The sequence below is a fragment of the Saccopteryx bilineata genome, chromosome 4 (genome assembly GCF_036850765.1).
Source record: "Saccopteryx bilineata isolate mSacBil1 chromosome 4, mSacBil1_pri_phased_curated, whole genome shotgun sequence".
In the NCBI taxonomy this organism is placed as follows: domain Eukaryota; kingdom Metazoa; phylum Chordata; class Mammalia; order Chiroptera; family Emballonuridae; genus Saccopteryx; species Saccopteryx bilineata.
The window spans coordinates 261,233,216-261,305,304 of NC_089493.1; the positions used below are offsets into that span (position 1 = coordinate 261,233,216).

General features: G+C 40.5%; 1 protein-coding gene across 1 annotated transcript; it reads left to right on the forward strand.

Annotated features, from left to right (window-relative positions):
- Positions 1–3,305: 3,305 nt before the first annotated feature.
- ISOC1 (isochorismatase domain containing 1) lies at positions 3,306–24,847 on the forward strand. Its single transcript, XM_066274264.1, has 5 exons — positions 3,306–3,717; positions 14,534–14,653; positions 14,754–14,957; positions 17,321–17,437; positions 23,672–24,847. The coding sequence occupies exons 1-5, from the start codon at positions 3,409–3,411 to the stop codon at positions 23,816–23,818; spliced, it is 897 nt and encodes a 298-aa protein (XP_066130361.1). The 5' UTR covers positions 3,306–3,408; the 3' UTR covers positions 23,819–24,847.
- The last annotated feature ends 47,242 nt before the right edge of the window (positions 24,848–72,089 follow it).

The following is a 72,089-nucleotide window of genomic DNA, read 5'->3' on the forward strand; positions in this document are numbered from 1 at the left end:
GTGCAAGCTAGAATTAAAGCTAATGGCCTGCTAGTTCTTGGCTTTGTTGTTTCATTACCGTCTGTCCGAATCAAATGCAAACCTGCACAGGCCAGGTGGCTGTGATGGTGGCTGTGGCTACTGGCTTTTTACACAGGGCACATTTAAAATCCTACAAATAATTTTAGGTGCACTATATACAAATTTCTGAGAAATATGTTGTAATAATTAAGGCAAATATTAAAGAAAAAATATAAAGTCCAAACATGCTTTTATGGTAATTAAACAAAATAAATACAACAAAATTAAATTTATTCTGACATTAAAAAACATTTTATGTTATATTTTTTGAGTTATGCTTTTTAGAATTCATAAAATAGAGGGGTTAAAAAATTTAAAAAAAAAACAAAAAATACCTTTTTATATATATAGATACATTCTTAGTAAGATTTAGTAAATTCGATATGTCCCAGCATGAATGTATTTTTTATTCTTGCATTTATGAGAAACATGAGCCTGATGTGTCCTAGCGATTTCTTAAATGTTTGGGCATATATTTGAAAGGCAAACTCTCATTTTTTCATCAATACATTGAAGAATTCCTCTCTTTTTACTATTAGTTGTGTTGAGGGTAGAAAATCCCAATTCACATAAATAGGATGTTAAAAATTATAGTAAAATATTCAAAGCTTTTTTAGATATTGCACATATTCTTCTTTTATAGAAATTCAAAAGGCTTCAAGAGACAATTCCTTATGTGTAATCATCAATCCAAAACCTCCACCATACATATCATCTTAAATTGACACCAAACAAAGGATAAAAGAAACTTGCCTCCAGTCTTTCTGGGGAACATGGCGGGTAGTGTAAACAATCCAGTACCACAGTTTAACAACCTAATCAGGCCTTTTGCAACCTAATCAGGCAAGTGAGGTGGGGGGTTGGACAGACTGTCAGTTTACAGCCAGTTCCCTACACCTCTGTCCCCCAAAAATCTAAACTCCAAAAACCCTGTTGGTGTTTTGGTCCCCAATGGGCACATATTTTTCTGGAATACCATAGGGTACACCTGGAAATCTTCTAGGGCACACCAGTGCACCCCGGTGCACACTTTGAGAACCATTGCTCTATTAGATAATCTTCTGGTTCTAAAATTTATCTGGTAGCTCCTCAAAACATTTGATTGCACCACATTCCACCTATGTATAAAATAACATCTTGACATCCTTCCTTTCCTTTGCAGAAAATTGTCAGAATTCCCTATAGTAAAGGAGAGAAGTTATTTTGATAACTGACTTTCTTTGCTTTCCTTACCAAAGTTTCCAGAAAACGTAAACAGAGTAAAAAAGTCTTATGTGGAGCCTGCTGAGAAATCCAATAACCTAATAATGGCTATCCCAGGAATAATCTACAATGTAGATAAAATGTTCACCTAGAAAAACTACCTTTGACTGAGTGAATATACCTTTGATTTTTTCAATATGATAAGCCTCAAGATATATACAGTGTAGCAACTCTTCACCAAATATTTGTAGAGAGCCAGGAAGTGTTCTGGGGATTGTGATAATTTCACTAATAAGTTCTTCTACAACTATAACCTGATGTTTAGACTATCCAGTGAAATTTTTATTCCAGATATTATATTCTCCATTTTAAAACTCATATTTACTTTTTGTCATTGTCATCTCTCTACTAGTATTCATTTGTTCATTCTTAGAACCACCTTTTATGTTCTTAAATGTACTTATAATAACTGCTACAGAGTTCTTTTAATTCCAACATCTGGATTTTCTTGAGGTCTGTTTCTATGTACTGGAGAATTCTTTTTTAAAAGTACTACTCTGATTGCCCTGTGGTAAATTATTCTTAGGGGGATGAAAGTCAAAGAACAGGCACCATTTATGACGACAGTGTTATAGGCAGATGAGGGATGACAGGTTCGTCTTGGGTGGTAGGTAGCACTAGTGTGGATAAGAGGTTTCTGATCATCAGCTCTTGTTAATAGATTTAGAAGGAACACTTTTATAATTAGTCCACCCAGAATAGATACCTTTTGTAATCAGCCCCAAAGAAGTACCTTTCTCTTACTAAGACAGATTTGCACATCTGCATATAGAAGACCTTGCCATGGTGTGATATCTGCAAAAATATTTTGGGTCTGATGGGTTCAGACAATAGAGTTTTAAATGGAATTTCACCAAGTTTGATGAGAAACCAGAAAGCAGCATATTCAGTAGCTTGGGTACAAATGAACGATATAGGCCAAAGGATGGTTGCAGCATTACTTAGCAGTGGTTCTTCACTGGGGGCAGATTTGTCCTCTCTGGGGGATATTTGGCCTTACCTGGATACATTTTTGACTGTCAAGACTAAAGAGGAGTGGGGTGCTACTGGCATCTAGTGGACAGAGGCCAGGGCTGCTGCAAAACATTCTACAAACACGCAGGACAGGCCCCCATAAAAAAGCGGTATTCATTCCAAATGTCACCAACGCCTGTTGAGAAACCCAGCCTTATAGTTAATATTTTATAGAACAGGAAATCCTTAATATCTAAGATTTAGCCTATCTTTCCATGACCTCCTTGTGTTAAGAAAACTTTGTTCGTAGTGTATGCTTTCCTCATTCCAGTCAATTATAGTGCCTCACAGCGTTGATAAGGCAGAGAATTATTTGAAGGGGTTCGCTTTAACTTGCTTAAAAAGAAATTCAACATAAAGTCATGATTTTTACTCTTAAACCTGTTTATATTTTGCAAATTCCAATGCAAATTCTCCCGAAAAGTTGATTGAGATAAACGGAGGTCAAGATTTCAAGATACTAGAGATACTGTGTTCCACGGGACTGGAAAAAAAAAAAAAAAAAACCACAACAAAAAACCAACAACAAAAAACAAAACATGAAATTCTGAGCTTTGAGTGCCCCCAAGTTAGTATTTTAAATTCTGCTGCTAAGAGTATCAGCCTGCCCTCTTGCTTTTGGGATTACTACTGCTATCTTTGAGGAGGGACGCATGCCTGCGCAGGCCAACAGGTAACGCAGCACGCTCAGCCGGCCAGCGGTGCCCGCCAGCAAACTAACTCTCGGAAAGCACCACCGATTCGAAGGTGGGCGGGGCGGGGTGGAAGAGGTGCCCCCAACCTCCTCCCCGAGCTGCGGCCGCGCATCAGCGGGCGCTGGAGGGGGCGGTCCGGCCGGCCGGCGGGCGCAGGCGCTCGCTCCGCGCGCACCCCAAGCCCAGCGCCCAGCCCTGCCCTCCGCGCGGTCTGCCCGGTACCCGGTGGGAGGAGGGCGGCGGCCACGGCCGCCAGGGCCCGCCCCTTCTCCTCCCCGAGCGGGCTGGCGAGCGGGCGGTGCGGGGAGGCGGGGCCGCGGCGGCCGGCAGTGTCTGCGCCTCGGCGGCCTGGAAGCTGGCAGACGCTCGGGGGAACATGGCGGCGGTGGAGGCGGCAGTCCCAGCGCTCCCCAACAGCGGCGGCGGGGGCGCGGGGGCGCCGTCGGGCACGGTCCCCGTGCTCTTCTGCTTCTCGGTGTTCGCGCGGCCCTCGTCCGTGCCCCACGGCGCCGGCTACGAGCTGCTTATCCAGAAGTTCCTTAACCTGTACGGCGACCAGCTCGACATGCACCGCAAATTCGTGGTGCAGCTCTTCGCCGAGGAGTGGGGCCAGTACGTGGACCTGCCCAAGGGTTTCGCGGTGAGCGAGCGCTGCAAGGTGCGCCTCGTGCCGCTGCAGATCCAGGTGGGTCCTGCGGGAGGGCCGCGCGCCCCGCCCCGCTACTTCCCCGGTGCGTCCCCGTCCCCGTGCCTGCCGCGCTCCTCAGGTGCCCCGCGCCGAGCGGGCGCCGGGCCCTGCGCTCTCTCAAGCGTCGGGGACGGCCCAGACTATGTGCCTGTCCAAAGGTGACGGTCACCAGCTGTCCTTGGTCGAGGCGGGGGGTGTGGGCCTCCCAGCTGCTGGCGGCGCGCGCGAACGCCCCCACGTGTGTGGTCCTCCGCCGCCCGCATCCGCTTTGTGTGCCAGGACCAAGTCCCAGTCTCCTGCGGAACCAAAGGGCTGTACGGTAGTGGCTGTGTTTTTATATGAGGGTGATGCAGAACGTGGGGAAAACCAAGCGTGGGGAGCAATGGCCTTAGGTTTGTTCCCCAGAGTTGTGTTCACCACTTAAAGATAAAACTTCAGAAGTCAGACCCTTTCCCCTTCCTCTTCGCCAGCTTTCAGTTTCCTTACTTGATGCCTCCCCTATGAAGTGAAATAACCATTTGGTTAACTCTTCCCAGGAACTGTCAACTGAATCTTGATTACACATGCGTCGCCTGCATTAAAAAAGTCGTTTGATTCCAGGAGGGCAGTACCTTGTTAAGTATCAACTTTAGCTGGACCATGATTTTCTGCTCTTGCTGGCTGAGAAAGCTATTAAATCTGAGGATTATTTTATAGCTTTTTAATATTTTTTGAAAAGCCATGCTCTGATACAACAGCAGTCAGTTTCCTGTATTTTTTTTTTTTTTTACGCTCAGAGGAGTCACTGGAGGATTTATATTTTTAAAAAGAAAAAATATAAGGTATACTTTAGTACTATACCATCAACATTTTTTCTTTAGGGAAGAAACTGGTCGTTTCTTTGGATGACCAAACTGAAATGTGGGACTTGGGGTTAGGAGGCATTCAAGTGTTGTTTTCTTGGGATCATTCTCTAGCTGTTTAATCTTTCAGTTGTAGTCTGCCATGGAATTGGTCTTGTTTCCTATCACCCCAACTCCTATGCCAGAAGCTTCCAAAGCACAAAGCCTTTAAAAGTCCTCTGTCCACCCCTGCAGAGCCCAGAAGAAGGCAGACAGTCTCTGATGCCCTGCTGTCCATATGGAGAATTTGGAGGATTGTGGTTCCTAGCTGTTTCCTACTCCCTGTTTTTTGTCTTCAGGAGTTTCCATGGCAGTTAGAGAAATAGTCAAAGGATGTCTAATCACTGTTGTACCCCAGAAACATAATATCATATATCATGACTAGAATTGAAAAATAAATTTAAAAAAAATTTAAAATTAAAAAGAATTTTCATGGCTGACACCTCTTTGCAGTCTTCCTTGTCAGTCTATTTAGATTACTGCTGCCAAAATACCTAAGAAGTTGGATGCACCTTTGACAAATCCATTAATAAAGGCAAGAATCCAAATACTAACTAAGGAGTTATGGAGCTGTTCTGAGGATGCAGACCTTGTGATAATTTCCTATAGTGGTTGGGAGGGAGAGTGGGGTGTTATCTAACAAATTGTTATGCCAAACTAGAACTTCCCCCACCTCCATCAATAATCCCCCCCAAGATGGGATTTTTTTTTTTAATTGAAGGCCTGGGTCTAACAACTTTTTTTAATTAAATATTCTCAAATGTATGTTCTTGAAATGTCTTTTGTTTTTTTGTGACAGAGAGAAGGACGAATAGGGACAGAAAGGGAGAGAGATGAGAAGCATCAATTCTTCATTGCAGAACCTTAGTTGTTCATTGATTGCTTTCTCATATGTGCCTTGACCAGAGGGCTACAGCAGAGCAAGTGATCCGTTGCTCAAGCCAGCGACCTTGGGTATAAGCCAGCAACCTTGGGCTTCAAGCCACGACCTTTGGGCTCAAGCCAGCAATCATGGAGTCATGTCTGTGATCCCACGCTCAAGCCAGCAACCCCATGCTCAAGCTGGTGAGCCCGCAGTCAAGCCTGAGACCTTGAAGTTTCGAACCTGGGTCCTCTGCATCCCAGTCCAATGTTCTGTCCACTGCCTGGTCAGGCATTCTATCCACTGTTCCACCGCCTGGTCAGGGTTGAAATGTCTTTAAGGAATTACATACTCAGGTCACTTGTGGCTTTTGAAGTATAGTATTTTGCTTTGTATTAGAAATAACATGCAGTTAATTTTTCATGAGTTTTTTTGTGGTTATGTGTTTAATATAATAGAACTACTCTATTTTTTTTTTTTTGTATCTTTCTGAAGCTAGAAACGGGGAGAGACAGTCAGACAGACTCCCGCATGCGCCTGACCGGGATCCACCCGGCACACCCACCAAGGGGCGACGCTCTGCCCACCAGGGGGCAATGCTCTGCCCCTCCAGGGCGTCGCTCTGTTGCAACCAGAGCCACTCTAGCGCCTGGGGCAGAGGCCAAGGAGCCATCCCCAGCGCCCGGGCCATCTTTGCTCCAATGGAGCCTCGGCTGCGGGAGGGGAAGAGAGAGACAGAGAAGAAGGAGAGGGGGAGGGGTGGAGAAGCAGATGGATGCTTCTCCTGTGTGCCCTGGCCGGGTATCGAACCCGGGACTTGTGCACACTGGGCCTTCTGCACATCAGGCCGACACTCTACCACTGAGCTAACCGGCCAGGGCTCTATTTTATCTTTAAAAATTATTTTTCACTGGCCCAAGAATTCTTAAGTATCTGTAATATAATACTTTATATATTTTTAAGTGTTAAAACTATATTATCTTTTAGTAATCATAATATTTTGACTTCTTCAGCCAGATGCCTTGAAAGTAGAGTGTGTGGAGGGAGACACACATATGTGTATGTATAATATGTTTGTGTACTCTCAGAAGGAAAAGTGAAGGTATTTCTCATCTTAACCATTTTATGTATTTTTGGAACACAGCTGTATAATCCTAGATACATCAACATTTTATGGCTAGATGAAACCATAGAGTTCATGGTCTATGTACAAAACATTTGCGTGGCAGCTGTAACTTGCCTAGCACAATGAATGCAGACATGATTAAGACCCAGTTCTTGTTCCTTACCTAATCTAACTCTTCATTTTGCAGAAGAGCATAAGGAATTGCTCAAGGTTCCATGGTAATGCTGGAGATAGAAAAGCAGGTGAAAGGCCTCCCTTATAGCCAACCATAGACTTTTTCTCTTTTTATGCTTAATGAAAGTATGGAGCAGAATGGAAAACAAACCACAAACCTGAGCTTATAATAGCGTTTGTTTTGATGCTGTTTATTGTTCTTTGGAATAGATGCCTATCACTTAGGAAGACTGGAAGGTGGCCATGCTGCTGGTAGTGTGGGCCCCTCCCTTCTCCCAGAGGCACAAAGAGCACCAGTTTGGCCATTTGTGGGTCACTGCTTAAATAATGTGACTTGTTATTTCTGCAGACATAGAGCCTCTGTGGCCCTGGTTCACATTATGTCTACTCTAGAACGTATTTTCCACGGACATAGGGGGTCTGAGTTTGCTTTCCTGCTGGTTCTGACTGCCATTGCTAGTGACCTTGTAAAACTGGTTACTTGTGCCACACTGCACCCCTGTTTGGCTAGCGGTTCTGTGGGGACTGATCTTTAAGACCCCCGTTGCCAATATTAGACTTTTTAGTGTCGTCTTTTCTGAAATACTCTGTCACAGGTAGCTGAAGACAGCTCTTATTTCAAGCCTGGTTTATATGTCTTGAGCTTTGTCAGAATGCTTGAAGTCTGAGGAATTTTGAGACATAGAAGAAGAAATGTAAATGAGAGGATTATGTATTAGGAATTTGAGCCATTTTTATGACTTACAAGTTTTAATTTTCCAAAAGGCATTTCCCAAGTTTTAACTAATAGAAACATTCATCTCCGGAAAGTCCTGGAAATTTGAAATCATACCACCACCAGTGTGTTTTCCAGCTTGTCACAGGGGAGGCAGAGCGCAGACAGAAGAGGAAGAAATGGACATTGTCCGAGGATGCCAGGGAGAGGCTTTCGCTTCTGCAGGGAGAATGAGAGGCTCTGACAGCTCCGTGAGGGAGGAGATAAGGGCTTCCCTGCGAAGGTTATGCTGACCTTTTCCTGAGACGGTTAATTGGGAAGGGCTTCAGCACAAGCTTCTACTTTCTTGAGAGTTTATTATTACTGTTATTTTAAACAGGGGCATGGACACATGGTGGGAAGGGAGCCATGGCAGGGTTTGTAAAGAGAGGAAGGAATCTACTCCCCTTGGGCTTGCTAGTTTGAGGGTGTGATTTTTGATTAGGAAACATTTGTCATGAGATCATGTAGGAGGAGAGGTAGAAATATTTGTAACCTATATTAAAAAGCCCAAGACCTGTTTTTCCAGGAATAGATCATATAATAGTAAGTCTTGGAGACATTTGGAAATCTACATTATGAATCATTTTCTTATTCTGTAGCCTATGTAAACATAACAAGTTAGTCAGTGTGTGTGTGTGTGTATTTCTTAAGGAATCTTAGTAATAAATGATATTTTGTTCCCCCCCCCTATTTATTGATTGATTTTAGAGAGAGAGGAAAGGAAAGAGACAGAAACATCCATCTGTTTCTGTATGTGCCCTGACTAGAGATCAAACCGTGTGTTGGAATGATGCTCTAATCAACTGAGCTATTCAGCCAGGGCAATAAATGGTATTTTTAACCTCATTACAGAAAAAGTTTTTTAAGAGATGCTGAACTTCAGAGTGTAGTGTATGCCTTCTCGATGAGGGATATCACAATAGGCTAATACATTTATTGATTGATTACATGATGCTCATTTAATCCTTGAAATAGCCACATGAGGTAGGTACTACTTTTTTTCCTTTTGTTACAGATTAATTAACTACCATGTGGAAATGCAGTGGATTTGCCTAGTTTCATGTAGTTGAAATGAGAGGAGTTGAGATTTGAACTCAGAGTCAAATGTCCATAGGGTGTATGCACTGTGTAGGGAGTCTTGTAACCCAGGGCAGTCACATCATACAGGCCTCTATTTTAGGTGAGTCAATATGGGAGCAAGGTCTTACAATAGATGGTGTCATCAGAGTTCCTTGGTGTAATTCACGCTTTGGGTGAAATAGTGATGCCCCCTGTCCTCTCTGGATGGACTCTGTCCCATGCAGATCATGCCTGTTTTGTAACTGTGAAAGACTACCACAAGTTTGAAAACGTCACACATGCAATTCCAAACTTAATCATTCCTGAAGATATAAGTTGTACACTATAGTAGTTCAGTAGGGGCTGCTGTAACAAACTGCCACAAACTTAGTGGCTTGTACCACAAACGTGTTTGCTCACGGTTCTGTAGCTAGAGCCCAGGCAGGTTGCTCTGAGCCCGCGCGGGAGAGTCTGTTCCCTGCCTCTCTCCTGGCTCCCACGATTTGCTGGAAATCTTTGGTGTTACATCACCCTCTTCTCTGCCTTCAGGTTCACAGGCCTCTCTATCCAGATTTGCCTTTTTTATGGGGACACTGGTCATATTGGACTAGGCACCCACCCTATTCTAGTATGACCTCATCCTCGACCTTGTCATCTTCACTGACCCTTTGAGTAGTGAGTATTTTTCATGCTCGCTGACCCCCGGGAGTCAGTTCTTTTTCAAAAATGAAATTAGTTCCAGTTCCAGCTTTATTAACTTAAAATCATGTTTGTTTGATAACCAATTTGTGGAAACAAGAAGAACATACATTTGCCTTTTTTAAATGTTGCTTTACACTTTTTTTTTTTTGCTTTACACATTTTTAAAATAAAAATCTGTGTATGATCGTACTCTGGATGGTCAGGAGGCATGAGGACGTACATGAACGTTCATACCGCTCAAAGGGTTAATTACTTTTTCAGTAACTATTTCCAAATAAAGTCAGTTTAGTACGGGGGGGTTAGGAATTCAACATATGAATTTTGGGGGATACAATTTAATGTACGTTACTTAACACGTATTACATACAGCATTCACCATGGTTTACTTTGTGGAGAGAACGAAGTGGTGCACAGTTCACCTCTAAGCAAGGCCAGGCACCCTGTGTGTGCCTGTCCCGAGTAACCAGGGCCTGAGGCAGGGACAGCCAGATTCCTTGCGGGTGTTGAAGCCATTGTTAGAAAATAGAGCACATGTGGTCGTAAAGGAAGGTAAATATTGTCAGGATAATGGTAATAATGGAACTTGGGGAGGACAGGCCTTTTCAAGATGAAATCTAACGTCAAATCCCAGCTACAACAGTTCTTAAGAGGGTGGACAAAAAATTTATACCAGAAATTGATCTGAACTCTTGCTTGAGGAAGCCATTGAATATGATCAACTCTCTGTATTTTAATAAGTATTATTTATGTGTATATATGTTGTAGAGATGGGAGGATATTTGTAGATATCCAGTAGATATGTGAAGGGGTGTATATATACGCATGTATTTTTATTGGTGACTTCTTCATGCTTTTTGAATAGATATTCATCTGTACTCATGAGGGCATTTGGTCAAGTCCACTTTAATTTGCTCTCTGTGGTTGCAGCATGTAAATGTTTGACTATGAGCAGCAGTTTTAGTTGTCTGTAAGGTTCTGAGAGAAATTCATGAGTCAAAGTAAGAAGCCCCCGAATTATAAGTCAGTGTGTTAATTTAACAGTAACTTTTGGATTCAGGTGGATTTGGGGCGGGTGGGTGGTGGCTTGGATTTGCTTAGAGATTTTCAGGGTTTGGTTTTGTTTTGTTTTGTTTGTAGACTCAAAGCCTCTTTCTTGGCTTGTAAGGTGTGGAGGGTACTCATATAGTAGCATCTTCCCCCCTAACTACCACAGACTAGGGGAGACCATTTTTAAAAACATAACCTTTTATCTTGGAATAGTGTTACATTCACAGCAGAGATAGCACAGAGAGTTCCAATATACCTGTATCTAGCTTCCCCCCATTACTGTGGCATATTTGTCACAACTAAGAAACCAGTATTAGTACATTACTATTAACTGAGCTCCATACTTTATTCAGATTTCAGTAGCTTTTCTGTAGTGCTCATTTTCTGTTCCAGGACACTAATACATTTAGTTGTCATGTCTCTTTAGGTTTCTTCAGGCCATGGCAGTTTCTCAGACTTAACCTAGTTTTTGATGACCTTGGTCGTTTTGAGGTGTACTGCTCAGATATTTTGGTAGAATGTACCTCAGTTTTGGTTTATCTGATTTTTTTGTCTCATGTTTAGACAGGTGTTACGAGATTTTGAGAGGAAGAACATGAAGAGCGTTCTCACATTATATTAAGACTATGTTCTATCAACAGGGCATCTTTGATCGCCTTCATCTTCATCTGGTTGAGGCCGTGTTTGCTGGGTTTCCTATTCTAATGTTACCCTCGTCCCTCTGTGCTCTCCTCTGGGGAAGCAGATACCAGTGCGGGGGATGACATGCGAGGGGATGTCAGGGGTTCATCTCCTTCAGAGGAAACTGTCTAGGCATTTTTGGTTCACTATTATAACCAGTCATCTGTGCATAAAAATGTGCCTTGTTACCGTATCTCTGTGGTTTCTTTTCATTGTTTACTGAAGGTTTGTAGGGTGAGTTCCTAGACTAGAAAGGTTTTGCAGCATGATGAGGATTTTAGGGCTACATTTTCTGACTGTCTCAATCTGTGTCTGATAACGACATTTATCTGATGTGGTCTCCTGCCCAGAACAGGATACGTCACCACTGAAAGGAGGTACAGGGAAGCACCGGGTCACACAACTCTGAATATTGAGGATTTCTGGGTAGTTAAGGTTTTATTTCTTTAAGTATCCAAAATAGTTTTTAATATTTTGGCCACTTTATGGTGTAGTCCTGGAATGTTATATAATTTAACATTTTCACAATGGGTGTGCTAAAATGCTATTGTCCCAACTTACAAGTTTTGCACAGCCTGTTACTCCTTCCCTGGAGTTCTAGATTGTAGAATGGGTTGAGTGTTGATCTGCTTTTATTTATATTGAATCTTTTCTCTGTCAGTTATCATTTCTTACTGCTATCAGTTTGCCTGTCTCCAGCAGTTTGCTTTTTCATTTGCCATTTATAACCATCTGTGAATTTAGAATACAGACAGCCAAACTCGTTATGAATGTGTCGAGTTAGTCAGTATGGCCTGAGATGAGATCTGAGATCTAAGCAGGCATAACCTGTACGTTAATGCATGGCTGTCCAACACGATTATGCAACTGCCTAGGTAGGAGTTCTGCTTTGCATGCCAGCTGGTTTTCCCGTCAGTTGAATGGTAAGATTGGCTGAATGGCATTATTATAATATGAAACAGGCCAATTGCAGTTAAACAGCTCTTCACGACGTGCCCTTAACACATTGTGAATGAGTAGGGACCCATGGTTCAAATTTATAAGAAGGAAGTATATATAATAGGTTTTGAGCCTTTGTCACCAAGATTTGATGTTGACTGAGAATTTAGATTACATAGACATAAAGAGTGGTTCTTTTTAAAATGGGCCCCTAATTACTCATATACATATGGTATTCACTGCTTTTGAAAATAACCCAGATAGAGGCATGGTACTTTCATTAAAAATTTAAGGAAGGAAGTAGCCAAAGATAGAATATGTAATTTAAGATGTTTGAATATTTATTTTAATTATACTTTACTGGCAAAGTAGGAAAACTCTATACAGAGTGTTCGAATTACAGATGGCCCTTGTTCTGAAATGAACTTGGTGTTGGATTGCACATGGTTAATCAGTGCACATCTATGGAGGTAATACCACAGGAAGGTTAACGTGCCAGAGTCCCTAAGACCAGGATCTAGATGAACAAAGTGAAAACTGATTGGAGCGATCATACTATTTAGGATAAAAGGTGCCTTTTAATGACTGACTTAATTCCTGCAGTAATTGTGTCCTGCGGCTCTAAGTCAGCCTAGGGCCAGACCGGTGGTGAAGCCACCGCCATGGAATTGGGACACAAGTTCCTGAAGGAAATTTTGAGTAACTATCATGTGCAGGTAGGGGATTTATAGGAGCAGCTAGTAAGAGTAGTGGTTTAAGCTCATTCAGGACCAGACTGCATCCTTTACACAGTTTTCTGTAATTTGAGAAGATAGAAAGAAAAGCACCGTGGGCTTTTAAGAATCCAGTGAAATTAAATTCTTATATTCAGTAGAGATTTTCACTTTTTGGTAAATTCATATTGGATCCAAGTTGTTAGAGTGGACCAACTATAGCAATGTGGAGCCTGGTTATCTAATACCCAATTCTAGTCTTAAGTCATTGACTTTCCTGATTTTGATAAATATGTTTTAAAATGCAGACATCAAATTTATGTCCATTTAACAGTGCTGATGTGCTTGATATCATTCCACTGCATTTTTGTGAACTTCTTTTGTTTTAGTTGAGAGGCGTGGCGGCAGAGACAGACATGCACCCTGACTGGGATCCACCTGGCAAGCCCCCTACCAGGTGATGCTCTGCCCCACTGGGCTGCTGCTCCGTTGCTCGGCAACCAAGCTATTTCAGCACCTGAGTTGAGGCCATAGTGCCATCCTCAGTGCCTGGGGCCAACTTTGAGCCATTCGAGTCATGGCTGCAGGATGGGGAAGACAAAGAGATGGGAGTGGTGGTGGGGGAGCAGATGGTCGTTTCTCTTGTGTGACCTGACTGGGAATTGAACCCAGGACTTCTACAAACCAGGCCGAGGCTCTACTGTTGAGCCAGCCACATTTTTGTGAACTCAAGTTATTCTTAATAGCATCATAATATTTCTATCTTGATAGGCAATAATTCTGGATTTGTTTCTATCTTCTTTTTTTTAGTTTTATGGTTTCTAGTACAGATTATTTTAAGTTTTACTCTGTACTTGTAAGCAATGCCACAACTTCAAGTTTCTTCCTGTTGTAACATTTATTTTTTTGTTTGTGTGGGGTTTTTTTTTCTGAAGTGAGAAGCATGGAGGCGAAGAGACAGACTCCTGATTGCGCCCCACCAGGATCCACCAGCATGCTCACTAGGGGGTGATGCTTCCCCCATCTGGGGTGTTGTTCCATTCCATTGCAACCCCAGCAGTTCTAGCGCCTGAGGTGGAGGCCATGGAGCCATCCTTAGTGTCTGGGCCAACTTTGCTCCAATGGAGCCTTGGCTGCGGGATGGGAAGAGAGATATAGAGAGAAAGGAGAGGGGGAAGGGTGGAGAAGCAGATGGGCGCTTCTCCCATGTACCCTGGACTTGAACCCTGGACTTCCATGCACCAGGCTGATGCTCTACCACTGAGCCAATTGGCCAGGGCCTACATTTGTTTTTATTATAAAGGTAATACATATTTTTAAATAGCATTTAGGAAGTGTTTTTAAATAGCACTTGGAAAACATAAGAAAGGTATAAAGAGGGAATGTTACTAATAGCCCTAACCATAAAACCACTTGTTATTTTCATATACATATTTCTACTTTTTATTCTCATCTTTACATTATTGAAATACTATTGAACTGTGCTCTGTTTTTAAAATTAACATTAGATTATGAGCATTTCTTCTTAGGTGGTACAAATTATTTGAAAACATATATACATGTGCTATTTTAATTGGCTAAAAATGTTTTGCCATGTGAATGGGTTAAAATTTGTGAAATTATTTCTGTATTGTTGGTCCTGGGTTTATTGCTGATTTTCATTATTAAAAACAATTCAGTGAACATCTTTGTGGATAATTTTCTTCTATAATATAGATGACTTTTTTATTTTTTGGATAATAGTTGTAGAAATTGACTTACTGGGTCAAACAGTAAGAACATTTTTCTTCCTTTATTGACCTCCTCTGAAAATAAATGTCATTGTATAATGAGTATAAATCATTCCTTTTTCTTTTTTTTTTTTCTTTTCAGCTCACTACCCTGGGAAATCTTACACCTTCGAGCACTGTGTTTTTCTGCTGTGATATGCAGGAAAGGTTCAGACCAGCCATCAAGTATTTTGGGGATATTATTAGTGTAGGACAAAGATTGGTATGTGTGTTTACTTTTTCCAATTTACTGAAGCATGATATATGTTCATATATACATACATATATGTATTACTAATTATCTTTGTGGGTTTTTTTTCCAGTTACAAGGTGCACGGATTTTAGGAATTCCAGTTATTGTAACGGAACAGTACCCTAAAGGTCTTGGAAGCACTGTGCAAGAAATTGATCTAACAGGTGTAAAACTGGTACTTCCAAAGACCAAGTTTTCAATGGTATTACCAGAAGTAGAAGCAGCATTAGCAGAGATTCCCGGAGTCAGGAGTGTTGTGCTATTTGGAGTAGAAGTAAGTACCTTTTGTTACATTTCAGCTTAATATCATTTGTAGAAAACTTGAATCCAGAATGCATTTTTCTATATAGAATAGGTGATAATCATGATGAGAAATAAGCACCGTTTATTAAGTGTTGACTATTTGCATGGTAGTGATCTAATATTTTGTATATTAATTCATTAAACTCTCATATCAGCCCTCTGAGCTACGCGCTCTCGGTCTCCCCATTGTGTGGATGAGGACACTAAAACACAGATGCTGTGTAACTTGTCCAAGGCCATACCTCTAGCCAAGGGATACAGCTGGATTTCACTCTAGGTTGATGAATTCTTGGGCCTTATTTTTTTTTTTTTTTTTTTTTTTTTTTTCTGAAGCTGGAAACGGGGAGGCAGTCAGACAGACTCCTGCATGCGCCTGACCGGGATCCACCCGGCATGCCCACCAGGGGGTGATGCTCTGCCCATCCAGGGCGTCGCTCTGTTGCAACCAGAGCCACTCTAGCACCTGAGGCAGAGCCATGGAGCCATCCCCAGCGCCCGGGCCATCTTTGCTCCAATGGAGCCTTGGCTGCGGGAGGGGAAGAGAGAAACAGAGAGGAAGGAGAGGGGGAGGGGTGGAGAAGCAGGTGGGCGCCTCTCCTGTGTACCCTGGCCGGGAATCGAACCCGGGACTTCCGCACGCCAGGCCGACGCTTTACCACTGAGCCAATCGGCCAGGGCTGGGCCTTAATTTTAATCCCTACTTTTAGAACACATTTTTACCAAAGGTATTATTTTTATTTGTGTTACAGGATTTCACCTGGGTCATATTTTTGCTCTAAAAAGACCTTAGAAGTCATGTAGTTCATTGTCATTTTCATTTGAAATATGTACATATCCTTTTAAAGGAAAACAGTACTCATGGATTCCTAATGCTGATTAAATTGATTTTTTGTCTTGGGGGTTTTTTGAACATGTACAAATAGAATATAAGTGTTTATGCAGAGCTTTTCAACAACTATTGAACTAAAATTTTTTAAGTTATTTTAAAAACAATGAAACTCAAATAATTTAATATGCTTATGATATTTTGATAATAGGTTTATAGTACTGTTTTAACAGTAGAAAGATGTATTTTCACATTTAGCTGTACATTTAACTATCTCAATAACGATAATATAGAGGAAGCTGTTTGTATAAATGTCACACTGAAGGCTCTTGCTGACTTTTGCACTTTTTTTTTTTTTTTTTGCTCGTTCATCTTTATTAGACCTCGTGTCTAATGAGAGCCATCTTTGAGTAGTCCTCTAGTGCTGCTTTTAATGAGATGTCAGTTGATAATTCTCCAAAGCTCTCTTGTCATATAAAGATAAGGTTGGCGTCATGGCATTATTGAAATCTGCCTTTCTGAGCTGTATAGTCCAGTTACTGCTGGAGCACATTTTTCCTCCATTCGCCACTACTGATTTGTTATAAGTTAGTACTTAGAAAGATGGAGCCTGTGTACTACATTTGCTGGTGACGCATGCTGTGTGTTTTTGCCTGTGTCACAGTTATTTTTAACTTGGCCTACCTTTACTCCTGGGTGCCTTGTTAACAACTCATTTTCCCCACTACTTCTCAGTCTGCAGTACTGCAGATGCATTCTTTGTGGTAGGCACTTGGTGTGAATTCAGAAATAAACCTGACTGTAGGTGGTATCAAAACTGAGTGGTAGTAGTCAGTTGTATCCAGTCAGTTGTCATCCAGATGACACAGAGGAAAGTCTTTTTTTAAATCCTCACAGAGCTCTAAGAATATGGTCATGGATCCTAATATGAGGAAGGTTGATGTAACCCAAGTCCTGACTTTATTTTTTTTTCTGCTTTTCCAAGTGAGAGGAGGGGAGATAGAAACAGACTCCCGCATCAGCCCTGACTGGGATCCACCCAGCAACCCCCATCTGGGGCCATGCTCGCAACTGAGCTATTTTTAGCACCTGAGGCGAAGGCTCCACAGAACCATCCTCAGCCCCTGGGGCTGATGAGCTTGAACAAATCTAGCAATGGATGTGGGAGGGGAAGAGAGAGAGAGAGAGAGAGAAGGTGGAGAGGGAGGGATGGAGAAGCAGCTGGTCACTTCTGTATACCCTGACCAGAAATTGAACCTAGGATATCCACACACTAGGCCAACGCTCTACCACTGAACCAACCAGCCAGGGCCATGTGCTGGCTTTACAAAGAGGAAACCAAAGTCAGAGATGCTGTTGATGCACAAGATCACCTAGAGGAAAAGTAGGTGTGGGACAAAGCCGTTAGACCTGGAGTGTTCTTTCTGCTTTATCATGTGCTTGCACATTTGTAAAATACTTTTTGCCATTACTGCATTATTACATACGATTTCTTACTTTCCTCCTAGACTCATGTGTGCATCCAACAGACCGCTCTGGAGCTAGTTGGCCGAGGTATTGAGGTTCATATTGTTGCTGACGCCACCTCTTCGAGAAGCATGATGGACAGGATGTTTGCTCTTGAGGTAATTGTCCTGCTGTAAAATAAATGATGTAACAAGTTTTCCAAATAAGTTTGAAGAGCATTGAATATTTAACAGCAATGAAAGATTTACCTCTGAAATTTGAGCTTGGTCGGACAGTATCAGATCCATCGATCTCCAGAGCCTGGGCTGTGCCCTGGCCTTTGAGGTCTCTCCATTGTATCTTATTTTATATCTGCTGTCTCCTTACATCTAGATTACCAGTGACGCCAAGGGGTCCTTTATATCGTTTGTCATACTTTTGCTATAGTTTTATGCATGAACTGAGAGGCATTCCAATAAGCTTAATCTGACCCACTTAGAGATTTGAAAAGAGCCACCTAGGTTTAAATCAGCCAAGATCTCATCAAACCTAGGTCGCAGTGGGGCTAAGCCTGGTCCAGCCTCTTACTGGATTTCCTCAGACTTGAATTTCTGGGGGTTGGAGGTGTGTCCCGGGCTGTGGAGACCACTCACAGTGTTTCATGGCTCTGTGCATAGAGTGCCAAGATGTATATCATAGAGTCAGGGAGTCAATGATTTTTTTTTGTCAGTATTGTATAACAGTGGTCTTTCTTAAGCATTTCTATTGCCAAAACTACAGAAAAGCAAACTGCCACATAATCCTTTGAAACATTCAGTCTATATTGTGGAGATATTCTCTCTTTCTCTCTCTGTCTTCGTCTCTCTCATGTTTAATTCTAATCCTTAATAATTTTAGAGTCATGTACATGTGGACTGAGTTGATGAGTTCTGATCATTGAGAATGGGAAATACAGGCCTGACCTGTGGTGGCGCAGTGGATAAAGTGTCAACCTGGAAGTGCTGAGGTTGCTGGTTCGAAACCCTGGGCTCACCCGGTCTAGGCACATATGGGAGTTGATGCTTCCTGCTCCTCCCCCCCTTCTCTCTCTCTCTCTCTCTCTCTCTCTCTCTCTCCCTCTCAAATGAGAATGGGAAATACAGATTTTTTTTTGAGACCCTCTGGTATTCCATGCACAAGCTGGCCTGTGATCCTCTTTCTCTATAGGATTGCTAAATCATCTTTTTAGCCAATAGTGTTCCCTGGAGCAGTGAGATAGGGCCATTGAGAAAGAGAGGAGGGAAGGAGAGGAGTCGGTGGGGAGGGCTGGCTCAGAAGCAGAGGGGAGCTGCATTTGTTTTAAGGTCCTGGGTGGCCATTCCTTCTCTGTTTTATTCCTGGAGCAGTGAGTCCTAATTTGGGATTACAGGTGGAAATAGTTTTATTAATTTTGTTTAACTATTTTTAAATCCATTTGGACTGTTAGGTTCTCTGGTAGTTAGGTACTAAGTGTTGCTTTTCCCATCTGAGCAAAGATCTTTAAGCTTTTCTTCAAAACCACAAGTTAATCAACTTCCACTTGTCAAACTTCCCTAGTAATACGAGTTTAATCACTTGCGCTGTCCGATCCTCGCTGCCTCAGGAGCAGCTCTTTTCCTCTCTGGATAATTTGTCTTTCTGGTAATGCTGAGGTCTAGAACTTGAAGTGTTTCCAAGGAAGTGAAAACTGAAAACGTACAAGGAACAAAATCTCCCTTGCTTGTAAAGACATTTCAAGGACTTTTGTTCTACAGTCATGTAAGTTTTTTAGACACGTCTTTATTATGTTGTTTATTACAGAAGATTTTTATTGTTGGCAATTCTGTCTTCTCATGAGACTCACAGTAGAAACATAACTACTTACCATCTGCACCTCATTTCCTGGAGAGGTGATCTGTAATCTCAGTGGTTAGTCCAAACAGTGGAGGGTTAATAGGTGTTTGAGTGTAGCTTCTGACATTTTGTAAACGTGTGTCCTTGGACAGGTTATCTAATATCTGCACCTCCGATTGCTCCTGGGTGAAATAGAAATAAAATCCGCTACATGGGCCCTGGCTGTTTGGCTCAGTGGTAGAGCGTCGGCCTGGCGTGCAAGGGGTCCCGGGTTCGATTCTCGGCCAGGGCACACAGGAGAAGCGTCCACCTGCTTCTCCACCCCTCCCCTCTCCTTCCTCTCTGTCTCTCTCTTCCCCTCCCGCAGCCGAGGCTCCATTGGAGCAAAGATGGCCCGGGCCTGGGGATGGCTCCTTGGCCTCTGCCCCAGGTGCTAGAGTGGCTCTGGTCGCAACAGAGTTGACACCCCGGAGAGGCAGAGCATCGCCCCCTGGTGGGCAGAGCGTCGCCCCCTGGTGGGCGTGCCGGGTGGATCCCGGTCGGGCGCATGCAAGAGTCTGTCTGTCTGTCTCTCCCCGTTTCCAGCTTCGGAAAAATACAAAAAAAAAGAAAAAAGAAAAAAAAAACCGCTACATGGGAGGGTGTTTGTGAGGGTTAAATGAGATGACGTTTTGGGAGTACTTAGTGCAGAGTAATCACAAATGTCAGCTGCTGCTTTTATTTTATGCGGCCAGTTATTTTTTGCTGTTGTCTTCATGAGGTTAGTCTTGTCGGAAATGGATAAGCATGTGTTAGCCTGCAAGACCCAGTAGGACAAGTCCTGAAAGGCCTAGGGACGGAAGAGAAGAGTTCGGTCTGGGTGGATTCGGAAGAGCATGAGGCGAACACCATTGCCTTGGGTTGAAGTGTTGAAGAATCACGTGTGGTGGTGATGGGGGAGACGTGCCACATGTCAGTTTTCTTCTTAGTCTGCATTTGATATGGAGGCGTTGTAGTTTGTCCCTAAATTATTGGGAGAAATGTTAAATTTTATTTATGACTATGAAAGTTAAATATTAATCTGCCAGTTCCCCTTCTCTATTCCTTTAGAACCAACTGCTGAATATAATTCCCGAGACCACCCATGTCGTCCGTTAAGGTTATTATATATTACCAGCCTTGGCCAGGGGGCTCAGTTGGTTAGAGCATTGTTCTGATATGCCAAGGTTATGGGTTCGAGCTCCAGCCAGGGCATCTAAAAGAATCAGCCAGTGAATGCATATATAAATGGAACAACAGATTGATGTTTCTCTTTCTCTTCCTCCCTTTTCCTCTCTCTTCCTCTTGCTCCCTTTCTCTCTCTAAAAGCAATAAAAATAAATAAAAAGATTATTAGACTAATAAGGGTTGTAGTTACCATTACTAAAACTTCTGTGCCAGGGTCTGAGCTGTATGCTTTTATTCAGCAAAACAATTTTTGAGCACCATCGTCAGGCATTGTTGCTTTCAACTAATAATTGCGGAGTGAGTGCAGAATAAACCCTGTCTTGAAGTTGATGTCTTTGTACTTCTGCAGAGTTCTTAATGTTGCTTGAAAATTTAATGGCTTTGTCGTCATTGTCCTCGTGTCGTGTTGTCTCCCCCCCCCCCACCCACTGCCCTCTGAGGCCTTCGTGGCTTCGTGCTCTTGCACTTTCCGGTTTGTGGGTCAGAGTAGTCTTTCCTTTCCCGTGGCCTAGTTGGGCTGATGTTGCAAGTGTAAGGGAAGAACTTCGGAAACCTATTAACCATGAACCTGCGTGCAGCGAAAACAGCTGGAGTTTTCACGGCCCCTCGTTAAGCCAGGGAAGAGGGGATTTGGGACCGGTATGGTAGGTGTCCTCTAGCTCGGGGTGGTGAGAGGAACCTGCCGGGTCTGGGGAGGCGACCCCCCAGACCCGGCTGCTGCCGCCCTCCCCCTGCTCGGGCCCCTCTGGGTTGGGGCTGGGCGGGCGCTGTGCCAAGGTCTGCGAGCATTTTGCTGAGTCACACCTGCCCCTACAGAGGTTCTTGGCGTGATTATTTGAATCCAATCAGTATTGGCTATGTCATTCTTGTAGCTAAGTGCTACTGTGCAGGTTTTAGTTTATTAACGTGTGTTTCTGTGCCCGGAGAACCCCCCGCCAGCCCAGCCGCTGTGACTGGTTCCTGGTGTCACTGAGGGTCGCTGGCCTGGTGGGGGCCGCTCGCTCGGGCCAGCAGAGCACGAGGGAAAGCTGGCTTCTTCCTGGGTCATCAGATTTCTTCCTCAGTTCTGGGAACAGCTTTCTGTCCTTCCTGCCTCACTAAGGAACTGGAAAGATTGGTGACAACTGACTTTTGTTGGCATTTTGGAGTTTCTGAAGCACTTTCACTGACACTTTGGGTGTGTGTGATTGAGACTCGGGGAGACTATTGAAAGTCCATTGATTCCACAGTGAGTGGGAAAGAGGACAGAGCAGGCCGGCCGGCTGGGAGAGTGCGGCCGCTGGGAGAGTGCAGCCGCGGGGAGAGTGCGCTGGGTCCCTGACTGGACGTGCATAGCCGAGCTGCAGCTAGCCTTATATTTAGTCCCTGCCCTTCTGTTGGAAGCAGGCACACAGCCCTCTGAGATTTCTGAGGGCTTTGACAGGGTAGTCAGGATATTACTGAAAAGCAAGGAGGAAGAAATTCAAAAACTCAGAGAGAACTCGCCTCCTGGTATGTATCCCAGCACAAAGGCACCAGCAGCCTTGCCTTTTTCCCTGCTGCTGTTTCATCTCTTGAGCGTTCTGGTCCATCTGCTCTGCACGCCCTTCTGAACTGGCTGTCAAAATCCGAACTTGCTTTCTCATAAGTAGACTATAGCTCAGGGGTCCCCAAACTTTTTACACAGGGGGCCAGTTCACTGTCCCTCAGACCGTTGGAGGGCCGAACTATAAAAAATCCCTATGCACACTGCACGTATCTTATTTTAAAGTAAAAAAACAAAATGGGAACAAATACAATATTTAAAATAAAGAACAAGTAAATTTAAATCAACAAACTGACCAGTATGTCAATGGGAACTATGGGCCTGCTTTTAGCTAATGAGATGGTCAATGTGCTCCTCTCACTGACCACCAATGAAAGAGGTGCCCCTTCCGGAAATGCGGCAGGGGCTGGATAAATGGCCTCAGGGGGCCGCAGTTTGGGGACCCCTGCTATAGCTTATATTTCCTTCTACATTCTTGGGGATAAAAAAAGAGTCTGCCAGAGGGAGGGTTGGACCAGTGGGTCGACAGCCATCTGAAGGAGAATTTACTTGCACTCCTCAGGGGTGTCTGGCTATTCGAGCAACTCCTTTGTTCTAATGACAGACTAACCTGGGTCTTTTTCTCTGACTCGCCTAGAAATTTTCTTAACCACTTCATCTTCCATGGTTCTTACATTGGATCTTTCTTAACATACAAGTTGGCACCAACTGTTTCTTGTTACTGTTGTTGTTTTGCCTAGGGCTTCTGATAACACCACATCCAAAAAATGAATCTCCACTCCAGAATTTTCTCACCTCCCTCCTCCATTCTCCTTTTCCTTTCCTGTTTCCTCCACTGTCTCCTCTTCCCTCCCTCCCTCCCTCCTCCACTCCCTCCCTCTCTCCTCCACTCTCTCCCTCCTCCTTCTCCTTGATATTTCTGTCCTTAGTTCTTTGTTATGATTCCATTGGAGCAATTTGGCATGGACATTCTTTGACCTGTCGGTGAAATTATACAACCTTAAATTTTATAGTCTGGCTTAGTGAGTCTAAAAAGTTTATGATGGTGGCAGTGGTGGTGGTTCTGTTATCCAGGAGCACATTCTTTTTCTTTTTTTTTGTATTTTTCCAAAGTTAGAAGCAGGGAGGCAGTCAGACTCCCACATGCACCTGACTGGGATCTACCACGCATGCCCACTAGGCGGTGATTCTTGGACCATCTGGGGTGTTACTCCGTTGAGGCGCCAGAGCCATTCTAGCACCTGAGGCAGAGGCTATGGAGCTGTCCTCAGTGCCCGCGCCAACTTAGTTCCAGTGGAGCCTTGGCTGTGGGAGGGGAAGAGAGAGAGAGAGAAAGGAGAGGAGGAAGGGTGAAGAAGCAGATGAGTGCCTCTCCTGTGTGCCCTGGCCGGGAATTGAACCCAGGACTTCCACATGCAAGGCCAACGCTCCACTGCTTAGCCAACTGGCCAGAGCCCAGGGCCACATTCTTAAATATGACATCAGGCTCTTCTGCCACCAGTCATTTGTTACCTACTGGGAGGACACACATGCTGTATGTCACATGTTTGTAGATGGAGAAAAATGAGAATCATTGTTTTACCGTCATTAACTTTGGTTTCCTGTTGGTCCCTGGCACATATAAGTCATAATATTATCTGTTTTCTTTTACTTCTTTCTATCCCATAGCACTACTACTGAGAATAATCACCTGAATTTGATGGTATGGCTAAGGACCCCGGTTTTAATAAAGGACACTAATTATTGTGTCCCAGCATCCTTTTTACTGTTTTAACATAGTGTTTATTCTCATGCTAACTTCTTGATTTTTTTTCTTTATCTTTTTTTTAAGCGTCTTGCTAGAACAGGGATCATAGTGACCACCAGCGAGGCCGTCCTGCTGCAGCTGGTGGCAGATAAAGACCATCCAAAATTCAAGGAAATCCAGAATCTAATTAAGGCGAGTGCCCCGGAGTCGGGTCTGCTTTCCAAAGTGTAGGACGTTGGAAGGACTGGTGTGTTACTCTCCATCAGGTGACTGGACTGGAAGCTCTTCTCTCTGTTAGAATTAAAATGTTAAGTACAAAATTGGCTCTTTTTTTGCGCCTCTTAGTGAAACTTAACCAGTTAGATCATTTGGGTACCAGCATTTAGTTACAAATGTCAAAGGCTTCAGGTGCTGCTTACCTTCTTTTTTCCTTAATGTGCTTTTATTTATTAAAAGAAATTATGATGGAGGTGCCTGTTTTGTCTATACTGTACACATTGATCATGATTTTCAAAAGTGCACACTCGTGAACTTTTCTTAAATTGTGCACTGTAAAGAAAAAGGTGTATTGATAATAGTTTGACTTTTGTATTGTTGTAACATGCGTTAAAACATTAATGTGGACTCAGTGCTTTTACTTTAAAGGAAATAGGATTATAATATGAGTCTTAAAAACATGACTCTTGATTCATCTTACCCCTTGCCCACATAATGGCAGTCAGCTTACTGAGTTGCGTTCATCTATCAGAACGAAATTAAGTTGAATGATTCTGTATCTTTCTTGAGTATGCTAATTTCCTTATTCTGGTCAACATTACTAATTCTATGTTAATGTTCTCTTCTTTAGTTGAATCATTTTCTAGAGAGACTCATTGGATCACTGTTTTAATTTTGTAAACAGGATGATTTGCAATGTAATGTAATTACTGGAGGGCTGCTTTAAGATCTTAGAAGTATTACTTTAGCTGAATACCTTTACAAAAATATTGAATATATCTTATAATATGCATAAGATTTAGCAAAAAGATAAAGACTGGATAAAATGTAGTTGTAAATTGTTCATATTTTTGTTTCATACTGTCTCCACCTACCATCAATTACAAAGTCATAAGTAATGATTTGGTAGTATTAAGTTTGTATCATTGCTATCCGTCAATAAATTTATTTTCATTACGTACTTATTAGAGGGTTTTAAAACTTTTTAAAAATATATGTGAAATATGGAAAATTGCTCTTTTATATTAAAGTAATTAAAGAAAATGTATTATGTGAATGCAATTATTTTGTCCCCCACAACACAGCTCTATGAGTACTTCTCCAGAGAGTCTAATATTTATTTAAAAGCATACAATTTTTGACATTTGTAATTTTTCAACTTATACCTTGCTTTTTCTATACTCATTCTGGAAACATATTGTGAGAACCTAATATGTCCTAAATACTGTGCTCTGTGTTTAGGATAAAAGATGCCCCTCGGAAACTTATGGTCTGGTACAAAATCTGATATATCATAACCTCTCAGTAAATGTGAATCGTTATGACAAAGGTTCAGGAATGTCAAGTCAGCATTAAAGCTCGGAGTAACATAATTGTGAATTCTGCCTTCTCCCTTTTTTGCAGATGATGCAAAAGCAGGGTGTCAAGGCCTCATTATTGCAGGAAAACTGAATTTATTTTAATACATTAGGCTCAGAATTTGAAAGTGTCTCTAATTTCGTAGGCTAATAAGATTCTTTTTAACTGACGTAAGTGAAGAACTTGAGAACATAAGCAAAAGAATAGTGTATAGAATCGCAGGGGGGTTGGGAGCAGAGACACTTCATTTATTGAAATGCTAAACATCTGCAGAAATTCAACCTAAAATTATAAGTGATAACATATTCTAACCAGAAAACCAAGTCAAGTACCCTGTTATACACTCATGCAAATATCACATTTCTCTAACGAGTTGGAATGTTTTCCCTTTGTAAAAGTTGATACTTGAGAACATAATGACTTTAGAGCTGGGTGGAACTTTAAGGATCATGATCTCAAAGGTCCATTTCAGCTGAAAAATCTGACATGGTTTTATTTTACACATCCGGCTGGCGAGGCCCATTGATATGCCATTTCTACAGTCGCACAGGTGGTTAACGGCACCGTTTGATGAGAACCAGGTTACTAACACAGCGCCTTGTACTTCCCTTACGGTGGTGGAAAGGGGGAGGAGCAGTGAAGAGCAGATATTCTACAGTCTCTGAAACACTACACTGTTTTACAGCAAAGCCAGTGGGATATGGTTCTGATGGCTTTCCCTGGGCCACAGTCTTCAATCCTCTGTCTTTCCTCATGGTTTTCTAATTAATTCAGGAGAATGGCTGATAATATGAAAATTATCATTTTCATTGTCAAATAACTACATATCAACATTCCCACATCATCAATGCCTCGTTAATCCTTCAGTGAGCACTATTGTCACTATTTCACTCTTGATTAAAATGAACCTAAAAAAAATCAATAGGCTAGCATGATGAGATATATCAATTACTTGGATATGATTGAAATCGATTTTTTAAGTAAATGCAGTTGGCTTTTAGAATTCTTATTTCCATGTTGCTTTTCTCTTTTAAGCCTGAGCAGCAGACCTCTTACCAAGAAAGTTGATTTTTAGAAAAGATACAAAAGTCCAAAATGGTGGTCAAGTAAAATAATCCAGTGGTCAGCAAACTCATTAGTCACCAGAGCCAAATATCAACAGTACAACAATTGAAATTTCTTTTGAGACCCAAATTTTTTAAACTTAAACTATATAGGTAGGTACATTGTTATTAACTTAATTAGGGTACTCCTAAGCTGGCCTTTGCCAGCACGTGGCATTTTGTGGAAGAGCCACACTCAAGGGGCCAAAGAACTGCATGTGGCTCGCAAGCCGTGGTTTGCCGACCACTGATAATAACCTAATTAATTCCTATTGGAGAAACTATAGTCCTGATTTGCCTGCTGCTATAAATAATTCTGGAAGGGCCCCGAGTGCTCCCACTCTGGTGCACACACACCTTCTCCCAGTTAACACTAACCTCGGTACAGCTGTCGGGGATTTTGCTCAGGTAATGAAGGTCTCAAGTCAGTTCACCTTAAGGTAGGGAGAGTGCCCTTGTGGGCTTGAGCCAAACAGGTTTGCTCTTAAAGGGACTGGACTCTTCCTGGCAGATGGATTCAGAGTGTGGGAGGGAGTCCAGGGAGGAAGACTGTCTACTGCTGACTTTAAGCTGGAAGGGAGCCCAAGGCTAAGGACGGGGGCAGCCAGCAAGGAAACGGGGACCTGATTGTACAGCCCGAAGAACTGACTTCAACAGCCGACCTGAGTGCCTCTGGAAGCACCTCTCCCCGGAGCCCCCAGGTAAGAGCGCATGCGGCAGACACTGGTTTCTCCAGTTGTGAGACCCTGAGCAGAGACGGTCCGCTGGCCTACAGGCTGCAAGGTAATGCATTTCTCTTGTTTTAAACCACTAAGTTTATCCTTGTTACACAGCACTAGAAAACAAATAAACTTGCTTTTTTGGTTAGTTGTGTTTTTTTTTTTTTTCTTTAACTGCAGTTGTGTGATGCCATCAAGGGAATAAAATAAGTCTTTTAAATTCCACAATTGGCTCCTATTAATCTGTTTCCGGAAAAGTGGGGTGGGCAGGGAAAATATGTCCTATAGTCCATAGTGTTAATAGAGCTTTTTTTTTTTATTGTGAGGTTAGCTTTTTGATTTTTCATTGCAGAAAATGGTCAACTTGGAGCACACCTGTCATTTCTTAATATAATTGTTAATTGCACAATGTACTTTACTATCCAACTCTAAGAGCCACTCAGCTTTGGATCTGTTCTTTGTTCTTGCAGCTGCTTCCTTGTTAAATTGTTCCTCCCACTTCAGACAGTAAATGCAAGAAATGAAAGGTGATGTGTCTTCTAGCCTATAGTTAATAGCACAAGTGCTTGTTAACATGTATTGAATACATGCAGCTTTGAATTGGACTTCTGGAAAATGCATATTGTGCTTTCAAAATAGCCTGTTTGGCAGCCCCAACTGAAAATGTGAGATGCTTTATAAACTGTTAGAAATGCAAATATTTTTCCAAGAAATTAAGACCCTAGAAAGGATACATGAAACATGAATGAATAACATAGGTGTAAATTGTTAGCTGCAACCCACGTTGTTAGTGTCTCTTTGGTTGTATTGTTTGGCAATAAATAAGTGCTTTATTTTGGAAAATTTAACAAAATTTAGCTATTCTGTGTCCCATGGTACCAATATTGGATTTCATTAATTTATTCCTGCAGGTAGACGGCATGGTTTAGATGTAATGCTGTGTGTGTGTGTGTGTGTGTGTACAGTACATGCACATAAACATATACCTTTCTTTTGAAATTAAAAAAAATGGTTGGGCTTGTTGGTGTGTTGGTGAAGGGAGTTGGTAGGAAAGAAAAGAAATGGAGGATTTTCCTTTTCATACTGGAGAAAGTGGTTATGTGACATATTGTATCATTGAAAGCGTTGGAATGACAGACCTGCCTCCATTCTTAATAGCTCTGATATGTGGGGCAAATTTCATCTCTCACGGTTACCAGCTGCACAAACAACACTGAGAAATGGCCTAGGTGGGAGTGTTCAGGGCCTTGAAAACGCGGCACACCCAGCAAGACATGGGGAAATGCAAGAAACTCAAGCGGAGTACTGTATCTCCCAGCAGACGGGTGGTGTCCCGGGGTGGGGAGGGCCGAGTGGCAGGGCTCGGGGTGTCCCAGCCCACTCTCTGCAGCTGGGGGATCCCTTGGTTCTCTCATACAGGAAATGGAGTTGGATGAGGTGACAAAAATTATGCCTTCATCTAGCCACCAGGTTACACTTTTCCAAAAACCGTCGTTTAAAAAAAGATTTACCGGTTACTTAGGGCTAAAAAATTGAGCCTCAGAATTTTCACTGAACTAAGCAACACAAGCATAGTACGGCTGATTGCCCTGAAGTGCTAAGTGGGTTCCACAGAAGAGAAGATGAATCACTGTAATTGTTCGATCAAGGATGCCTTGTGTAATTAAAAGAGAAATATGCCTTAGAAAATGCAAACACAATTATGAGTGCCTAGCTAAGAAGTATTAACCCACTTCTCTTTCTTTGCTAACTATAAAAAATCAAGACATAAGAGTGTTGTGAGCATTTAAAAATGATCTTTATGGAATCACTAGCTTAGAGATATTTTAGATTGACTGCGTTGTTTGACTCTTTTTCCATGAACAAATGAATGAGATCTCATTGCCTAGTATTTTGAAATGCATTTTATCGATTTTTTTATTTTATATATTAGAATAAATTCTGTGAATACAAATTTGCTAAATAGTACTATATTATATCTGATCAGCTTTGTAGGTCAGAACTTCTCAGAATAGGGTTAGCATCACCTCTTTGCCCTTTAAGAAACATTTCTATTGAAAGACCTAATAAAGATATAAATGAAAGATACAGTACTTAGGAAGGCAAGATGTTAAATTATTTTAGTCTACAGTAACTTGCACAATAGCAAAGCACATTTTTGGAAAAATCAATCATGCTATCATTAATTGTTATAAATTGAATTGTACACAAATTCTATTTTGGCTAATTGGTATGTGGAGAATTGTCAGTCCAGGTACACAGAGATTTATTTATATTAATATCCAACAAAAGTTGTCTGTCTCTAATAGACTAGCAGCATAGGTTTGAAGTATTTTGACACATAAGAAATATAATACAAACAAACCTCAGCTCCCAAGAGTCCTCTGGAATGAGTACGTATGGATTTATTTGTTCATTTCCAGTACTGCTTTACTGATGACTTACTGGTACCTTGTGGAAGCCTCCCCATGGGAGGGAGCTGTTGTTTCTGAAGGAAGTCAGTGGAGTGAGAGACAAGACAAAGGACACACGGCTTATTCATACAAAGTTGAGGTGCTGGACCAACCACAGAAGGCTGATGACATTTCTCCCCAGATGGATTCAGGCTTTTTAAATCTAGAGCTTTTTCAGTTCAATCCTTTCTGGTAGGATTTGTGTGTTTGGTGGGTGGTTGGTTTGGGTTAATATACAAAATATTTTCTGGCTTCTTTAACAGGATAGGAGACTTTGCAGTCTCTTGAAGGAAGTTACAGTCTAGTTGTCTAAAAACTGCTGCCCGGCCCTGGCCGGTTGGCTCAGCGGTAGAGCGTCGGCCTGGCGTGTGGGGGGAACCGGGTTCGATTCCCAGCCAGGGCACATAGGAGAAGTGCCCATTTGCTTCTCCACCCCCCCCTCCTTCCTCTCTGTCTCTCTCTTCCCCTCCCGCAGCCAAGGCTCCATTGGAGCAAAGATGGCCCGGGCGCTGGGGATGGGTCCTTGGCCTCTGCCCCAGGCACTAGAGTGGCTCTGGTCGCGGCAGAGCAACGCCCCGGAGGGGCAGAGCATCGCCCCCTGGTGGGCAGAGCATCGCCCCTGGTGGCCGTGCCGGGTGGATCCCGGTCGGGCGCATGCGGGAGTCTGTCTGACTGTCTCTCCCCGTTTCCAGCTTCAGAAAAATACAAAAAAAAATAAATAAAATAATAATAATAATAATAATAAAATAAAAACTGCTGCCCAACATGCTCTAGGCATACCCCGCTCCTATGAACAGGTGAAGGGCATAGGTAACAAAATGGGTAATAATATCAGCTTAACATGGACTGAGCATTTACCACAGCATTTACCGGGCATTTTCTTAGGTGCTCTGTGTCTGTTATCTCATGCTCATAACCTTGTAAGGTTGTTTCTGTTATCTTCTCACAGTGGTGAAGTGCCTTGAGCTGGGAGTTCGACGGCTGCTGCGCTCTGTGGGTGGGCTCCCACTAACAGTGTGGCCCTCAATAGTTCTAAGTATCAGCTTTAGGGGGCAGGATAGCCCTTTACCACATACATCAGGGCAGTGCCTACAAATTCTGTTGTGTTGACTATTTGTTTTCTGTACAATCACTCTTGATTAAAGACAGCTCTGACGGGTGTTGCCAGTTGTGCCAAGTGACCTGAGTCAACATGCAGTAGGCACTGCTCAACCAGAGCTCTTGAACATGATTGCTCGCGGGATGAGCCAGGTAATACAAATAGATGCACAGAGCAGGTAGGCCTGGCTCGGGGGACAGTGCGCGTGCCTTCCATAGGGACTGGCCCTGCTTAGTGCCACCTGCTTGCTACCTCAAGGGAATGCAGGGAGGGGGCAGGGCTTCCAAATCTAGAGAAAATTACAAGCCAGGCTTTTTTGATGCTGGTCTGTAGGCCATGAAACTGTTGATGCAACTTGCCCCTCCATGTGGGACTCTTCTGATTCCTCCTCAGCCGGATTTACTAGTTGTGGCTCTCTCCCCCCTCTCTCTCGTGGTGGGCTCAAATTTTGATACCAATTAGAATCACTTAGCTTTCACAACTCCAGCACCCAGAGCGTGCCCTCCACCAATGAAATCAGAGTCTCCACGGGCAGAGTCCAGGTATTGTGGGGATGTTTACTCCCCAAAGATTCCCGTGTGCAGCTGAGTCTGAGAACCAGTGCTCTAGCCCCTCACCTAATCACCATCACGCCGTGGCACCTGCAGAATCTCAAACCCCTCCCCAGTACTACCGAGACAGAAGCATCGCCTAATAATTCTCGAGTGGCAGGTTGAACCTCCCTTTAAGCCTCAGGACAGGGGTCTTGAGCACAACTACACATTAAAATCACCAAGGAGTTTCAAAAATGTTCCCATATCCCAGCCTGTCTTGGAAGAGTCTGATTTAATTGATCTGTGGTGAATCCTGAGCATCAGTATTTTTTTAAACTGTCCCAAAGTGAGTCTAAGATGCCACCTGGGTTGAAAACACTTAACTGCTTTAGTTCCATTTCCTTCATTCTGTGAACTTGTCTTCACCCAGCAAATATTTCTACTATAAAGCCATCTGATAATTCACGGTGAAAAAGGCTTTGGGAGAATTTCGCCTGCTATCAAAACTGTATAAGCAGCTATAGCTAGGTCTGAATGTTTTCCGATTGTTTATGCCGATTAACAACTCAGCTGCCACTTTCGAAGATGGATTTAACAGTCTGCCCTAGTTTGTAAACAGGCAGTTCCTTACTCTCTGTGGTTTTCAGTCTGTCTACACAGCAGAATTGTCTGGGCACCTTTTCAAAAAACTGGGATGCCGGGATGCAACCACATTTACTGTGCTTCCAAAGAAGGCAGAGGCCATTCTGATGGGGTGAAGGGCAGAATCAGTGCTTCGAACCCACCTCCCCCCAAAACAGGACAGGAATGGTTCAGTCAACCAGGTATCTTACCTGAGGGGAAGGAGCAGTTCAATTAAGTAATTCAGCTTTGCAGGTTATGCTGGAGAGCTAATTCATGTGGATGAGCAAGCTATTCAGTGTACTTTAAGATGCATATTCAGGTTCTTTGGCCGTAGTGGCCAGCAGGTTATACATGTTATTCAAGTTTACCAGGTTAGTATATCAGTGTCATGTGTTAAAAGTGGCTTCCAACCTTCCTATTACAGCAGAAGTTAAAAAAAAAAAAAAACATGTATAGGGCACTTTGGGATAGAAATAAAGATGAAGCTTGTCTAGGAGAGAGAATATATTCCAATGCTCTGGCCGATCGGGGGCTGAATGATCCACATGGATATACTTGGATGCTGTCACAGAACACCGGCTCCGAAGGCTCTATGGCGTTCCCTTGGGGTACACTTCGGGAATAAGGCTCTCAACATGGCTTGATCCTCAGAGAAGTAAAGAAAAATCCCTACCTTTGTAGAGCTGTCTGGTGGTATCTCAGATTTTACTTTATAAACATGGCTCTGGGTCTGATCAACTAGAAACCATCTAAAGAGAATGAAAATACTAGATCTCTCCTCACGGAGATATTTCCAACAGTCTTTTTTGGAGTCTTTTAATGACAGGTTCTTAAGTGTTTTTCTCCCGGTTTTCTATTCTTCTTTGTGGAGAGTCATATATCTTTTGTGTTACTTGTAATAAATTGAGATGGTGAGATACATTGAGAGATTGTGAATGCTTAATTAGAAATCTAAGAATCCTCAAAATGAATGAACACAAGCTGATTGTGCCATTTTACATTCCCACCAATGATGTGTGAGACTTCCAGTTCCTGCATATCCTCATGAGAACTTGTTTTTTTCATTTTCATTTTTTAATTTTAGCTATGCAAATGGCATGTGGCAGTATCTCATTGTGGTTTTAATTCACATTTTTCTGATGACTGGTGACCTTGAGTATCTTTTAATATGTTCATTTCCGTTAATGTAGATTCTCTTTGAAATGTCTGTTCAAAACATGTTTCCATTTTTAAATGAGCTGTTCACTTTCTTATTACTGAGTAATGAGAGTGCTTTATTTATTCAGGACACCACTCTTTATCAGATATCTGTTTTACAAGAGAAATGAAAATATATGTCTATACAGAGGCTTCTGCAAAATGTTTATAGTAGCTTTATTTATAATAACCAAAGTCTTTTAAATATGCCCATCAACCAGTGGAAGGATGAACAGGTTGTCGTGGGCCCACAGTGGAATGCTTCTCAGTTGTAAAAAAAAGAATGAACTACTGCTACGTGCAACAATACACATGAGTCTCAAAAATATTGTATGACATGAAACAAGCCACACACAAAATATGGTATAAGCTGGGTACCTGTATGACTCTGTCTAGGTGACGTTCTGGGAAATGCAAAACCATCAAAAAACAGAAATCATCAGTGACTTCTAGGGCCTGTTAAAGTATTTGTGGTGATGGCAATATTCTGTGTCTTGCTCAGGGGTGGTTAAATGACTGTTTCTTTGTCAAGCTCATAGAACTGTACATCTGAAAAGGGTAAATTTTGCTCTATGTAAAGTACATTTCAATAAACCTAACATTAACCCCTCCCCGCCAAAAAAGAAATCTAATAATTCTCCAGTAAATTCAACCTTACAAGTTAACTTGTCCCATTTCCTTTTCTGAGGAGGTAGTGGGATGCGAACTTACCGTCGCAGCCAGCCAGCCGACCGGCCAGTCGAACAGCCAGCCGGCCAGCCAGTCGCTGGGCATTAGTGTCTCCCTAACCAAGTCTGCCAAGGCTTCAGGTTCCCCCGCAGCGTGGAGGGGCTATTGTTAAACCAATTTGAGGCTTGGTAGCCTCAAATACAGAACAGCTGGATCAGGCTACAAAAAACGAAGTTTCGTTACCTATTAATTGTTTATAAACATGGAAATTTATGTCAGAAAATAATTTTTAATTAGCACGACTACTATTTTTAGCTCACAAGGAGCATATACTATCTAATATAAATTCCTGAGAGGATCTTAAACTGCTCATTTGTGTTCTTCATGAATGCTTAAATTGGACCACTAGTGTTCAGTGCCTCTCACTGTGAATGCAGTGAAGCCCGAAGAAGGAAGTCACAGTGCAGGGGAGAGGAAATGAGCAACGGCACTAAAACTCCACTGCTCTGCTGAGAGCTGTTTATCAGATGTCATTGTTGATGTTGGTGGTGCTTGCCAATCTGTCCACTTCCCTTTATCATAGTCAGAAATCAGACTGAAGCCAAATTAGGCCTAATATTTCTTTCTCGTGGCTGCGTTCTGTCTCTACCATTCTTTGCTCTGCAGAGTTATTCTTTCAGCATAAATTTCTTTGGTGTGTGTAGATTTTCTACATGTCAGATGAATTCTGGAGGTACAAAACCAATAAGGAATGACCCTACCTAAGGCACTTATGTACTCTTGAGGGAAATTCTGATTCATCAAAGAATTCAAGAGTGAAGCACCCATAATTCCTGCTAGTAATAAACAGTGTTGTGTTTAATAAAATCTTAGCTTTTCACTCAAATATTTAGCAAAACTAAATTCTTAGTTTTGAGTATTCAGAAATATGTTACAATTTTTCTTAGGTGGAGTTAGAGACTATATCAGTGTAAGTTATGCTAGGACATGTCATAAATTTAATCAGATGAAGATGTTTGGCAGAACCATAGTACAACAATGCATTTTTCCCCCCAGTGAATTCTAGTGTAGTTCTGTGACCTCAGATTATTAAAAACAGAGAAACACCCTCTTTACACAAAGTTTAGGAGTAATCTGAAAATTCCTTAAATTTTATAACAAATTAGTTTGTATTGTTTCACCTAAATATTAAAACCAAAGAGAATTTCCACCATACTGAATTGGGCCTACTTTCTAGGTCATTTTAAAAGCAAGATAAAACTGATTCCTTTTGTCCTTTAAAAATAAATTTCAACTGAATTCAGTTACAGTCTCACGATAGTTGATTTTACCATCAATCCTAAAATAAGGACAGACGGGTGAGCAGGGAAGTTCAGGGAAATATCACCGTATATCTTTAGCCTCTAAATATAGTGTCTGAGCCCTCGTGGAACCACAGTCAGAAGTGAATTGATAGAGTAGACTGGGCTTAGATGCCAAGTTCATTCACAATGGCAGAAGGACAGAGATAGGAGACTGAGAATAACAATCAACAAGGTAGCTTTTAATTTCTTTTTATTCATTTTAGAGAGGAGAGAGAAAGGGAGAGAAAGAGAGACAGAGAGGGAGAGAGAGAGGAGAGAGAGACAGAGAAGGTGAGGAGAAGCTAGAAGCATCAACTCCCATATGTGCCTTGACCAGGCAAGCCCAGGGTTTCGAACCAGCGACCTCAGCATTTCCAGGTCGACGCTTATCCACTGCCCCACCACAAGTCAGGCAACAGGGTAGCTTTTAAAAGATGACTAAGACCAGAAGAATGAATGGCCATTTTTCAAGTTTACCTTATTCAATCTTAAGAAAAGTGAATGGTAAGAAAATATTATTTAAGGGCTATGTGAAAAAAAAAAAAGAATTCTAAATGTTCATGCTTACAACTTGTATTTCTTCCATCAATGGTGTTAACTCATTGGATAATCAATTATACTTTTTCACAGATTCCTCATAATTTTGAAATTGTGGGAAAAGTTTATTCATTTATTTATAATTTATTTAACACTGTAATCAGGCCATGTTTCCCAAAATAAAGACACCTTCACCAAATTGAACTCTAAACTAATGATCCCCATACATAATGAGCAGATATGTACCTTTGATTACTTTTGGTTTATCTCAGGGTTGAAAAAAGTCATAAGAAAATACTATGGCCTGATCGTGGCACAGTGGATAGAGCGTCAAACTGGGACACAAAGGACCCAGATTCGAAACCCTGAGGTCATCGACTAGGCCGCGGGCTCATCTGGCTTGATTGTGGGCTCACCAGCTTGAGGTCCCTGGCTTGAGCGTGGGATCATAGACATGACCCCATGGTCGCTGGCTTGAAACCCAAGGTTGTTGGCATGAGCAAGGGGTCACTCACTGCTGTAATTCGACGGTCAAGGCACATATGAGAAAGCAATCACTGAACACCTAAGGAGCTACAACAAAGAATTGATGCTTCTCATCTCTCTCCCTTCCTGTCTGTCTGTCCCTATCTGTCCCTCTCTCTGACTCTGTCAAAACAAAACAAAACAAACCTAGAAGGATAACCACTAGATAACTAAAATCTTAAATAGAACAAACCTTATAGTATTAAAGGCAAACATCAACTGGGTAAAATTCTGCAACATTTAATTAAAAAGAACTTATATTCTTTTAATGTAAAGACTTCATGAATTGTCAGTGTGTGCGCATGTGCCCATGTGCATGCACGCACATGGGAGAAAGATGGAGAGAGAGATAGGAAGGGACTCATGGATTGCTTCTCATATGTGCCTTGATGGGAGGGAGGGGACTCAGGCTGAGCTAGTAACCCCTTGCTCAAGCCAGAGACCCTGGGCTTCAACCCGGCAACTTTGGACTCAAGCCAGCGATCATGCTCAAGCTGGCTGTCCCACGCTCAAGCTGGTGGGCCTGTGCTCAAGCCAGTGGCCTCAGGGTTTCAAACCTGGGAGATCAGCATCCCAGATCAATGCTCTACCCACTGTGCCACCACTGGTTAGTCTCAATTTTTTTTTTTTTTGTATTTTTCTGAAGCTGGAAACGGGGAACCAGTCAGACAGACTCCCGCATGCGCCCGACTGGGATCCACCCGGCACGCCCACCAGGGGCTACGCTCTGCCCACCAGGGGGCGATGCTCTGCCCCTCCAGGGCGTCGCTCTGTCACGACCAGAGCCACTCTAGCGCTTGGGGCAGAGGCCAAAGATCCATCCCCAGCACCCGGGCCATCTTTGCTCCAATGGAGCCTCGGCTGCGGGAGGGGAAGAGAGAGACAGAGAGGAAGAAGAGGAGGAGGGGTAGAGAAGCATATGGGCGCCTCTCCTGTGTGCCCTGGCCAGGAATCGAACCCGGGACTTCTGCACGCCAGGCCGACGCTCTACCACTGAGCCAACCGGCCAGGGCCAGTCTCAAATTTTTTAATGGCAGCTTTTGTCCATTGTAAATGTGAACAAATAGTTATCAGGCATTTACCAAAACAGAATGCAAATGACCATAGCATGAAAAATAAGTTCAAAGTTCTTAATCATCAAAAAATGCAAGTAAAACTAGTAAACTACTACTGTCACAACACTTGCAAAAGCAAACAAAGAGGCAATCTGATACAGCTTTGTAAGTGGGTACAAAATTTTCAGAGGGCAGGTATTAAATTAAAAAAATATATATTTATGCTCTTTAAATTCTAGTATAACAGTGTCTCTTAAGGAATGAAACATCAGAAAATACTTATAAATGAATGTTTACGAGGGAGAAGACATGGATGGGTATATAAATGATTGAAGGGAATTTTGTCAAAATATCAATAATAGTTATCATTGACTTCAGTCACATGTTTATTGGTTAGCCAGCTTGACTAGTGCCAGGAACCAGTACCCAGCAATGCCCAAAGGGAAACCTCTGCCTAGAGAACTTACATTCTAGTAAGGCGGATCATCAATGTCTTTTGTTCTATTTCATATGCTTTCCAGCACTTTCCAGATTTCTCCAGTGAATGTACTTTTTTATATTATCAGAAGTACAGGTTACTTAATTTATTCTAGTTAAAAATCAGAAGATGATCTGACTTTGGGTGGTGGGCATACAATGCAATACACAGATCATGTATCGCAGAACTGTACACTGGAAACCTATATGATCTTATTAACCAATGTCACCCCAATAAATTTAATAAAGAGCAAACATTTGTTCTTTTTAAATGTTATATGAGGTTGAAATATTTAGACTAAATGGTCTCTGCTGCATTCCTTAAGTATTCTGACATGTTACATTTTGAATTGGGCCGCAAAGTCCCTAGCTGGATACAAAAATATATGACTGTATATTAACTTTCCTATTTACAACCATCATCATGTCAAGCTAATATTAGACTTTAAAAATCATTTTCCCAAATTTCTTCTGAAAAGGAAGTATTTAGAGAATTTTAAGAATGAGAAAACCTATGAATGGGTTATATCAGGGGTCGGGAAGCTTTTTGGCTGAGAGATCCATGAACGCCACATATTTTAAAATGTAATTCTGTGAGAGCCATACAATGACCTGTGTACCTTACGCATGATCCAATAAAAATTTGATGTTGTCCCAGAGGACAGCTGTGATTGGCTCCAGCCACCCACAACCATGAACATGAGCAGTAGGAAATGAATAGATTGTAATACATGAGAATGTTTTATATTTTTAACGTTATTATTTTTTTTATTATAGATTTGTCTGCGAGCCAGATGCAGCCATCAAAAGAGCCACATCTGGCTCACGAGCCATAGGTTCCCAACCCCTGGGTTATGGAGATATTTCTCTCATCACTGGTACCTGTGGACCATACCAAAATCCTGAGTTGTTCCTGATATTTTTACCACTTTTTAATGCACACACTACCTTATGGGTAGTGGAGAGGAAGAGTTGGGGTTATATCAGGGTAGGTGCTGTGTTGTTCTCTTAAACCAGTGTGGTAGTTCTTAATTTCTGTGTGCATCAGAATGAACTCGGGAACTTCATATAAAGCAGATTTTTCAGGTCCCTGCCCCAGAAACTGTGATTCAGGGTCTGGGACTGGGCCAAGCCTCTGTATTTTTAATCAAGTTATCTCATGTTGTCTGATGACCATGGCTGCATATTAGCAAACACTGGGAATGAGCATTCGGGCTTGAAATACAGCCCATTAAGCTTTAGGATGTTAAATTACTGTTTCCAAAAACATTTCCCTTTAGCTTAGCTCTGGGATAGAGATCCTGTCTCTGTAGAGGCTTTCTGCGTCCTCTGCACAATTATATGCTGAGCATTTCTTGGATCTACTAGATTCAGGCTGCCTGGAAATGGCTCAGTCAACTCCAGCACGAACAATTGTTTTCTTTTTAGGCTGTCCTACTTACTCAGTGTGCTTACACTTGAGCCATCCGTGCTCAAGGGAAAAAGAAGCTTTCAGACTTAATAGACTTCCAAATGCCTCTGTATGACAAATACTAACCCAAGGAACTGAAACATTATTCCCTGAAAATGCCTTCTGAGTATCACTACGAAGGATAATATTTGGCTTCTCAATTAGCAAAACAAATTTTTCTTGCTTTCTCCATCAAAGCGAATACATAAAAATAAAATTTTTCAGGTTATGGATTTCTAAACATACGCAAATCCTGCAGCTCCTTAGTTGCCAGGCTAAGTTACATTTTAATATCTATTTAAATGGCGATGCTTCAAGCATGGTCATAAGCTAACATTGGGTAAAATTATGGGTCCACTTATGAAGTAGACTGAGGTGGGCCCTCATCTCTGCTTCCCGACTGCCCTTCCTGGGACAGTGCCCGTGTCCACCTTCCTCTGGTACCGGACTGGTAGGAGCACTCTGCTCTGTATCCACAAACCTGCCTTGCTTAGCTGCTAACAGTATCTTGCAGATGGAAGTAGACATTTTACTTCTTTCTGGGATTTTTGCATATTGTGGATGGATGGTTTTGTGCTATTCAGGAGGAATGTTGAATATTAGCAAGAATTCAGAAAACATTTGTGAGGAGCTGAGGGGTTTCCCCTGAAATCAAAACCCTGGTGATATTTTCCTCTGAAATATCACCCTGACCTTTGTGATTCCTTCATTAGTACTTTGATAATGTGGTCATCATAAAAATGCCATCTTAATCATAGAGAGACACCAAAATGTCTCTGCAAACATTGTGTTACTTTTATTTTCCCTCTATAGTTTCTTGAAGCAAATTTAAAAACATGAATATGAATTTATATAAATCATATGAATAATGTATGTATATATGAACATACTCCCATATTTTATGTAAATTTCTACAGAAATGGGGATTACTTTCAAGTAACAGTTTTTGCATGGACTACTTAAATTATTGTGCAAGAAGTGTGTGTGTCTTGTATCCTGGAGATAGGAGATACACATATCACATTGAAAATATGTGCTCCGATAAAAAAGGCAAGAAAACAGCTGCACTAGCTAATGAAACACCGGAAACATGGACGTTAATTGGTAAACTCATTGTCTATTGGTACACTTAAATGTACTTTGTGATTTTTTTGTTCCTCAAAAAGTTTTGTTTATTTTATTTTGGAAGTTTCTGTTGAGGAGAGAGCAATGGAAGAGATAAGCTCCTTTCCACATGTTCTAAATAAATATATATATATATATATATATATATATATATATATATATATATATATATTTTTTTTTTTTTTTTTTTTTTTTTTTTTTTTTTCTCGTACCTTTCCGAAGCTGGAAACGGGGAGAGACAGTCAGACAGACTCCCGCATGCGCCTGACCGGAATCCACCCGGCACGCCCCCCAGGGGCGACGCTCTACCCACCAGGAGATGATGCTCTGCCCCTCTGGGGCATTGCTCCGCCGCGACCAGAGCCACTCTAGCGCCTGGGGTAGAGGCCAAGGAGCCATCCCCAGCGCCCGGGCCATCCTTGCTCCAATGGAGCCTTGGCTGCGGGAGGGGAAGAGAGAGACAGAGAGGAAGGAGGGGAGGGTGGAGAAACAGATGGGCGCCTCTCCCATGTGCCCTGGCCGGGAATCGAACCCGGGTCCCCCGCACGCCAGGCCGATGCTCTACCGCTGAGCCAACCAGCCAGGGCCCTAAATATATTTTTAATACAGAGCTTAGCGTGGTTGGCGTGTTGTTGGCCCTCGATAGGTGTGTGTTGCTTTGGGAAGTACTCAGGATCCGAAGATGCTCTGAGATGTGGGGCGGAAATGCACCAGACTGAGTGCCGCCCTGGCAGCACCTGCAAGAGCGAGACCATGACCGGGTCTGTCATTTCCCCCAGGCTCACACACTAGGCTCACACGCTTATGAAACTGGAGGTTCGCCCAGCTTGCAGTTATTCAGTCAGAAAATTTCGTAGTTGATAAAGAAATCACATACATATTGTCTAACAGAGCTCCTCTTTTCCAGATGAGGAATCTGAGCCCCAGATGGGTCGTTGATTTGCCTGTAGTAATTAGGAGCAAAACTATGTTAATAATTCTCATCCCAGCTCTTAATTGTATGCTTTCACTGCAACCCTTACATTTCTGTGGAGTGTAACATGATTCTAATAGTCCTGAGTTCATATTTTATCCCTTCAACTCTGTATACATGGAACTTAATGATATTCCCATCTGACAGGTGTGAAAAATGAGGGTTAGCAAAGCTAAGTGACATACGTTTTGTAGTAGTTGAAGCACTCTCCCTACTGTTCTTTCTGGTACTGCCTCCTGTTGAGTGTGCAATGTTCCTAGGTCTCTAACCTGAACTGTTGTTATATTGCTTTTCTTGGAAATGTTTGGATTTCCCATCTAATCTTTGAAAATAAAGTGAACTTCAGTCTGGTTCTAAAACTTGAGGAGTTATTTAAATTAAACCCAATCAACTGACAAAAAAATTAGGTAAGAATAAACACATATATTCCCAGTAGTTAAAATTAATAGACTTTATCATTCTGGAATTTGTTACTCTAACATTTTCAACTTTGAGAGTATGATCTTAAACAATCACTGTGGCTGATCAGTTGACATGATTTTTAAAACTTACAATGAAAAAATGTAAAAGGAAAATAGTTTTCAAATTTTAGGCCAAAGTGTTCAAAAGAGGTTCCTAAGTGAGGCTAATCCTCACCTTCACATAGTATGTTCTCTTTCCCTCCAAAAGATGCAGTGTTGGATCACAAGTCTTAGTGGAAAAGAAAAAGTCCAGGAGTAGCTAACTTCCAGCCGCAATGAGGCAGAATAGACATTCTTTCATAACGATGCCTAAGAATTTGTTTTGCATGAATGGTAGCGCTGAAGCCAATTATATTGTTATACCCAGACATTAGATACCAAAGATCATGTTTCACTTCACCTGTCATGTTGAAAATATTTCCATGGCATTTCAACTCCTTTGGCTAAATCCAAAGGAGTATTATTGCTGGGTTGTATGGTAGCTGTGTGTTTAGTTTTGTGAGAAACCACCAAACTGTCTTCCAAAATGGCTATACCATTTTGCATTTCTACCAGTAATGTGTGAGAGTTCCTGCTGCTTCACATGCTTACCAACATCTGGTATTGTCAGTGTTCTGGATTTTGATCATTCTAGTAGGTGTGTAACATTCCCCTTCATATATTTAAGTCAAATATAGATAAGTGTTTCTCCTTTTTTAAAAAAAATTGGCCCTGGCCAGTTTGCTCAGTGGTAGAGTGTCGGCCCGGTGTATGGATGTCTTTAGTTCAATTCCCGGTCAGGGCACACAGGAGAAGTGACCATCTGCTTCTCCACCCCTACCCCTTCCAGTTCTCTCTTTTTCTCTTTCTTTCTCTCTCTCTTTCCTTCCTACAGCCATGGCTTAATTGGTTCGAGTGAGTTGGCCCCAGGCACTGAGGATGGCTCTGTGGAGCCTATGCCTTGGATGCTAAAAATATATATATACAGTGGTCCCTCATCTATCACGGGGGTTAGGTTCCAGAACCCCCTGCAACAAGCAAAGATCTGCAAAGTAGAGACCTTATATTTATTTTATTATAGATATATATTGTCAAGGTTCTATAAACCCTCCTTACACTCTTATAAACCTTTCCCACACTGTTATTAACCTTTCCCAGACTTATTTTATTTTACCACAAAAATAATTAAAATAAAAATTATATAAAAATATCTATATGCTGCAAAATCCTGTGATATAGCAAAAAATTTGCGATATTGGCCCTGGCCGGTTGGCTCAGCGGTAGAGTGTCGGCCTGGCGTGCGGGGGACCCGGGTTCAATTCCCAGCCAGGGCACATAGGAGAAGCACCCATTTGCTTCTCCACCCCCACCCCCTCCTTCCTCTCTGTCTCTCTCTTCCCCTCCCGCAGCCAAGGCTCCATTGGAGCAAAGATGGCCCGGGCGCTGGGGATGGCTCCTTGGCCTCTACCCCAGGCGCTAGAGTGGCTCTGGTCACGGCAGAGCAACGCCCGGGAGGGGCAGAGCATCGCCCCCTGGTGGCAGAGTGTCGCCCCTGGTGGGCATGCTGGGTGGATCCCGGTCAGGCGCATGCGGGAGTCTGTCTAACTGCCTCCCTGTTTCCAGCTTCAGAAAAATACAAAAAAAAAAAAAAATTTGCGATACAAAATTAGAGATATACAATTTAAAAATCCATGATACAGTGAGACTGCGAAAAGTGAATCGTGATATGGTGAGGGACGACTGTATAGCTTGGTTGCCAGAGCAATGGATGGTCCCAGGTGGGCACATCATTGTCCCCTAGAGGGCTTTCTGGGTGGATCCCGGATGGGGTACATGCAAGAGTCTGCTCGTCTTCTCAAAAAAAAAAAAAAAAAAAATTCAGCTTGACCAGGTGGTGATGCAGTGGATAGAGTGTTGGCTTGCGATGCTAAGGACCCAGGTTTGAAACCCCAAGGTTTCCAGCTTGAGCATGGGCTCAGCAGCTTGAGCACAGGGTTGCTGGCTCGAGCTTGAGATCATAGACATGACCCCATGGTCACTGGCTTGAGCCCAAAGGTCACTGGCTTGCACCCAAGGTTGCTGGCTTGAGCAAGGGGTCACTGGCTCAACTGGAGCCCCCTTGGTCAAGGCACATATGAGAAAGCAATCAATGAGCAACTTAGGTGCCGCAACTATTGTTGTAAGGTATCAAAAGTTACAGAATTATTATTAATATTTTAGGAAACTTAAAGAACATTTTATTAATTTGGGCAAGGTGCAGAGAGATTTGTAAATGGGATTTTTATGCTTGTGTGATTAGCATAAAACCAGGATGGCCAATAGCATTGTATAGTAAATGCAGAGGGGAAGGAGAGTTGGATTCTCTGACCTTCCCCCACATCTATAAGGAAGTGAGTGAATAGCTAGCCAGGTGAAGGAAGAGAAAAGATTAAATTAAACCTTTTCTTATATTGATGGGCCATTTACAGGCGTTTGTCCCCATGGAAACTACTCCTCCCCTCCTGAAAGCGTGTAGTTAATGTATATATTTATATATCTCTGAACAAAGGAATGGCAGGTGAACACTAAAAAATATAGAAATATCTTTTACTATGTAGAGTGACATTTTTACTATTGTTACCTTGTAAGTTTTAATGTGTAGAAACGTTTTTTATGAATCCTATAGACAAATGTTATGAACTTGATAATGAATTGTGTCCCACCCACCCCCCTTCATCCTTTTCCCAAACCTGTATAGGTGAAAACAAAGGTTATAAGCTTATGCTGTAATGTCAGGCTTTTCCCCCGCCCATGTATAATTAAGGGTATATAACTAGCCCCTAAAATATTAATCAGACACACGATTTGAGACTGCTGCCCCGTGTAAGATATATGTATGTGGCTGGCATATTTAATAAATTTCCTCCTTTTATAAAACTTTTCAAATTGTACCTTACCATCTCATTGAATCTAGAGTGACCAAATTCAGGTAACCAGCAAATCAAAAACTAGAACATTTCCATTTCTTCAGACACCCCATGAGGCTTTTTCTCCTCCTCAGTTCTCCTTCCCTTGGAAGTAAATTCTGTGCTGACTTCTTATACCATCCTTTCATTTAACCTGCTTTCAAAATTAATAAAAAATTTCACCCATTGTCATATTAATGAACATTTGGATGGTTTCAGCTTTGGGCTGTGATGAATAGTGGTGCTACAAACAACCTTGTAGACATCTCTTTGGTGAACATATGCTCACATTTCTGTTAGACCCATGAGGAGGAATGGAATTACTAGATCATCGGTTGTGCATTTCTAGAGCTCTGGTAGAAACTGCCAGGAAGATTTCCAGAATAATTATACCACCTAGGTTCCTATCAGCAATATATAAGAATAACCAATCTGCAGTTTCTGTTTTTTCTTCTGGTAGTTAACTCCTCTAAATTATTTATGTATATGTTAAAAACTGACACCCTTGTACACGCACATACACTGTACTCACCTTGTCTCTCCTCACCTTCACCCAGAAACTGAACTTTTCTGTTGCATTTCCTTGTCATGTTTCCTATTCTCCTCTGATCTATGACAGTTTCTCAGTCTTTTCTTGTTCTCAATGACCTTAAAAGTTCTGAGTACTACACAGGTATTCTGGGAAACGTACCATGATTTTTCTTGTGATTATCCTGGATTATGAGCTTTAGGAAAGAATCTCACAGAAGTAAAGTGTCTACATCACATCATATTGGGGGAAGTGCATGGCATCCCTAGTGATGTTAACTTCATCATTGGTTAAGGTCATGTTTGCCCTGTTTCTCTACCGTGTAGTTACTATTTACCATCCTTTAAGATTTTACCTTCAGAGGCCAGTCATTAAATCTAGGCCACACTCACCTTTTTTTTTTTCCTGAAGTTGGAAACGGGGAGGCAGTCAGACAGACTCCTGCATGCGCCCGACTGGGATCTACCCGGCATGCCCACCAGAGGGCGATGCTCTGCCCATCTGGGGCGTTGCTCTGTTGCAACCAGAGCCATTCTAGCGCCTGAGGCAGAGGCCACAGAGCCATCCTCAGCACCCGGGCCAACTTTGCTCCAATGGAGCCTTGGCTGCGGGATGGGAAGACAGAGGCAGAGAGGAAGGAGAGGGGGAGGGGTGGAGAAGCAGATGGGCGCTTCTCCTGTGTGCCCTGGCTGGGAATCGAACCTGGGACTCCTGCACGCCAGGCCGACACTCTACCACTGAGCCAACCGGCCAGGGCCCACACTCACTTTTTATTAAAGTGATATGGCCCTGGCCTTTGACTCTGCATTAGAGCATCAGATGGCATGTGGAAGTCCTGGGTTCAGTCCCAGTCAGGGCACACAGGAGAAGGGACCATCTGCTTCTCCACCTTCTTCCCCTCCTCTCTGCCCCTCCCCACAGTGGTTTGAACAAAGCTGGTCCCAGGTGAGCACTGAGGATTGCTCCATGTCCAGCAGCCCAGACGGGCAGAGCATTGCCTGGTAGGGGGCTCGCCAGGTGGATCCGGGTCAGGGCATGTGCAGGAGTCTGTCTCTGCCTTCCTGCCTCTCAATTAATTAATAAATAAATAGACAAATAAATCAATAAAGTGATAGAGTTCTAAAATGACCCCCAAGGGTCCCACCCCCTGGTATATAAACTGTGTATAACCTCTTCCCCCTGAATGAGGCAGAGGTTGTAAATATGATGAAATAGTGACAAAGGTGACAGGATAGTCATTGCTGTGACTGTCATGCTATGTAAGACTGCAGGGAGAGTCTCCTGGTGGAAATGAATTAATAAGCCCCATGCTGTAACAGACTACATGGCTACGACCTGATAGTGGCCTCTTGGACCTGAGTTAATTTAGTTAATTTGTTATACAGCAATAGAAAATCCCACCAAAATTATGGGAAATTAATACAGATACTTAAGACAGGCAAACGTACTTTTTTTTTTTTTTTTTTTTTGCTATCAACATATTCTTCTACACCTTATATGAAGATTCAATGTAGGAAAGTAATAAATAACTTACATTGTATGGTCATATATGTACTCTACTGCAAAATTTAAATATGTGTTAGAATTCCATACAAGTCAAATGAATTTTCCTTTCTCCTAGTGCTAAAATGTCATGGCATACTTGAATTTGCTTTAGATTTAGTTTTTGGTAAATAATATTTTTAAACCCTTTATTTTTTTTATTGAAAAAAGAAATATCCAAATGCCTTCAAACATTTAATTATTTCTAGTTATTGGATAAAATCATTGCATTTTTCAATTGAAGGTAAACTTCTTAGGATTGTTGATTCCAATTCTGATTTGGACTATTTGAATTCTAGCCCTAGTGGACAGATGTCAATTTTGGAGTGCAAAATATTCTAAGATCTCTCTGATGCTTATTAACATTTTTAAAAGTTTCTTTTTGACTTTAAATTATTTATCAAGATCAGTTTTATCAGTTGATCTTGCTTTTTTTTTTTTCTTTGCTGCTGGTTACCTTCATATAGCAAATAATTAGCAATTGTTTGCTCACATTTAAGAATAAAAAAAACACGTGGATTACAAGTAGTTGGTATGGGCTTCTGATGTCGTCTGTGAACAAGTGCTCTTCTCATAGGAGTCTCCTCTGAATGAGAAGGCTAATTCTCTCTCTCTCTCTCTTTCTCTCTCTGAGTCAGCCTTGTTGACTAGCAAGTTTTGTGGTCAGAGAGAGAGCACTGCCTTTTAAATTAGGAGTCCCCCGATGCTAGAATGAGGACTTCTGGGATATCCACACCCACACAAGTACTGTAGCTTTCTCTGAGCAGCTCTTTACAATTTTTTAGAAGAGGTTAAATGTGTTTTATGATGAGAAGAGAGGTAAGTACAGTTTGTGTGCTGGTGGGGGTATGTTTACTGGTGTGTTCACCCTATAGATAGACTCCTATTTTTTTTTTTTATGTTTAAACTACAGTTGACATTCAATGTTATTTTATATTAGTTTCAGGTGTACAACATAGTGGTGAAACATTTATATAATTTACAAAGCGATCCCCTCAAAAGTCTTGTACCCCCCGGCACCATACACAGTTATTAAAGCATTATTGATAATATTCCCTGTGCTGTATGTTGCATCTGCATGATTATTCCATAACTACCAATATGACCTTCTTAACCCCTTGACCTTTTTCTTTTTTTTTTCTTTCTTTTTTTTTTTTGTATTTTTCTGAAGCTGGAAACAGGGAGAGACAGTCACATAGACTCCCGCATGCACCCGACCGGGATCCACCCAGCACGCCCACCAGGGGTGACGCTCTGCCCACCAGGGGGTGTCGCTCTGCCGCGACCAGAGCCACTCTAGCGCCTGGGGCAGAGGCCAAGGAGCCATCCCCAGCGCCCGGGCCATCTTTGCTCCAATGGAGCCTTGGCTGCAGGAGGGGAAGAGAGAGACAGAGAGGAAGGAGGGGGTGAGGGTGGAGAAGCAAATGGGCGCTTCTCCTATGTGCCCTGGCCGGGAATCGAACCCGGGTCCCCCATACGCCAGGCCGACGCTCTACCACTGAGCCAACCGGCCAGGGCCCCCTTGACCTTTTTCACCCAGCCCCCCAACTCCCCTCCCATCTGGCAACCCTCAGTTTGTTCTCTGTATCTATGAGTCTGTTTCTGGGTTGTTGTCCTCATTTATTTGGTTCTTTAGATTCCATATGTAAGTGAAACCATATGGTATATGTGTTTCTCTATAGAGAGACCCCCATTTTATTTTGCTCCTTGTCCACCTACCCTCTGTCCCTACATACACCGAGCTTAGTCGGTTCCCAGATTCCACTTGGGAGCTTGGCTTTCACCTGTATTTTGGTTCCCTCCTGGTCTTTCTTTCTTCATTAAAAGACTTCCATGTACAGTAAGTCCTCACTTTAATATCATCAATAAGTTCTATGAATTTAAGTGAAATGACATATAATGAAACTAACTGTACTGGAAGCTAATTACAGCATCGTCTTAACATCATAATGAAATGACCTTGAACAAAATGACATTTTCAAAAAGTTGCTGTACTTTCAGACTTTCAGAAAATTTAGTCTCTAGTTCCCTAATGACCACCTGAAATCTCTTTACTCTTACAAGTTTATTCATTTCTGTGTCCCTTTATTGTTTCAGCAACGAGAAAGGAAGTCAGGCAAGGTTTCTGTGTACCACTGTGAACCAAATCCAAGGAGCTCCCTTAAATCTAAGTCTCTACCGCCGACCTCAGGCTCGCTTGCTGGCCTTACGCTCCCTGAGTTCTTTTCCTGTTGCCCCCTGCCCCCCCTCCAAGCCAGTGTCCGTGGAGGCCGGAGTTCCTTCATGGTAGCAGCTGCAGAGTCAGATCCTTGGGTCTCACACTTGGCTCTGAAACTATCTGATGTATTATTACTTAAGGAGAGTTACTTAAAATTTGTGCATCAGCCAGGACCCAATCAAGATGATTACTGTTGTCCACTTCACAGGGTGATCTGAGAATGACTTCATACATTTTCACAGCCATAGCATTTCCAAAACTGTCTTCTGCCTTTTAAATAACCTTCTCTGTCATAAAAACCTAAGCACACACAGAAGAACGCCAGCAGGCAGAGGTGAACCGAGCGCATTCCAGTGTTCTGTCACGCATCTTAAAAATTCATCCTTCTCACTAGTGAGTGATTCCCGACCAACATCCAGGAGGCTGGGCTTCAGGGCCAGGAGGGAAAACAGCAATATAACTTTCTAAAGCCTGCCCTGTGGTAATACTTATCCTCAGTGTTTATTTCACTTTTATAATTTTCTGACTAAATGAGAACTTAATGAATCATTGCATAATTAAATAACCATAAAACAGCAGGGATGCGCATGGGGTTCTGTCAAACAGGTGAGACGTGTTTTCACATTATTTGGCTGACAGAGGAAAGGTGACTCTAAGGGGAAATTCTTTTCTTATTCCCATTTTTAAATATGCAGAACATGCACGGGGAGAAATAAAGGACTTAAATCACAAACATCAACATTTATATTTTTTAACTTCTACAGACAATTAACCAAAGAAGAGGTACAACCTTTAAATCCCTTTATGTGTTTCCCAAGGATCTGGATTAACTGAGCAAATCATTTCCCTCTAGGTCTGGGCTCCGTCTCCTGCAGGGAAACCAAAGGACTATTGTGGGAGGGCTCGGTCATTGTCCTTGCTGTCAGTCTCAGGAAGTAAGTTGAAGAGCCAAATACCTGGATTCCCTTAATATGTTCTGATAATACCAACATATATGTATGTATCTACAACTTTTATATTTCAAAAAATTTTCAACGGTTATTACTTTGGGGGAAAACTCCATCATTCTCTCACTGCTTATAAAATAGTTCTTGTTTAAAAACGTGGCATAAGGCACAGACCGGGTGCGGTGGGGCAGTTCTACTTTCTTTTTCTTCCATGCGTGTCTCCTTCATGACTTTTATGATCCCTGCTCTGAGTTAGGTTCAGGTGTCAGGAACCATAGAAATGAGAGCCCACCCTGGGTCACGACTGACGATGGGCTCTATAGTTGGAGTCCCTTTCCTAAATATACACCTTAACTTGACCTCCCCTGGAAAACTTGTCAGTCCACCGTTAGAGTGCTCCCCTCGTCAGTTTGATATGTCAGTGTGCAGAGATGTATACATGGCTGTCTGCCAGCTTAAATATGAAGTGAGACTGTACCCGACAGTGACCCTGAAGAGGCTCTGTTCTTCATGCTGCTTCTCCTGAAGATACACCTGCCTGTTGGTTTTGATTTTTTTTTTCATTTTTGAAAAACTTCTATCTCTGTGCCAGTTATTTACTCAAATTCTCCATTTTCTAAGAGCCATAATAGGTAGCAATTTGTTCCTGATTTCTGAAAGCAAAGATCACCACCACTGCTTCCTCACATTTCCTCTCTCCCCAACCAAAAAATTTAAAAAAAGGTTCTATTGAACTAACTTTTAAAATCACTTGTTTTCCTAGTATATTACATTTACCAAAACCATTTCACTTCTTCACTGATTAATAAAGTGACAGGACCAGAAACTGGCAAGAGAAGGATGGAAATATAAAATTAACCTTCTGTCAAAATTATTTTAAAAATAAATTTAAAGAAAATTTTTTTTAAAAACTTTGTTTCTCATGACCCCACAAAGGCTAGAAATATTGAATTGTCATTTAAACATTGTCCTGATAATTGGGTTAAGTAGAAAGATCTGTTTCAACTTAACAAGAGAATATATGCCTTTACATATATATTTTCCTAAAGCAGTTCATCCCAGTGATTGGGATTTTGTTTATATGGAGTCGAAGTATATATAATTTAACTTCTAGTAGCTGTATTTTAAATTTGCCTTCAGTGAAATGACTGATTAAACATAAAACTTGTCTATATCTCTTTATGTAAGTCTTTTAAAATCAGAATAAATATGTGTCCACATTTGAGAAGAATACCTTTAAGGTATTACTAGTGATCAGTAAAATTTTGGAATGATCTACACAGACCATGTCCTTAGACTAAGAGAGTCTTATATATTTCATGGAGTTTTACAACATTTAAGTTCTGTATGTTTGGTGTCTCATGACAGACAAGGTGCTGAAATGTCTTTTTTTTACAATAAAACAAACTGGGATTTTAGCTATTCTACAGAAGATTAGAGCCAACCTCTTTTATTTATTTATTATTATTATTATTTTTAGAGAGAGAGAGGAAGGAAGGAAGGAAGAAGAAAGACAGAAACATTGACCTGTTTCTGTATGTACCCTGACCAGGAATCAAACCAGCAACCTTTGCATTTCAGGACAAGGCTCTAACCAATAGAGCTATCTGGCCAGGGAAAGCATCAACTTTTTAAAAGCAGTATGGGAATGTTTAATGATTGGAGGACTACTTGAGTCAGGGTTATATAACCAAGCATTTTTGTTTAATGAACACTATTTACTGTCTCCCATGAGCAAAGCACTGTGTTGATAGCAAGAGTTACAGAAATGATTTAATTATGTCCTTGAGTTTACTATGAGGTAGAAGAGAAGTACTCTGTAGAGGTACAAATGTCCATGGAAACAATGCAAGAGGTCCTATTAATTCTGACACCCAAAGCCATAAGAAGCTTGCATTTGAACTAATTCTGTGTCCTTCTCATAGTAGCCTTCTCTAGCTTGGGGAGGTGGAAACAGGAGAGTACATTTCTCTCATCTTTTCCCACCAACCAACTTCTGGTCTTGTTTCCATCCTGGGTGTCCTGTCCGGTGCAATTAATTCTAAAGAGGTAAATCTGTACATCTGGAAATCCTTGCTAAACTGGACATAGGATGTAGAGGCTAAGATATATCTTAAACTTTGTATACTTTGTGGATGAGACAATGAATACCTTTGCCAGTCAGCCAATAGTACATCATGTATTTTTAAAGGAATTCGTGAACATGAAGACAATTAAAATTCATGATTTTGACAAAAGCACTTAGATTTTTACTTGAGTTGACAAGTTAGCCTCTCATCCATTTACTGTGAAGTTAAAGGTGACAGAGTGGTGAACATGGTACATCCTGTGACCAAATTCTCAAGATTGATGGCATTTGTGTCAATCACTTTGAAAGGCACACTTGAGTTTGCTAGCTACACAAAACTTCTACCCAGTTACACTGCAGTGTCTTCTGCTTCCCTGATGGCCTATCCACTCATACCTGTCAGGTTTCATTACCATTAATTAGACGTGTAAGAAGGCTAACCTAAAACTAAAAAAACAAGCATAACAGCCCTGGCCGGTTGGCTCAGTGTTAGAGCGTCGGCCTGGCGTGCAGAAGTCCCGGGTTCGATTCCCCGCCAGAGCACACAGGAGAAGCACCCATCTGCTTCTCCACCCCTCCCCCTCTCCTTCCTCTCTGTCTCTCTCTTCTCCTCCCGCAGCCAAGGCTCCTTTGGAGCAAAGATGGCCCCGGGCACTGGGGATGGCTCTGTGGCCTCTGCCTCAGGCGCTAGAGTGGCTCCGGTCTCAACATAGCAACGCCCCGGATGGGCAGAGAGCGCGCGCGCACACACACACACACACACACACACACACACCCCCGTGGGCAGAGCGTTGCTCCCTGGTGGGCGTGCCGGGTGGATCCTGGTCCGGCGCATGCAGGAGTCTGTCTCTCTCTCCCCGTTTCTAGCTTCAGAAAAATACAAAAAACAACAACAACAACAACAAAAAAAACAAGCATAACAAACGCAGGAAGCAGGCTGGGGTGTGGGTGCAGCAAAGGGGAGGAGACCACATTTTCCGCTGGTTATTTGTGGAGATGCCAGGGTTTCCTAACTTTTTTATGTTCTGTGTGTTTTATCTACTATTTTCTGTTCTCCTCAGTGCTTCCATTATTAAATTTTAAAATTTTAATAAATCTTTTATAAGACTATAGTCTTTTCAAATATTGTGAACACTCTTTTAAATTTTATTTTTTAATCACTGGCACTGAAGCTCCCCTGGAGCTATCTGACAGTCCAGGCTTGGAGAGTCGACAACACGGTCGCGGGGTTTGCTTTTCCTTTGCAGACACTTGGTGTCTGGGAATCCGGCGCCCTCTGCCCCAGAGTGGAGTTTACCATGTGAACATTCTGCTGAAATCTCACTTTTAGTCATAACTTTTCAGAGAGAATGGGCCTCTTCTCTGGGAACTGAAGCTGACTTGGACAGATATTATACCCAGGGAGCATTCAGACACACAGCTGTTCTTGGCGTTTGGGGTCAGTGAACCAGTACTAACCTTCAAGCAGGGATAGCTGTGCCTGAGCCACTTCGAGGTCAGCTCAGTTTAGCAATAGAAAATTACAGAGTGCTGTTAAAAATTAAGGTATTAAACTTCTGCACCTATTCTCAACTTGCCATAATTAACTAATGTGCTGTAATTTAAATCATAATCATAAATCAGAAGATTTATACTCATAAATCCTGATGATAAGTTATAATCATATTTCTAGTACAAGGTTAATCTTTTACTTTTAACCTTGCACTGGATAATATCTTATAATTGTTTGGTTTCTTGAGCGATGAAATAAATGGTGGTAAAATTTTAACTTAATTGTTTTACCTGAAAGAATGTTCACAGGAAAATAAAAGTCAAAGATGTCTTGTAATTTTTCAGTTGAACTGTTCTTATGACTCTAAGTTATGAAGAAATCAATGGAATTTAATTCAATTGGCATTCCAAAGAAATTGGCAATTCAAAAGAACGTTTATTCTGCCATAAATCTCGGCCAGAGGGCACTATAAATCTTGCATTCTTAACATAGGATCTGTTTTGCACTATAAATTGTTTCATTAACATTGGTGTGATGGAAAAATACATACACTTGATTGGTTGAGTATGAGGATTTCACACTCATAGTCTGGATCCCACTCTGGTTTAAGTTTTCTTTCTCCGCTCCCCGCCCCCAAGGCACTTACTAACTTCTAACATGTTAGTTCATTTACCAGCTTATGCTTATTCTTCACGTCTTTCTCTCCTTGCTAGAATATAAGCTCCGTGCCAATAGAGCTCTTTATCTCTTTTTCATTGATAACTCCCAAGCATTGACAAAAGTGCCCAGAACACTGTAGATGTTCAACATATAGTTGTTGAAAGAATACATAAGAATAACGGGATTATTTTCTTACTTAAATAAAAGGCATCATTATTCTAACCTGTGCTATATTTCTCACTTCAAATTTTCTTAATACATATTTAAAATATACTATGGGAATGTTAGTTATTAAAATGCTTATTTCGAGATGACGTCAGAGTAATGGCGGAGTAGGAAGCGATACCGATAAATCTCCCCCAAAACTCAACAAGATCTTCAACCAGAAACAGAAAAACCTATACTTGGAGCTTCCAGATTCTTCGCAATACACCCAAAGGTATGATTGAGTGAAAAATTGGCTAAATATATAACCAAACCCCGAAGGAAATAGGGAGTAAGAAATGCTCCGCCTTCCTCACTAACCTAAACAGGGCGGCGTTCTCTGGTAACTGTGAATATAGAAACTGAGGTGGGCAAAGGGGGTGAATAGATCCAGGCCGCCGCAGCAAAAACGGCCGAACCAGGCTGTGGCTCAGAGATCCAAGCCGAGGAAAATCTGATCCTGTGGCAACCCGGGCAATACAAGCTAACACTCGCGCCAAACCCAAACAAAGAAAGACAAGCGGAGCGGCCATTTTACCCGGTCTCCTGGTCGGTGCGCAGTTAGTGGAAGAGAGATTTCTTCCTAAGCCGCGGAAGTGGGTGCCCGTGTTGCCCCACGGAGAGGCAGGGTCAGAGGCCTTTCTGTGGGCTGAGGGCAGAGTCTCTGGGCAGCCCCAGCGCCCTGGGAAAGCCACGCACGGGAGGGAGTGAGAACTAATCCCAACGGTGGAGATTTTCCATGCTGGAGGCTGTTTCACTCAGAGGGAACAGCGGCCGGCCTCATATCCTGGTTTGCGCACGCAGATAAGGAGTGAGCGATTCCTCCGAGTGCCTCGGCAGTGCGCGCCCCTGTTATCGCACAGAGGGGCAGAGTCAGGGGCCTTTGTGTGGGCCAAAGCGGAATCTCGGGCTGCCCCAGCGCCTTGCAAAAGCCGCGCACGGGGACGGAGCGAGACTCAATTCCAACGCTGCAACTTTTCCCTGCGGTTGGGGGTTTCACTCAGAGCGTGAGACTGCTGGCCGGATATCCTGGTTGCAGACAGTGAGTGAGAGTTTCCTCCAAGCGCCCCGGAAGTGGGCGCCCGCTTGTGTTACCGGATAGAGTGGCAGAGCCAGAGGTCTTCGAGTGGGCGGAAAGCCCGCCTGATTATGCTAGCAGCTCTGACTGACTGAGCCTTACCCAGAACCCTGTGCTGAGTGGAAATAGAGTGGGGAGTTGCCAGGTCTTTGAGCCTCTTACTATCCAGGCAGAGGCAGCAGCAACCCCATACCTGGACTATCAGGCTACTAATTGAGGAAGGAAAGACTAGGAGAAAGGCTCCAGGAACACGGACTCTCTCACTGTCGGAGCCTATAAATGCTAATGAGCCTCGACTCCCAACGAGAATAAAGCACAATACATGACATTGCCATAGAGACTTATCAACTGCAAACCTCTACCTGAGCGTGCCAAAGGGGCAGAACCCGGGTTACAGAGTCACCGACCAGGAAGAGGGAGAGAAAAGAAAAAGCAAGAAGATAACCTCTCAAAATCAAGAATAATCTGCAGACTTTATAACCTATCCCATTTTATTATATTTGTTCGTTTGTTTCTCTTATCTTCATTCTTGAGACTTTTTTTTCCTCCTCCAATTTGGCCGATTAACTCTCTACCGGTCTTACTCTCTCCTCTCCTTGAACTACACTACCCATAAGTGTTACATCTCCCATTATCATTTCTCTTCTCTTCCTTTCTCTCTATGAGGGTTGCACTCCAAAACCCTTAACTCTCTCTCTCTCTCTCCTTTCTTTTTTCTTCTTTTAGTGGTTCCCTCTTTTTTTTTCTCTCTCTCTTTCTTTTCTCCCTCTATATTACTTTCTTCCTTTCTCCTTTACATCTCCTCTCATTCAAACCTCAATAACAAACAAATTATCTTATCTGGGACTCAAACCTATGTTTGTGGCATTTTGGGGGGTTTTTACTTCACCTTTTTAACTCACTAGCAGTGCTCCCATCCCTGGCTCTCCATATTATCTAGTTCTTGTTCCACTAAATACAATAGTAAGTTTTTCATTTGTCCCCCCATTTTTCCATTTTCCTCTTATTCCTCTCATCATAACTCTTAGAAAACCAACACCTAAAAGCAAATCATTTTATTCTTGACCCAAATTTTTTCCTTATTTGCTTTTTGTGGGTCCATACGCTCTTTTTTTTTTCTTTTTTCTTTTTTTTTTTTTTTCTTTCTCTCTTTTTTGCCCCTTTATTACTTTTCCCCAATTCAGGCCCTCCATCACAGGCATTGTTTGTTATAACTCACAGTCTACCACAAGATTTTCTCAAGAAAGAGGGGAGAGGAGAGGAGAGGAAAAAAAGAGGGGGGGAATAATTTCCTTTTTTAAAAAATTTTTATTTTATTTTATTTTTCTTTATTTCATTATTAATTTTTTTTTTTAAAAAACAACTCTTTTCGATTTGTTATTTTTTTTATTTTTTTAACTTTTTATTCTTTATTAAATCTCATTAATACTATCAACAAAACCACCCTCAGATGCCATTAAGGAAGAGAAAATCGAATATCATGGATACAAAAGAAAGAGAGGTAACACAGCTAGATGAGGAAAAATCTATGGAGAAAAAATTTAATATATTGGAAACCTTGGAGCTAAATGACAGAGAATTCAAGATAGAAATCCTAAAAATCCTCCGAGATATACAAGAAAACACAGAAAGGCAATATAGGGAGCTCAGAAAACAACTCCATGAACACAAAGAATATATGTCCAAGGAAATTGAAACTATAAAAACAAATCAAACAGAGATGAAAAACTCAATTCACGAGCTGAAAAACGAAGTAACAAGCTTAGCTAATAGAACAGGTCAGATAGAAGAGAGGATTAGTGAAATAGAACACAAGCAACTTGAGGCACAACAGAGAGAAGAAGAAAGAGACTCAAAAATAAAAAAAAATGAGATAGCCCTACAAGAATTATCTGACTCCATCAAAAAGAATAACATAAGAATAATAGGTATATCAGAGGGAGAAGAGAGAGAAAATGGAATGGAGAACATACTTAAACAAATAATTGATGAGAACTTCCCAAGCCTGTGGAAAGAACTAAAGCCTCAAGTTCAAGAAGCAAACAGAACTCCAAGTTTTCTTAACCCCAACAAACCTACTCCAAGGCATATCATAATGAAATTGACACAAACCAACAGCAAAGAAAAAATTCTCAAGGCAGCCAGGGAAAAGAAGAATACAACATATAAAGGAAGGCCCATTAGACTATCATCAGATTTCTCAGCAGAAACTCTACAAGCTAGAAGAGAGTGGACCCCAATATTTAAAGTCCTGAAAGAGAGGAACTTTCAGCCACGAATACTATACCCATCAAAGCTATCCTTCAAATACGAAGGAGAAATAAAAACATTCACAGATACAGAAAAGATGAGGGAATTTATCATCAGAAAACCCCCACTCCAGGAATTACTAAAGGGGGTTCTCCAATCAGATACAAAGAACAAAAAAAAACAGAGCCACAAGTAAAAGCTCCAAGAAGAACACAATAAAACCAAATTTAAACTGTGACAACAACAAAAAGAAAGAGGGGGAGAAGACGGAGATTAACAGTAGCAAAGGACGATGGAGTGCAAAAGTACTCACAAAATAGTTCGCTACAATGAACAGGGTAGGGACCCTTTTCATTACTCAAAGGTAACCACCATTGAAAAAACCACCACAGAAGCACATGAGATAAAAAAGATAGCAACAGAGGAAAGATGTATGGAATACAACCAAATAAAAACAAAAGATAGAAAAACGAAAGAGAAGGATCAAACAAGACACAAAACTAACAGAAAGCAAGACATAAAATGGCAATAGGGAACTCACAAGTATCAATAATTACACTAAATGTAAATGGATTAAACTCACCAATAAAAAGGCACAGAGTAGCAGAATGGATTAAAAAAGAAAATCCAACTGTATGCTGCCTACAGGAAACTCATCTAAGTAACAAGGATAAAAACAAATTCAAAGTGAAAGGCTGGAAAACAATACTCCAAGCAAATAACATCCAAAAAAAAGCAGGTGTAGCAATACTCATATCGGATAATGCTGACTACAAGACAGGAAAAGTACTTAGAGACAAAAATGGCCATTTCATAATGGCTAAGGGGACACTGAATCAAGAAGACATAACAATTCTTAATATATATGCACCAAACCAAGGAGCACCAAAATATATAAGACAGCTACTTATTGATCTTAAAACAAAAACTGACAAAAATACAATCATACTTGGAGACCTCAGTACACCGCTGACGGCTCTAGATCGGTCATCCAAACAGAGAATCAACAAAGACATAGTGGCCTTAAACAAAACACTAGAGCACCTAAATATGATAGACATCTACAGGACATTTCATCCCAAAGTGACTGAGTATACATTTTTCTCCAGTGTACATGGATCATTCTCAAGAATTGACCATATGTTGGGCCACAAAAACAACATCAGCAAATTCAGAAAAATTGAAGTTGTACCAAGCATATTTTCTGATCATAAAGCCTTGAAACTAGAATTCAACTGCAAAAAAGAGGAAAAAAATCCCACAAAAATGTGGAAACTAAACAACATACTTTTAAAAAAATGAATGGGTCAAAGAAGAAATAAGTGCAGAGATCAAAAGATATATACAGACTAATGAAAATGACAATACGACATATCAGAATCTATGGGATGCAGCAAAAGCAGTGATAAGAGGGAAGTTCATATCGCTTCAGGCCTATATGAACAAACAAGAGAGAGCCCAAGTGAACCACTTAACTTCCCACCTTAAGGAACTAGAAAAAGAAGAACAAAGACAACCCAAAACCAGCCGAAGAAAGGAGATAATAAAAATCAGAGCAGAAATAAATGAATTAGAGAACAGAAAAACTATAGAAAAAATCAATAGAACAAGGAGCTGGTTCTTTGAAAAGATCAACAAAATTGACAAACCCTTGGCAAGACTTACCAAGGAAAAAAGAGAAAGAACTCATATAAACAAAATCCAAAATGAAAGAGGAGAAATCACCACGGACACCGTAGATATACAAAGAATTATTGTAGAATACTATGAAAAACTTTATGCCACTAAATTCAACAACCTAGAAGAAATGGATAAATTCCTAGAACAATACAACCTTCCTAGACTGAGTCAAGAAGAAGCAGAAAGCCTAAACAGACCTATCAGTAGAGAAGAAATAGAAAAAACCATTAAAAACCTCCCCAAAAATAAAAGTCCAGGCCCTGACGGCTATACCAGCGAATTTTATCAAACATTCAAAGAAGACTTGGTTCCTATTCTACTCAAAGTCTTCCAAAAAATTGAATAAGAAGCAATACTTCCAAACACATTTTATGAGGCCAACATAACCCTCATACCAAAACCAGGCAAGGATGGCACAAAAAAAGAAAACTACAGACCAATATCTCTAATGAATACAGATGCTAAAATACTAAACAAAATACTAGCAAATCGAATACAACAACATATTAAAAAAATAATACATCATGATCAAGTGGGATTCATCCCAGAATCTCAAGGATGGTTCAACATACGTAAAACGGTTAATGTAATACACCATATCAACAAAAAAAAGAACAAAAACCACATGATCTTATCAATAGACGCAGAAAAGGCTTTCGATAAAATACAACACAATTTTATGTTTAAGACTCTCAACAAAATGGGTATAGAAGGAAAATATCTCAACATGATAAAGGCCATATATGATAAACCATCAGCTAACATCATATTAAATGGCACTAAACTGAAGGCTTTCCCCCTTAAATCAGGAACAAGACAGGGTTGTCCACTCTCTCCACTCTTATTTAATGTGGTACTAGAGGTTCTAGCCAGAGCAATCAGACAAGACAAAGAAATAAAAGGCATCCATATCGGAAAAGAAGAAGTAAAGGTATCACTTTTTGCAGATGATATGATCCTATACATCGAAAACCCCAAAGAATCCACAAAAAGGCTACTAGAAACAATAAGCCAATACAGTAAGGTCGCAGGATACAAAATTAACGTACAGAAGTCAATAGCCTTTCTATATGCCAACAATGAAACAACTGAGAAGGAACTCAAAAGAATAATCCCCTTCACGATTGCAACAAAAAAAATAAAATACTTAGGAATAAACATAACAAAGAATGTAAAAGACTTATATAATGAAAACTATAAACCATTGTTAAGGGAAATCGAAAAAGATATAATGAGATGGAAGAATATACCTTGTTCTTGGCTAGGAAGAATAAATATAATCAAGATGGCTATATTACCCAAAGCAATATACAAATTTAATGCAATTCCCATCAAAATTCCAATGACATTTTTTAAAGAAATAGAGCAAAAAATCATCAGATTTATATGGAACTATAAAAAACCCCAAATAGCCAAAGCAATCCTAAAGAAAAAGAATGAAGCTGGGGGCATAACAATACCTGACTTCAAACTCTATTATAGGGCCACGACAATCAAAACAGCATGGTATTGGCAGAAAAATAGACACTCAGACCAATGGAACAGAATAGAAAGTCCAGAAATAAAACCACATATATATAGTCAAATAATTTTTGATAAAGGGGCCAACAACACACAATGGAGAAAAGAAAGCCTCTTCAATAAATGGTGCTGGGAAAACTGGAAAGCCACATGCAAAAGAGTGAAACTGGACTACAGTCTCTACCCCTGTACAAAAATTAACTCAAAATGGATCAAAGATCTAAACATAAGACCTGAAACAATTAAGTACATAGAAGAAGACATAGGTACTAAACTCATGGACCTGGGTTTTAAAGAGCATTTTATGAATTTGACTCCAATGGCAAGAGAAGTGAAGGCAAAAATTAATGAATGGGACTACATCAGACTAAGAAGTTTTTGCTCAGCAAGGGAAACTGATAACAAAATAAACAGAAAGCCAACTAAATGGGAAATGATATTTTCAAACAACAGCTCAGATAAGGGCCTAATATCCAAAATATACAAAGAACTCATAAAACTCAACAACAAACAAACAAACAATCCAATAAAAAAATGGGAAGAGGATATGAATAGACACTTCTCCCAGGAAGAAATACAAATGGCCAACAGATATATGAAAAGATGCTCATCTTCTTTAGCTATTAGAGAAATGCAAATCAAAACGGCAATGAGATACCACCTCACACCTGTTCGATTAGCTGTTATTAGCAAGTCAGGTAATAGCAAATGTTGGAGAGGCTGTGGAGAAAAAGGAACCCTCATACACTGTTGGTGGGAATGTAAAGTAGTACAACCATTATGGAAGAAAGTATGGTGGTTCCTCAAAAAACTGAAAATAGAACTACCTTATGACCCAGCAATCCCTCTACTGGGTATATATCCCCAAAACTCAGAAACATTGATACGTAAAGACACATGCAGCCCCATGTTTATTGCAGCATTGTTCACAGTGGCCAGGACATGGAAACAACCAAAAAGCCCAGCAATAGATGACTGGATAAAGAAGATGTGGCACATATACACTATGGAATACTACTCAGCCATAAGAAATGATGACATCGGAACATTTACAGCAAAATGGTGGGATCTTGATAACATGATACGAAGCGAAATAAGTAAATCAGAAAAAAACAGGAACTGTATTATTCCATACGTAGGTGGGACATAATAGTGAAACTAAGAGACATTGACAAGAGTGTGGTGGTTACGGGGGGGAGGGGGGAATGGGAGAGGGATAGGGGGTGGGGAGGGGCACAAAGAAAACAAGATAGAAGGTGACAGAGGACAATCTGACTTTGGGTGGTGGGTATGCAACATAATTGAACGACAAGATAACCTGGACTTGTTATCTTTGAATATATGTATCCTGATTTATTGATGTCACAACATTAAAAAAATAAAATTATAAAAAGGAAAAAAAAAATAGACGCAGAAAAGGCTTTCGATAAAATACAACACAATTTTATGTTTAAGACTCTCAACAAAATGGGTATAGAAGGAAAATATCTCAACATGATAAAGGCCATATATGATAAACCATCAGCTAACATCATATTAAATGGCACTAAACTGAAGGCTTTCCCCCTTAAATCAGGAACAAGACAGGGTTGTCCACTCTCTCCACTCTTATTTAATGTGGTACTAGAGGTTCTAGCCAGAGCAATCAGACAAGACAAAGAAATAAAAGGCATCCATATCAGAAAAGAAGAAGTAAAGGTATCACTTTTTGCAGATGATATGATCCTATACATCGAAAACCCCAAAGAATCCACAAAAAGACTACTAGAAACAATAAGCCAATACAGTAAGGTCGCAGGATACAAAATTAACATACAGAAGTCAATAGCCTTTCTATATGCCAACAATGAAACAACTGAGAAGGAACTCAAAAGAATAATCCCCTTCACGATTGCAACAAAAAAAATAAAATACTTAGGAATAAACATAACAAAGAATGTAAAGGACTTATATAATGAAAACTATAAACCATTGTTAAGGGAAATCGAAAAAGATATAATGAGATGGAAGAATATACCTTGTTCTTGGCTAGGAAGAATAAATATAATCAAGATGGCTATATTACCCAAAGCAATATACAAATTTAATGCAATTCCCATCAAAATTCCAATGACATTTTTTGAAGAAATAGAGCAAAAAATCATCAGATTTATATGGAACTATAAAAAACCCCGAATAGCCAAAGCAATCCTAAAGAAAAAGAATGAAGCTGGGGGCATAACAATACCTGACTTCAAACTCTATTATAGGGCCACGACAATCAAAACAGCATGGTATTGGCAGAAAAATAGACACTCAGACCAATGGAACAGAATAGAAAGTCCAGAAATAAAACCACATATATATAGTCAAATAATTTTTGATAAAGGGGCCAACAACACACAATGGAGAAAAGAAAGCCTCTTCAATAAATGGTGCTGGGAAAACTGGAAAGCCACATGCAAAAGAATGAAACTGGACTACAGTCTCTACCCCTGTACAAAAATTAACTCAAAATGGATCAAAGATCTAAACATAAGACCTGAAACAATTAAGTACATAGAAGAAGACATAGGTACTCAACTCATGGACCTGGGTTTTAAAGAGCATTTTATGAATTTGACTCCAATGGCAAGAGAGGTGAAGGCAAAAATTAATGAATGGGACTACATCAGACTAAGAAGTTTTTGCTCAGCAAGGGAAACTGATAACAAAATAAACAGAAAGCCAACTAAATGGGAAATGATATTTTCAAACAACAGCTCAGATAAGGGCCTAATATCCAAAATATACAAAGAACTCATAAAACTCAACAACAAACAAACAAACAATCCAATAAAAAAATGGGAAGAGGATATGAATAGACACTTCTCCCAGGAAGAAATACAAATGGCCAACAGATATATGAAAAGATGCTCATCTTCTTTAGCTATTAGAGAAATGCAAATCAAAACGGCAATGAGATACCACCTCACACCTGTTCGATTAGCTGTTATTAGCAAGTCAGGTAATAGCAAATGTTGGAGAGGCTGTGGAGAAAAAGGAACCCTCATACACTGTTGGTGGGAATGTAAAGTAGTACAACCATTATGGAAGAAAGTATGGTGGTTCCTCAAAAAACTGAAAATAGAACTACCTTATGACCCAGCAATCCCTCTACTGGGTATATATCCCCAAAACTCAGAAACATTGATACGTAAAGACACATGCAGCCCCATGTTTATTGCAGCATTGTTCACAGTGGCCAGGACATGGAAACAACCAAAAAGCCCAGCAATAGATGACTGGATAAAGAAGATGTGGCACATATACACTATGGAATACTACTCAGCCATAAGAAATGATGACATCGGAACATTTACAGCAAAATGGTGGGATCTTGATAACATGATACGAAGCGAAATAAGTAAATCAGAAAAAAAAACAGGAACTGTATTATTCCATATGTAGGTGGGACATAATAGTGAAACTAAGAGACATTGATAAGAGTGTGGTGGTTACGGGGGGGAGGGGGGAATGGGAGAGGGATAGGGGGTGGGAGGGGCACAAAGAAAACAAGATAGAAGGTGACAGAGGACAATCTGACTTTGGGTGTTGGGTATGCAACATAATTGAACGACAAGATAACCTGGACTTGTTATCTTTGAATATATGTATCCTGATTTATTGATGTCACCCCATTAAAAAAATAAAATTATAAAAAATAAAAAAATAAAAAATAAATAAATAAAAAAAAAATGCTTCTTTCAATTTATACTTTAGTCTTCTAGTATAAATATTATTTAAGTATTTTGTGATTTTTTATGAGATAATCTTGGCTTCTTTACATTTTAAGAAAATGGGTTTATGACAGAATTTACAATTAATAGGCTTCACTTTTCACTCAATAATTGCTATTTTTACTGATATCAGTCAACGTCTTTGTTTCCTACTTTAAAGCCCCCAGAGTGTCTTTCTCAAAGATGCCAACTGTATTTCTTTGGAAATAAAAACTTATAACTGACAGGATCAAGAGAAATTTCATTGACTTTATAAGGTATACAATTCTAGAGAAAAAATGAGAAATGTATTAATAGTCACATAAAGACAAACTTTCTAACCAATATTTATTTAAAAACTAAAATTCTTACCACAATCTGCTTTGAGAAAGGGTGCTTCAAGTGATGCTCCCAAAAATACAATGGTCAAGAACGTACTATTTTAGCCTGACCAGGCAGTGGCACAGTGGATGGAGCATCGGACTGGGATGCGGAGGATCCAGGTTTGAGACCCCGAGGTCCCCAGTTTGAGTGTGGATTCTTCTGGTTTGAGCAAAGCTCACCAGCTTGGACCCAAGGTTGCTGGCTCGAGCAAGGGGTTACTCGGTCTGCTGAAGGCCCATGGTCAAGGCACATATGAGAAAGCAATCAATGAACAACTAAGATGTCACAACGAAAAACTAATGATTAATGCTTCTCATCTCTCTTCATCCCTGTCTGTCTGTCTGTCCCTATCTATCCCTCTCTCTCGCTCTCTCTGGCTCTGTAAAAAAAAAAAAAAAGAATGTACTATTTTAAACTATAATATGTATAATCTATAAAGAGATAACTATGAATGTTACCCTCTGGTCAAATAAAATATAAAAGATGTAGCAATAAGCGATAGTTCTAAAATAAATACAATAAATCACAGTTTGTTTTCAAGCATCAGTTTCAAAATCTCTGGCAATATGAAGACACTGAGGTTCACTAAACTGGACACCAATTGATTAACACGACTGTGACTAAGTCTGCTCTGGATGCTACAACAAAAATACCATCATCTGGTAGCTTATGACACACTTGTCACAATTCTGGTGACTGGGAAGTCCAAGGTTATGGTGCCAGCAGATGTGGCATCTGGTGAGGGCCTGCTTTGCCCTATCCTCACAGAGTAGAAGGGGCAAGGAAGTTTTCTCTGGTCTTTAGGGTCAGGGCACTAATCCCATTCATAAGGGCTCTCCCCTTATGACCTCATTACCACCTAATCCCACACAGTGAGGGTTAGGCTTTCATCGTAGGAATTTGCAGACACAAAAATTCAGACCATAGTAGTAGCATTGCTGACTATGAGATCAGCTCATTGACTATCCATGGTGGCAGTGATAAACATGGCTAATATTTCTTTTCTTACATGCTATTATTCCTCTTTCATTTTTGTATTATTATTACTTTAGTAGAGAATATAGAGGTCTACATAAAGAGTAATCTAAATGAAATAAAATATTGAAGGGAAAACATGTCTACTCAACAAAATAACTGCTCTTTCTGACTAATCATTTAATTTTACTTTTTGGAAATGGATGTTGCCCCAAGTTGGCCAAGAAGCCTGGTACCATTTGTACATGTTTTCATTGATTAGCAGCAAAATAAAAACTAAGCGCTCCTTTCAAATAAACTTTATTGAAGTAATTGCATTATGCATGTAGTTTGGTGAGTTTTGAAAAATGAATACACCTGTGTAGCCATCCCAATCAAGACAGACTATTTCCGTCACCTCCACCAAGTTCCCACAATCCCCTTTGCAGTCAGTCTTTCCCCCAACCCCCAGTGTTATGCAACCACTAATCTAATATTGTCAGTTCTGGAACTTACATATAACTGGAATTATATAGTATATGCTGTTTTATATGTGGCTTTTTTTTTTTTTTTGCCTAGCATACTTTTTAAATTCATCCATGGTTCTTGCATGTATCATAGTTTGTTTTGTTTAGTTTTATTACTGGCTAGTATTTATATGAATTCTACAGTTCATTTATCTCTTCACCCACTCTATGACTATGTGTAATATAACTCTTGGTGTGGTCATGTTTTTATTTATTTTTGTAAGTAGCTATGTATGGAATTTCTGGGTCATATGATAAATGTATGTTTAAAAGTAACTAGCAAATGACTTTTCAAAGTGGTTTTTTATCATTCTGTACTACCAAGAGCAAAGTTAGAAATTCCAGAGCTGTTGTACATCCTCTCTAAAACTTGATATGATCAACCTTAATCATTTTAGCCTTTCTGGTGACATCTTGTGATGTTTCATTGTGGTTTTAATCTTTATTTCTTTGACAACCAATGCTGTTGAACACCTTTCATATGCACATGCATTCATATATTTTGTTGTTGTTGTTTTGTTTTGTTTTTGGTGAAAAGTCTACTTAAATCTTGCCTATATTAAATAGTTGAATTGTCTTATATTTTAGTTGTAAAAGTCCTCTATGTATTCTGGATGCAAAATCCTTTTGAAAAATAGCTTGTAAGTATTTTCTTCTAGTCCATCATGGTTTTCTCAGTGGTGTTTCTGAAGAGCTGAAAGTTTTTATCTTGATGAAGTCAAATTGACCTTTTTTTTGTATTTTATATTTTGTGATTTTTGTATCTTGTCTAAGAAATCATTGCTATCACTGATTACCAGTATTTCCTCTAAGATGATTCCAAAATTTTTATAGTTTTAACTTTTATATTTGATCTCTCTAATCTACTTCAAATTAAGTTTTGTGTGTGGTATGAGCTAAATGAGGTAGAAGCTGAGGTGTTTTTGTTTTGTTTTGTTTTGTTTTGTTTTAATGGATAGCTTGATTTTTCAGCATGGTTTGCTGAAAAGCTATCCTCTCCCTTTTGAATTATTTTGGTACCAATGTCAAAAAGCAATTGATCATACATGCATGTATATCTATTTCTGGACTCTCAATTCTCTTCCATTGATCTATATACAATATGTGTATATTCACTGGGATTTAGCTTGGGACTGCATTAAATCCATAGATAAATTTGAGAATATTTGAGGCCTGACCTGTGGTGGCGCAGTGGATAAAGCGTCGACCTGGAAATGCTGAGGTCGCCGGTTCGAAACCCTGGGCTTGCCTGGTCAAGGCACATATGGGAGTTGATGCTTCCAGCTCCTCCCCCCTTCTCTCTCTGTGTCTCTCCTCTCTCTCTCTCTCTCTCTCTCTCTCTCTCTCCCCCCCTCTCCTCTCTAAAATGAATAAATAAATAAAAATTAAAAAAAAAACAAGCTATAAATTTGAGAATATTTGACATTTTAACAAAACTTAATCTTGCAATCAACAAATATTGCATATTTCCCCATTTATTAATTTCTTTAATTTCTCTTAAAAGTGTTTTCTAGTTTTTAGTGCAAAGTACTTGCACATCTTTCATTAAATTTATTCCTAATTATATTATGTTTTTGAATATTTTGTATTTTTAAAATTATTTGTGGCTAATATATAGTATATTCATCTTGTATGCCATAATTTTGCTTAAAATCGTTTATAAATTTCAGTGGTTTTCTTATGGATATTTCAGGATTTTCTATGTAGAAAAATGTCATTTGAGAAAAAGCTTTACTTTCTGTCTTTATTTTTTATTCACTGAGATTTTCTTCACTCTTATAATCTTTTCTTAATCCCAGATATTATATTTTCATTTCAAATACTATTTTCTTAGTTTATTTTATTTATTTATTTTTATTTTTTTTATTTTTACTCTTTTTTTTTTTATAATTTTATTTTTTTACTGGGGTGACATCAATAAATCAGGATACATATATTCAAAGATAACAAGTCCAGGTTATCTTGTCGTTCAATTATATTCCATACCCACCACCCAAAGTCAGATTGTCCTCTGTCACCTTCTTTCTTGTTTTCTTTGTGACCCTCCCCACCCCCTATCCCTCTCCCATTCCCCCCTCCCCCCCGTAACCACCACACTCTTGTCAATGTCTCTTAGTTTCACTATTATGTCCCACCTACGTATGGAATAATACAGTTCCTGTTTTTTTCTGATTTACTTATTTCACTTCGTATCATGTTATCAAGATCCCACCATTTTGCTGTAAATGTTCCGATGTCATCATTTCTTATGGCTGAGTAGTATTCCATAGTGTATATGTGCCTCATCTTCTTTATCCAGTCATCTATTGCTGGGCTTTTTGGTTGTTTCCATGTCCTGGCCACTGTGAACAATGCTGCAATAAACATGGGGCTGCATGTGTCTTTACGTATCAATGTTTCTGAGTTTTGGGGATATATACCCAGTAGAGGGATTGCTGGGTCATAAGGTAGTTCTATTTTCAGTTTTTTGAGGAACCACCATACTTTCTTCCATAATGGTTGTACTACTTTACATTCCCACCAACAGTGTATGAGGGTTCCTTTTTCTCCACAGCCTCTCCAACATTTGCTATTACCTGACTTGCTAATAACAGCTAATCGAACAGGTGTGAGGTGGTATCTCATTGCCGTTTTGATTTGCATTTCTCTAATAGCTAAAGAAGATGAGCATCTTTTCATATATCTGTTGGCCATTTGTATTTCTTCCTGGGAGAAGTGTCTATTCATATCCTCTTCCCATTTTTTTATTGGATTGTTTGTTTGTTTGTTGTTGAGTTTTATGAGTTCTTTGTATATTTTGGATATTAGGCCCTTATCTGAGCTGTTGTTTGAAAAAATCATTTCCCATTTAGTTGGCTTTCTGTTTATTTTGTTATCAGTTTCTCTTGCTGAGCAAAAACTTCTTAGTCTGATGTAGTCCCATTCATTAATTTTTGCCTTCACTTCTCTTGCCATTGGAGTCAAATTCATAAAATGCTCTTTAAAACCCAGGTCCATGAGTTGAGTACCTATGTCTTCTTCTATATACTTAATTGTTTCAGATCTTATGTTTAGATCTTTGATCCATTTTGAGTTAATTTTTGTACAGGGGGAGAGACTGTAGTCCAGTTTCATTCTTTTGCATGTGGCTTTCCAGTTTTCCCAGCACCATTTATTGAAGAGGCTTTCTTTTCTCCATTGTGTGTTGTTGGCCCCTTTATCAAAAATTATTTGACTATATATATGTGGTTTTATTTCTGGACTTTCTATTCTGTTCCATTGGTCTGAGTGTCTATTTTTCTGCCAATACCATGCTGTTTTGATTGTCGTGGCCCTATAATAGAGTTTGAAGTCAGGTATTGTTATGCCCCCAGCTTCATTCTTTTTCTTTAGGATTGCTTTGGCTATTCGGGGTTTTTTATAGTTCCATATAAATCTGATGATTTTTTGCTCTATTTCTTTAAAAAATGTCATTGGAATTTTGATGGGAATTGCATTAAATTTGTATATTGCTTTGGGTAATATAGCCATCTTGATTATATTTATTCTTCCTAGCCAAGAACAAGGTATATTCTTCCATCTCATTATATCTTTTTCGATTTCCCTTAACAATGGTTTATAGTTTTCATTATATAAGTCCTTTACATTCTTTGTTATGTTTATTCCTAAGTATTTTATTTTTTTTGTTGCAATCGTGAAGGGGATTATTCTTTTGAGTTCCTTCTCAGTTGTTTCATTGTTGGCATATAGAAAGGCTATTGACTTCTGTATGTTAATTTTGTATCCTGCGACCTTACTGTATTGGCTTATTGTTTCTAGTAGTCTTTTTGTGGATTCTTTGGGGTTTTCGATGTATAGGATCATATCATCTGCAAAAAGTGATACCTTTACTTCTTCTTTTCCGATATGGATGCCTTTTATTTCTTTGTCTTGTCTGATTGCTCTGGCTAGAACCTCTAGTACCACATTAAATAAGAGTGGAGAGAGTGGACAACCCTGTCTTGTTCCTGATTTAAGGGGGAAAGCCTTCAGTTTAGTGCCATTTAATATGATGTTAGCTGATGGTTTATCATATATGGCCTTTATCATGTTGAGATATTTTCCTTCTATACCCATTTTGTTGAGAGTCTTAAACATAAACTTGTGTTGTATTTTATCGAAAGCCTTTTCTGCATCTATTGATAAGATCATGTGGTTTTTGTTCTTTGTTTTGTTGATATGGTGTATTATGTTAACCGTTTTACGTATGTTGAACCATCCTTGAGATTCTGGGATGAATCCCACTTGATCATGATGTATTATTTTTTTAATATGTTGTTGTATTCGATTTGCTAGTATTTTGTTTAGTATTTTAGCATCTGTATTCATTAGAGATATTGGTCTGTAGTTTTCTTTTTTTGTGCCATCCTTGCCTGGTTTTGGTATGAGGGTTATGTTGGCCTCATAAAATGTGTTTGGAAGTATTGCTTCTTCTTCAATTTTTTGGAAGACTTTGAGTAGAACAGGAACCAAGTCTTCTTTGAATGTTTGATAAAATTCGCTGGTATAGCCCTCAGGGCCTGGACTTTTATTTTTGGGGAGGTTTTTAATGGTTTTTTTCTATTTCTTCTCTACTGATAGGCCTGTTTAGGCTTTCTGCTTCTTCTTGACTCAGTCTAGGAAGGTTGTATTTTTCTAAGAATTTATCCATTTCTTCTAGGTTGTTGAATTTAGTGGCATAAAGTTTTTCATAGTAATCTACAATAATTCTTTGTATATCTATGGTGTCCGTGGTGATTTCTCCTCTTTCATTTTGGATTTTGCTTATATGAGTTCTTTCTCTTTTTTCCTTGGTGAGTCTTGCCAGGGGTTTGTCAATTTTGTTGATCTTTTCAAAGAACCAGCTCCTTGTTCTATTAATTTTTTCTATAGTTTTTCTGTTCTCTAATTCATTTATTTCTGCTCTGATTTTTATTATCTCCTTTCTTCGGCTGGTTTTGGGTTGTCTTTGTTCTTCTTTTTCTAGTTCCTTAAGGTGGGAAGTTAAGTGGTTCACTTGGGCTCTCTCTTGTTTGTTCATATAGGCCTGAAGCGATATGAACTTCCCTCTTATCACTGCTTTTGCTGCATCCCATAGATTCTGATATGTCGTATTGTCATTTTCATTAGTCTGTATATATCTTTTGATCTCTGCACTTATTTCTTCTTTGACCCATTCATTTTTAAAAAGTATGTTGTTTAGTTTCCACATTTTTGTGGGATTTTTTTCCTCTTTTTTGCAGTTGAATTCTAGTTTCAAGGCTTTATGATCAGAAAATATGCTTGGTACAACTTCAATTTTTCTGAATTTGCTGATGTTGTTTTTGTGGCCCAACATATGGTCAATTCTTGAGAATGATCCATGTACACTGGAGAAAAATGTATACTCAGTCACTTTGGGATGAAATGTCCTGTAGATGTCTATCATATCCAGGTGCTCTAGTGTTTTGTTTAAGGCCACTATGTCTTTGTTGATTCTCTGTTTGGATGACCGATCTAGAGCCATCAGCGGTGTATTGAGGTCTCCAAGTATGATTGTATTTTTGTCAGTTTTTGTTTTAAGATCAATAAGTAGCTGTCTTATATATTTTGGTGCTCCTTGGTTTGGTGCATATATATTAAGAATTGTTATGTCTTTTTGATTCAGTGTCCCCTTAGCCATTATGAAATGGCCATTTTTGTCTCTGAGTACTTTTCCTGTCTTGTAGTCAGCATTATCCGATATGAGTATTGCTACACCTGCTTTTTTTTGGATGTTATTTGCTTGGAGTATTGTTTTCCAGCCTTTCACTTTGAATTTGTTTTTATCCTTGTTACTTAGATGAGTTTCCTGTAGGCAGCATACAGTTGGATTTTCTTTTTTAATCCATTC

Bases quoted from the DNA above. Each gene is read 5' to 3' on its own strand.
- ISOC1 (XM_066274264.1), top strand. From the start codon at position 3,409: ATGGCGGCGGTGGAGGCGGCAGTCCCAGCGCTCCCCAACAGCGGCGGC. The intron at 3,718-14,533 runs GTGGGTCCTGCG...TTTTCTTTTCAG, and splicing joins TCGTGCCGCTGCAGATCCAG to CTCACTACCCTGGGAAATCT. The intron at 17,438-23,671 runs GTAATTGTCCTG...CTTTTTTTTAAG, and splicing joins ACAGGATGTTTGCTCTTGAG to CGTCTTGCTAGAACAGGGAT.